This window comes from Rhinolophus hipposideros, assembly GCF_964194185.1.
Source record: "Rhinolophus hipposideros genome assembly, chromosome: 21".
Lineage (NCBI taxonomy): Eukaryota > Metazoa > Chordata > Mammalia > Chiroptera > Rhinolophidae > Rhinolophus > Rhinolophus hipposideros.
The window spans coordinates 45,467,482-45,539,570 of NC_138067.1; the positions used below are offsets into that span (position 1 = coordinate 45,467,482).

Consider the following 72,089-nt stretch of genomic DNA (forward strand, 5'->3'; position numbering starts at 1 on the left):
AATTTTAAGGGCACAGTATTTGTAAATGTTCCATGAAGCAATTTTGAATTGGAACGAAGGAGCAGGCAAAGTAAGCTTAATGGGGATAGAGGACATAAGTATATGGTTGGATTTGAGAATAAATTGGACTTTTTTTGAGTCAGCATTGTTAAGCTGTGTTGGGGAGTTATGGATAAGCTTTTCAGCACAATTCTGATATATCATAGTGAACATTTTTGGCAGTGATTTAAATACAGGTTCAGCAAGAATTTTATGATCTAAATAAAGTGAAAAGTTAAAAACGTTCCAAATCTATACCTGGGAACCCAGAGTGTGAGATCCTCAGAATAAACGAAAACCAATGTTTGGGTAAAATTGCTACACAAGAATGAAAAATGAAACAGAAAACCAAATAACCCAATTAAAACACAAGTAAAGGAATTGAATAGCCATTTCTCCAAAGATGATACACAGTCAACAAGCATATGAAAAGATGCCCAATATCACTAATTATTAGGGTAATGCAAATCAAAACCATAGTGTGGTATCACTTCACAACCATTAGAACAGCTACTATTAAAAAACAGAAAATAATACGTGTTGGTGAGGACGTGGAGAAATTGGAACCTTTGTTCACTGTTGGTGGGAATGTAAAATGGTGCAGCCACTGTGGAAAATGTTATGGCAATTCCTCAAAAAATTAAACATAGATTTACCATATGATCCAGCAGTTCTGTTTCTGGGTATATATCCAAGAGAACTCAAAGCAGAGAGATTTGTTTGCATACCCATGTTCATAAAAGCACTATTCACAATAGCCAAGAAGTGGAAGCAACCCAGTTGTCCATTGGTGGATGAACAGAAAAACAAAATGTGGTCTATATATAGTGTAATATTATTGAGCCTTAACAAGGAAAGAAATCCTGACACCTGCTACAAGATGTGTGAACCTTGAGGACATTATAAGTGAACTAAGCCAGTCACAAAAGGATAAATACTGTGTGATTCCATTTATATTATCTAGAGTAGTCATATTCAGAGAGACAGAAAGTAGAATGGTGGTTGCAAGAGACTCTGGGGAGAGGAAAAAGGGGAATTGTGTTTAATGGGTGTGGAGTTTCAGTTTTGCAAGCCGAAAAGGTTCTGGAGATTGCTTACAGAACAGTGTCAATGTACTGAACACTACTGAACTGTAGACTTGGAAGCGGTTAATTTTATATTGTGTTTTTACAGTGAAAAGTGTTAATGATAAAATTAAAGAGCATTCTCATTTTTAAAAAAGCAAAATATGAATGAGGTGTTTTTTTAACATGACCAGGGTCTGGAATACAGTTTATCCAAGTGACTGAAAGACAAAAGAAACAACATATGGTCATATCATGCTCAGTATTTAAATCTCTGGTAGGATAAAGTAATAGTAAAATTCAGCCACTTAAAAAAAAAAAATATGCTGTGCCTTGTGTTCTACACTAATAAATTGGATGATCTGTGACTCCCATTCTTGGCAAAAATAAAAAAAACAAAAAATAAAACGGGGGTATATTAGGTAGCATAAAGCTGAAAGTTATAACAAAGAGAGCATGGTCCAATATAATAATTTCTCTCCTATAAGACAGTTCTAAAAGGCAGATCAGCAGGAAGCCTTACTTTCTGTATTCACTCGGGTTTTTCCCTTGTCATTGCTGCACTATCCTTTATGATATTGTTGAGGTGCATGATTGAATGTGCCCTGCATCCAAAGCCAGGTTCTCCTAGGTAGAAGAGGGTGAAGGGTGTTGAGAAGCTGTGGTCTACCACCCTGGCCCAGAAGTGGTACATGATGTTGTATGCATGTTCCATCAGCAGAAATAGTCTCACTGTCACATCTGATTCCAAAAGAAATTGTGAACTGTTATGTAGCTTGGCAGCCATGTACCTGGCCACAATTAACTTCTATGGAAGAAGGGTGAAACATTCTAGGGGACAGTTTGCTTGTCTAGTCTTCCAGTGTACCTTTCTTGGGGCAGGGATATATTCCTAGGCTCGAGAAAACAAATTTCAGCTTCATGGAGAGTTGAGTTTGGGCATAGGTATTCTTTCACTGCTTGTTTATGTCAGGATTGACACTTGCACAGTTTTCCAGAGGAGCTACAGAGCTGATGGATTTGGTATTTCTTCTAACAAGTGGAAGAAAGCTGGGGAGATTAGTGATAATTTAGATCTGAAAGCTAATGAAGATGACATTTAAAATAAAACAGCCAGTTATTTATACTAGCAAAAATTGGTTTATTTGGGACTAGCAGAGAATTGCAATTTGGGACAAGCCTGCTCTTGCAAAAACTATAGGCAAGTCCAGCAAACAAAGGAGAGGAATCTTACTTAATAGAGAAAAAGGAGGAAGTTGAGAGGGATGCTTTGATCAAAAGTCCATTGGAGGAAAGTAAGAGTTCAGGGTGGTGATGGCTTCTTGTTGGCAGAGTTGTAAGGGTTCCCACTGGCTGGGCTTGTTGCTGGGCAAGGAGAAAATCTTCCTCCTGCTGGGGTAGTAGAGACACTTCTTGTTGGGAACGCAAAGTACATCTCTTCTTGTTGGGGTCTCTTCCTGTTGGCGTCTATAATTCACACTTTTTCCTATTGGGATGTGTAATAGATGTTGAGTGGTAATGTGTGAAAGTGCCTCCTGGCCTGCCTACTCCATTTTAAATGAGATTTCCTTCATTCAGTTTCACAAAGACCTACACTCTGAGCCTCCTCCTTCAAGCCTTAACTATTCACAGATGTTGTCCTATAATACTTGTCTGTTTTATCTTTGATCCTTTAGTCATCCCACTAGGTCTAGGTATCTAGACTTGCCTACATAAGTGGGGCCAACATGCCTTTGTTCAAATCTAATTTTCCCCATGGGTGAGCAAAGTTTTGGCCAATCATTCAACCATTCTGTGCCTCCTTTTCTTTATAAAACAGGGATAATGAGTGTAGTTACCTCATAGGTTGTTGTGAGGATTAAATGAGTTTATGTGTATCACATAGAACATTGCCTGGCAAATGATAAGTGCTATACAGATAACTGATTGGCATTTACTAAGAGCTGTGTGACTGTTCACTCTCATCACCATCACCACCAGCCTTGTCATATGACTCAGTTATTTCCCTGTGCTCAATCTCAGTCAGCATCATATGATTTCTCCTCTATCCTTTTCTAACTATTCATTGTGTCTATTTCATCTTTTTCTCCTTTTAGAAGAGGAGTCTTGGCTTGAAACCCAACAACAAGAAATTTCTGAAAAAGCTTCATTTCATAATGATATGGTGGGCAAAGTCACAAGAAATGGTTCTTGGTGTTCCATTTTAGAAGAACTGTGGAAAGATGCTGACCATACAGAGAGAGATCAGCAAAATCAAAATAAACCTTTGCATCCTAGGGCCTTCCTCAATAAGAAAAATTTAAATACAGAGAAAGACCATGAATATAAGGACCCTGGGGAAATCATTCATGTAAGGCCCCACCTTGTTTCTTCACAAAAAAGACCTCACAAACATTGTTTGTTTGCAAAAAGTTTGAAGCCTAACCTAGAAGTAAATCATCAAAATCAAAGCAATACCACAAAACACCTTGATGAGATTGTTGGATCTGGTCAGCTATTCACCCATATCTCTTCCAGTGCTAGCTGCAAGAATATTCACAGTGCTAGCTGTGAAGGTAATCAATGTACAAAAGTCCTCAGCCATAAACAGTCACTCACACAACATCAAATTCATACTCGGGAAAAACCAGATAAATGTACTGAATGTGGGAGGGACTTCACCCAGAAGTTACACCTCCTTAGGCAACAGAGATTCCACAGTGTAGAAAACCTCCAGGAATGCAGCAAATGTGGAAAAGCCTTCACTCCACAATCAAAACTCAGTGTACATATGACAGTCCCGACAGTTAACATACCTTATATATGTAGGGAATGTGGAAAAGTCTTTATTCAGAGGTCAGAATTGATTACACACCAGAAAACTCACACTAGAAAGAAGCTCCATAAATGCCCTGAATGTGGAAAAGCCTTTTTCCAGATGCTATCTCTATTCAGACATCAGAGAACTCATACTAGAGAAAAGCTCTACAAATGCAGTGAATGTGGGAAAGGCTTCTCCCAGAATTCAACCCTCATTACACATCAGAAAATTCATACTGGTGAGCGGCAGTATGCATGCAGCGAATGTGGGAAGGCCTTCACCCAGAAATCAACACTCAGCTTACACCAGAGAATTCATTCAGGGGAGAAATCCTATGTGTGTATTGAATGTGGGCAGGCCTTCATCCAGAAGGCACACCTGATTGTGCATCAAAGAAGTCACACAGGAGAAAAACCTTATCAGTGCCACAGCTGTGGGAAATCTTTCATTTCCAAGTCACAACTCGATATACATCATCGAATTCATACTGGGGAGAAACCTTATGAATGTAGTTACTGTGGGAAAACTTTCACCCAAAAGTCACACCTCAATATACACCAGAAAATTCATACTGGAGAAAGACACCACGTGTGCAGTGAATGTGGGAAAGCCTTCAACCAGAAGTCAATACTCAGCATGCATCAGAGAATTCACACTGGAGAGAAGCCTTACAAATGCAGTGACTGTGGGAAAGCCTTCACTTCCAAGTCACAATTCAAAGAACATCAGCGAATTCACACTGGAGAGAAACCCTACGTATGCACTGAATGTGGGAAGGCTTTCAACGGTAGGTCAAATTTCCATAAACATCAGATGACTCATACTAGAGAAAGAACTTTTGCCTGTTACACGTGTGGGAAAGCCTTCATCCAGAAATCAGAGTTGATTACACATCAGAGAACTCATATTGGAGAGAAACCTTATGAATGCTGTGTCTGTGGGAAATCCTTCAGTAAGAAACCACAACTCAAAGTGCATCAACGAATTCACACAGGAGAGAGACCCTATGTATGTTCTAAATGTGGGAAGGCCTTCAACAACAGGTCAAATTTTAACAAACACCAAACAACTCATACCAGAGACAAATCTTACAAAAGCAGTTATTCTGTGAACGACTTTACCTAGAAATCAATACCTAGTATGCATTCATGTATACATAAATGAAACAAACTCTGAATTTCTTGAAGAAAAAAATCTCTTAAAAGTCAGATTTAATTGTATATCATAGAATTCATGCTTTATAAAAGCTCTAGGAATGTATTGCATATCACAAAGTTACACATTGTTTTATGTGAGTAAAATCACTCAGAAAAAAACTATTAAGGATGAGTGAAATTGTCCACATTTGTACTACCCTTGTTAAGGATTATAAAATTCATCTGGGGAAGAAACCCTGGCAAATATATTGAGAAAACTGTTTGTATAGAAAGTGATACAAAACAGATTGTTACCAGATTATTTGTAAGAAAGATTGCAGGAAATCATATTATATTAAATTATATTAAATTACCCCATTTGATGGGGGAGATCAATATTTTTTAAGTGCCAGCAAACTGAATTATGACTGCACAATATTATGTATATATATATATATATATATATATATATATATTTATATGGTCAGGTCAATATATAAAGTCCATGTTTGTACTATAATATATATGTAACGTATATATGCACACACATACACACCCTCAGTTCTGTAGTGTTTGCTACAGAATCTACTGCAGAACAGGAGGTGTGGATTATATATTTTTAAAAGAATGTAATTGTATTTATCAAATTTATTCCCTGCCACTTGATATTTATATCCTAAGATTGCACAGTCAATAATTATTAATTTCTTTATGTATACAGACACATGAATGTACATTTTTGGTAAATGCATAAATGTTACTCTAGTGTATACTGGTTTTCATGCTGTAGTTTTTGTTGTTTTTTCCTTTGTTCATGATTAGCTTAGCCCTCCCCTCCCCTTTTCTTTTCACCTCCACCATCTATGGTGAGCCTCTCTGTAAATAACCAGTGTCAACCTTTTAATATGGATTCTTATTTTTAAGTAGGTTCCTGTCATATACACCAAGAGTCAACAAACTGTGGCCTTCAGCCAAATCTGATTGGCCATCTTTTTTTTAAATAAAGTTTTATCAGAACATATTCATTTGTTTATGTGTTGTCTGTTGCTGGTTTTGTGCTCCAGTGGCAGAGTTGAGTAATTGTGGCAAAGACCATGTGGCCTGCAAGCCAAAAATACTTATTTTCTTGCACTTTACAGAAGTTTACCAACATTGTTATCCACACACACTCATTACTATGCTCATAATCATACACCTATGAAGGACCTCTTTCCTCTTTGTTTTGTAAATGTTGAGTCCTCATACACCTGTGTGCATCTTGTTCTTTTCACACTGCAATACAGATGTTCAGCAGCTGCATGGTATTATGTGGACATGCTGTAATTTATTCAACCATCCTCACATTTTTTATTCATTCTTTCCTCCCACTGTTTGTTTTTTCCCACAAGAAGCAGAATACCATAGTCTTTAAGTGGATAGGCCCAAGTGCCAGGTTCCTATATTTGATTCTGCATCAATTGGGCAAGTTAGTTAACTCATCTGTCCTGGTTTTCAAAAGGAAGATTATAATAGTACCTACACCCCACAAGTCATGAAAAGTAAGTGTGTGTAAAGTACTTAGAACAGCTTGGAGAGAACCAGTGCTTGATGGACTTGAGTGGGACCCTGAATGAATGGAAATGACAGGATGGGGATTAGGGTTGGTGGAGAGAAGAAGCGAGTAAAATAAACTAATAAGAAACCAGGTGGGAGGGGCTGTCTTGCAGCCCTATTCCCAGGGATTCCATTCTAGCCTCCAGACACCCCTCAACTTGGCAGTGGGGCTCCTAGGGCTGAGAAGTTGATGTCTACCGTGAGGTTGGTGTAGAGGGGCTGCAGCTCCTTGAAAAGCAGCCTGTAGCCCACTGAGTTCATGCCATCGTGACACCACCTTCGTTGGTTGGGGGCTAGGGGGGGAGGGGTAGGAGGGGCAGCCATGTGAGCCCAGGTCTCCAGGACTTTCCAGGACCGGACATCCCTCCTCCAACCTGGACTCACCTCTGGGCGTTCTGCTTGTATCTGGAGTCCTGCCACTCCTCCAGCATCTGGTGGCAGCCAAAGAGCAGGTGGGGCTGTGAGAGGAGCATACCGTTTAGTTTAAACCTTAAAGGGGAGAGGGTAAGGAGGCCAGAGGCCTGTCTCCTCTGATACGGTGCCCATCCCACAGCCCAGCCTCTCAGGCCAGGGCAGCCTGTGTCCCCCTCAGTCTAGAGCAGCCTCTCTCCCATTCCATGGAGGGACCTCCAGCTCCCTGTGCCAGGCTCCCTAGAGCAGGGCCCCCCACCTGGCAGCAACGTTGTCCTCATGATGCCAGCCCCAGGATGTGTTGGGGAAGCTATTTATCCTCGGGTAGCAAACGGCGCAGGGCAAACACCCCTCCAAGGTGGCCTCAGTAGGGCAGCCTGGAGAGGCACAGAGAGTTGGAAACACAAGGAATTTCAAGCAACTGGCCCTGGCCCTCTGGCTAGGATCTTCAAGGTTAATTTCTGGGTTGGCCCTTCTCCACTCACCCCTGTGATAACCTCTCACCTGACTCCTAGGGTGTCCCCTTGTCTAATCCTGGGGTAGCCCTTTCCCTGACCCTTAAGATGACCCGCCACTTGACCCTGGGATATCCACTCCGAGTCATCTGACAGGCCTATCTTGTGACCCCATTGATGGCCCATTCCTGACCCCTAGTTAGTCCCTCCTGTCATTCGTTCCCCTTTGCTGACCTCCACTAACCTCTCTGCCCACCACTTTATTAAGTGCATCCTGACTCCCTCATTATTAACCAAACCACCCCCACTTGACACCTACATCCAAGAGGATGATTCTTCACTGTCTATGAGAACTTCACCCAGGCCCCTTCGTCCCCTTCCTGCCTCGGCCCCAGGGACCAGGGTCTGGACCATACAAATGGATGGGTACAGGGAAGGGCAGGGCCTGGCCAACAGTCCGTCTCCCTCCACTTACTTATAGTTGAACATCTACAGCCACAGACACATTGGCAGAAAAGATATCACAGATGTAGAGCCTACAGTTGTCCTCTGGGAGTAGGTTCACATCATGGAAGAAGACAGTCCCAGCCCTTCTCCTGCATCGCCTCCCAGAACCCCATGTTGCATAGCTTGCCCCGGTGAAGTGTTGTTCACCTGGGTGGATAGAGATATTCGGGGCTGTCCTCACCAGCAGGCAGTAGTGTTTTCCCACCTGCCAGTCCAGTCTGCTCTCACCTTTTCAAGTGCCATTCTCTCACCAGGAACCCCTTTTTATACCCACTGTGGAGCTGGAAAACCACACTTGTCCAGAAAGGTGCAGTTCAAAGGTTACCTCCTCCTGGGAAACTTTTCTTGGATCCCCACCCCCATCCTAGGCTGAGTCAGTAGCTTCAGCTTCTCAGCTCTCCCTCTTCAGCCACCTTCTAGGTTCTCAAAGATCATCACCTTCAAGAGGCCAACTGAGGGAGGCAGAGGTTAGGAGTGATCAGGGACCACCTGTGTCGCTGTTTCTGCTCCTACTAGATAATGACTAGGTCTGATGCCCAGGAACGATGAGGCTTGCCTGTCTTCCTCCTTTTCTTCTTCCTCTACCATCATCATCTTCACCACCACCTTAATCATTACCATCATCACTTATTATCATCACATTCATCATCATATTTATATTACCATCATATTTATCATCTTCAACACCATCAACATAATCACCCACCTCATCACTGCCACCAACGTCACCATCATCACCATCACAACCACCAACATCACCATCACCACCATCACCAGCATCACCATCACCACCATCACCATCACCATCACCACCATCACCACCATCACCACCATCACCATCATCACCATCACAACCACCATCACCACCGTCACCATCACCACCGTCACCACCACCACCATCACCATCACCACCATCACCATCATCACCATCACAACCACCATCACCAACATCACCATCACCATCATCACCATCACCACCATCACCACCATCACCATCACCACCACCACCATCACCACCATCAACATCACCATCATCACCATCACCACCATCACCATCATCACCATCACAAACATCACAACCACGATCACCACCATCACCATCACCACCATCACCATCACCACCATCACCACCACCATCACCACCATCACCACCACCAACATCACCATCACCATCATCACCATCACCATCACCACCATCACCATCACCACCATCACCATCACCACCACCATCATCACCACCACCACCATCACCACCACCACCACCACCACCACCATCACCATCACTATCACCATCACCACCATCACCATCACCACCATCACCACCACCACCATCACCACCATCACCATCACCACCATCACCACCACCACCACCACCACCACCATCACCACCACCACCATCACCACCACCACCATCACCACCATCACCACCATCATCATCACCATCACCACCATCACCACCATCACCACCACCACCATCACCATCACCACCACCACCATCACCACCACCACCATCACCACCATCACCATGACCACTATCACCATCACATCACCATTAGCAGCAGCAGCATCTTATTTATCACTGTCATTGCCGGAATCATCACTATCAAAACCATCACCACCATCACCATCATTATCACCATCATTATCTCACTTATTGAGCACTTACTATGGGCCAGGCATTAGTCTCACTGCTTTATATTCGTTAACTCAATTAATTTTCCCCACAATCCAATGATAGAGGTGTTATCATCATTCCTATCTCATAAATGAGAAAACCATGGCATGGAGGATAAGTTGTTCCCCAAAATTATACAGTTATTCTGAGTAACTGTGTTGGATGGATGGATGGATGGATGGATGATTGATCCAAAACTCTGACCACACAGATAGTAATGGGCAAGGCCAGGATTCAACAAGCATCTAACTGACCCCAAACTCCTTTAATTTACCCCTTAGCTTTATTGTCCAATCGGGTAATCCCGGGTCTCAGAGAGGCCCAGACTCAGTGAGACTAAGCCTTTCCTTCAGACAGACATTCAAGCTGATCCTAGACTCAGCCAGTCTAGACCAAACCTATAGCCCTTCGCTCTGATTTCCCCTAATTCAAATCGACTCATAAATCCAGACCCTCAGATACTCTCTGGCCCAGACACTGTCAGCTTAGAGAGTGACAACTTCAGAGGGCTCAGAGCTCTCTGACCTTTTGTGCTTGCCACACCTGGTTCACCACATAGATGGCACAGTGCAGTTGCTGGTGCTGAAGGGAGGGGTGTAGGTGGAAGAGCAGGTGCTGGAGGTGCTGGGCTTGCCCATAGTAGGGCACCACTACTGCCATGTGGTGCTGTGTCCAGCAGTAGAGTGGCTGATATTGGCCTCCCATCTCCACCAGTGGGTTCTTTTCCACCAGCTGCTCCATCATCAGATTCTCAGGGATCATCACCTTCAAGGGGCCATCTGAGAGAGGCAGAGGCCAGAAATGATCAGGGACCTACCCCAGAAACCCCATAACTCAGTTGTATTGGGTTGACTCATGCTCCCCACCCCCAAATTCATGTCCACCCAAAACTTGAGAATGTGACCTTATTTGGAAATAGGGTCTTCACTGATATAATTGGTTAAAATGTGGTCATACTGGATTAGGGTGGGCCTAATAAGAAAGCCATGTGAAGCCCCAGGGAGAAGGCAGCCATGGAGGCCTAAATCCTTGGCCAACAAGCCAAGGATTGCCAAGGATTGCCAGCAGCCACCAGAAGCTAGGAGAGTGGCATAGGATGGTTTCTTTCTCAGTCTCTAGGAGGAACCAACCCTTGCCAACACCTTGCTTTTGGACTTCTGGCCCCCACAACTGTGAGAGAATAAATTTGTTTTAAGCCACCCAGTTTGTGGCACTTTGTTATGGCAGACCTAGGAAACTAATATACCAGCACAAAGTGTTTTGAGCTGCCCCAGTTGGCTGAAAAACACACTGCCTTCCTGGTTTTCCCTCCCCCTCTCAGTACTTCTGCCTCTGGTCCTTCCCTCATCTCTCCCCTAGCTCCCATGTTTCTTTCTTCCCCCCTCAGCAAGTTCCTCACCTCCTGTGGCTTCTCTTCCAATGGACCCTAATAGTCCTACATCTGCCTCCTGAGCTCCAATCCCAACCTGCCTCCACATGTCTCCTCCTGGATGGTTCTCATGCCACCCACTCTCCCTACATCTCAGAATATCCTCCTTTGCAGTTCCCTCTCTCCCTGAGAGCTCCACTGTCCACCCACTCACCCTCTTCTCTTTCTGTGCCTCCTCTCTTTCTATGGTGGACAGTGTTTTTTTCCAAAGATGGCCACAATAATATCTCTTAACCAACATGCCCTTCTTACAATGTGACTTTGAATTAGTACTATTGAGAGGTGTGTCTATATCCCCACCCCTTCACATCAGGTAGGCTTTTGTGACTGTTTCAATAAAGCAAGTGCCACTATATGGCTTTTGAGGCTAGATCATAAAAGGCCATATGGCTTCTACTTTGTTTACACAAATACTTGCTCTTGAAGCTATCAGCCCCCATGGAAGCTCTAGGCCACCACACTGTGCGGAAGCCCAAACTAGCCCACTGCAGAGACATCACAGAGAGCCCTTGAGATCACATGAAGAGATTGAGGTGCCTAGCCAGCTCCTGCCACATCTGCCCCCTGCTATTCGAGCTCCAGCCATATCTCACTGCAACTGCATGAAAAACTTGGACCGTAACTGCCAAACTGAGCCCTTCCCAAAATTCCTGACCCATATTAACTTTGAGAGTTAATGATTGTTTAAAGACACTTAAGTTTGGGGGTGATTCATTATGAGGCAGCAATAGATTATCAGCATTCGATCCATCACCCCCAGCTACCAGGCCCACTTCCTTCTGCTTCCAGGTTTTGGCCCCTCCTCAGGGATTCCTGCCATCTCTACAAAGCCCATGGTGGGGCTGGAGGTATAGGAGGCCCCTACAAGCTTACTGGTGTAGGATGAGGAGATGGGACAGTAGGGCAGATATACCTCTCTAAAGTCCAGGGAGTGGATGTGCCTGAGGTTGGAGTATATGTCCTACTGAGGGATCTGTGGAGAGGAGACCTGGACCACAAAGGGCAGCTGTTCTCCCACCTCTGGCTTGTCTTGTATGAGGAAGTGCAAGAAGGTGGTGACACCATGGTGGTGGTGGTGTTTGTAGAGGAATAACCCAACAATCAGCAGTTGTACCCTAGAAATAATAACAGTTGCCCCCTGTGATCTTCCATTCTGGGAAAGGAAACAGAAGGTCATTCCTCCCATTTTTTCAAACCCCTCAATTTTGTGCCATGGGGCTCAGTCCCAGTCTCTTGCACCCATCCTTCCCCAAGTGGCTTTGCACACTCCACAGAGAGAAGACAAGAGTGAGAGATTTGCCAAGGCTACTCAAGGACACATGACCTGTGCAAAGAGCCTGCCTTGTGCACACCTCTAGCCTCATCTCTTTCAGCCTGGTCCAACCCTCTGGTCACAGTGGAGACCAGCTGGGCTGCTCCCTTGGCCAAGCAACTCAATCTTCCTAAGGCGTGATGTCCTTGTGTGTAAAATGGGGCTTGTAGCTGGATCAGCCTCATTGGGTTGTTGTGCTATGACATGCAATGTGCATAGGTCAAGGTGGGACATAAACTCAGCATTATTCCAGAACGAGGCTAGGTTCTTTCATATCTCCAGCATCGTGTATGGAAAGGACCTATCCCACTTCTGATCATTCTGGGTGCCCTTCCCTTCCTTGCCCCTAGTGGCTTCCAGACTGTATCTCCCTCCACCACAGTCTGAACGTCCTGGATTGTGACTGTCTGTGCCAGCCTCCCCTATCAGACTAGGGGCTTGCAGAGAGCAAGGTTCAGGGTTAACTCATCTCTGGGTCCCCAGCATATCTCAGCATGGATGATGAATGAATGAATGAATGAATGCAGATAGACGCTATTCTCCACCTGATCAACTCCTACTCATCTTTCAAGATCATCACAAGCACTCCTTGTCTTCTCCAAGTCCTTCACTCTTGTCTATACTCTGGGCTCTCCTGGTCCCTGGTATTTCTGCTGTCACAGCTCTGGTCACCAGAACGGAAATGATCTGTGTCCAGGGGCTCTCTCACCTACAGCCTTGGGCATGACTCATCTCTGGGTCCCCAACATCACCCACAACAAAGTCTTATTTATTCATCTATAGTTACTAAGTACTACACCTTGTGCCAGGCGTTATGGTGTGAACCAAGGAAATAGACAAAAACAAAATCAACAAAAACCTCTGGCCCCATGAAACCTACATTCTGGAGAAGACAGGCAAGAAAATAGATCACTTCAGACAGTGGTAAAAAACTATAAACGAAAAGGATAGAGGAGGAAAGGGAGTAGAGAGTAAAGAGCCAGAGGGAGGCTATTTCTGTGAGGGTGGTTGGAGAGGGAACATTTATACCAAGCCCTGGAGTACAAGAAGCCAGCTGAGGGAAATGTTTCTGGCAGAGGGAACACAGCAAGTATAAAGGCACTGACGTAGGAAAGGGGCGAATACTGGAAAGAGTGGTAAGAGAAGAGGCCACAGTGGCAAGGACGCTAGATCAGAAAGGGTCTTCTGGGTCACCATGAGTGAGTAGGAGAGGGATGCGATCAGATCAAATATTTCAAAGATTACTCTAGACTGGTGGCTCTCAACTAGGGCAGATTGCGTCCTCCTACCCTCAGAACATCGGCCAATGTCTAGACATTTTTGTCATAACTGGTGGTGGCGAGAAGTGTTGCTGGCATCTGGTGGGTTGAACATCCTACAGTGTACATGCCAGCCCACCCACACCCCACCAAACCAAAGGATGTGCTGAGGTTGAGCAAAGCTCTACAGGCGATGTGGATGGAGAGTGCCTCTGTCTCTGTCTCTCCCTTCCCCCCTTCTTCCTCCTTTTCCCCTCTCCCCTTCCTCATCCCCTTCTCTCTCTCTGCAAAGAAACTTCTTGGCCTTGAGGCTTGAAGTGATGTCAGCATTGCTCCTAAAGAAGGACCGGGGAGGGTTCTGAATTCCTGCTTTTCCAAGGATCCATTGAAGGCAGAGACTGATTCATGGACCCTAGAGGTTTCCCTCTGGCTGTAGCACAAAGAACAGAATCCTCTGATCTTTTCCAGTGCTTCAAGGGCTCCTAGCTGATGCATGATGAGTCCTGTTTTGAATTTATGCTAGAGAGAAGGTGTTATATTTACACTGGAAACTGGTAATCTTGGGAAAAGATGGTAGAGAGTGGAGTGGGTTCAAAAGAACCTCTCTACTTTCTAGGCTCATCCCAGGAGATGTCTTTAAGCTGGAAGCACATGAGTCCTATGAACAGAAATGAGTAGGATTTGCGCTGGTCCACACTGGTCCCAATGATCATGCTGAAGCCAAAAGTGAAGAATATCAATAGATGAATAAATGAGCTTTGTAAATGGCACTGAAAAGCTCATACAGGCTGGCGTCCTTGTCACTAACTCAGAGGACATATTTTTAGATGAACTAGAAATGATCTCATCACAGAAGCAGGCTGACAATCAGATCTCAAATGTGGGGCAGGACAGAATGTGATCCAGGACAGAAAATCCTTCAAGTTTGGAGCGTTAAGGAAACAAGAATCCAATTTCAGTAGCAGATTCTCTGTTGTGGGACAGGCGTAAAGAAGAACTATCTGCTGGTAGAATCTCTCCCAGCTTTTCAGCTAGAAAGGCAGCTCACATACCGTGTTTCCCCCCAAATAAGACCTAGCCAGACCATCAGCTTTAAAGCATCTTTTAGAGCAAATATTAATATAAGACCCGGTCTTATTTTTATAATCTTTTTTTTTTTTTTTTTTAAGATTTCATTGGGGAAGGGGAAGAGGACTCTACTGGGGAACAGTATGTATTTCCAGGACTTTTTTCCAAGTCAAGTTGTTGTCCTTTCAGTCTTAGTTGTGGAGGGCGCAGCTCAGCTCTAGGTCCAATTGCCACTGCTAGTTGCAGGGGGCGCAGTTCACCATCCCTTGCGGGATCGAATCGGCAACCTTGTGGTTGAGAGGACACGCTCCAACCAACTGAGCCATCCGGGAGCTCAGCGGCAGCTCAGCTCAAGGTGCCATGTTCAATCTTAGTCGCAGGGGGAAGAGCCCACCATCCCTTGCGGGACTCGAGGAGTTGAACTGGCAGCCTTGTGGTTGAGAGCCCACTGGCCCATGTGGGAATCGAACAGGCAGCCTTTGGAGTTAGGAACATAGAACTCTAACCGCCTGAGCCACCGGGCCAGCCCCAGTCTTATTTTAATATAATATAAAACCAGGTCTTATATAAGACAGGGTCTTATCTTGATTTTGCTACAACAGACACATTAGAGCTGGTGGTCCGGCTAGGCCTTATTTTCGGGGAAACATGGTAGGAGACCTGTTTCAGAAAACATCATCCAGGCATTTGAGTGGCACTCCTAGATTCAGATAACCGTCCTTCAAGCAAAATGAGAAGGAACTAGACCCTACAGATAGGGTGGAGATGAACACCATTCACACCCAGAAGACAAGTGGCAAGAACATCTCAGGAACTTTAGCTGGATTTGGTGCACCAGCCTTTGAAATACCCTGGTAGAGTTGACCCAGCAGCAATTTATGGATGTGTTTGCTGGGCTGAAAATAGCACGGCTCATAATAATTCGTTTCCCAGCTGTGAATGCTACGGGTGTGGACCGTGCCTGCGTCACAGCACACTGGCCAGTCACAGGAGTTGGATGCCTCTGGTCATTTCCATGGAGCCACTCACAGTGTGCTGGTCACACACCATCCAGCGTGAGAATGCCCAGGCTCACATTTTCCCAATTCTCTTCGCACTGGGACCGGAAAGTCTACTGCTATAGAAAGCGTGGTTTGTCTCCTGGAGAGCCCGGATAAAAATGACCCCTCCAACTCCACCGGAAACATGACAGGCACTTGAGAGCCTGAGCAGGTTGTAGATTTTAACCAATGATTGTTTTCTTATTCGTTTTGTAATTCCTATCACAATGATAAGGATTATGATTTAAGACACAGTGCTACTGCATTTTGGGCTCTTAACAGTGAAAATTTAGTTACAAACAATGATCTTGAAAAAAGAATTTGGTAGCGTAATTGTGAGTAGGTGTGGAAGCATAAAGATATATTCTTATTACCTCCTCAAAAAAAATAACAAAGACTCCATGTCACTACTGTAGAAAAGTGAACCAAGTATAATAAAATCAATTATATATGTACATTTTTTGTTTTCAAAGTTACATAAGATTTCAAGAAAAAATTTCTGATATCTTAAACTAGCAGCAACTTTCATGCATGTTACAGGATTCAAATTAGTAGAGCATATGCCCACATTTTGCAAGTGATATGGTTCCGTTTTGTTTAGTAAGTCGTACCTTCATTTGTACAAGAAAGCTGTCTGGCTGCCATGAGCGTGCTTCTATATCCCTTAGGAGACAACCACGGTCTGGGAGACCCAGGAGGGTCTCCCCCAAGGAATCTGGACTCCCTGGTTTCCCTTCCTCCTCGGCAGGTTCCTAACCATACTCCCATCCCAGCTGTTTTCTGAGCCAGACTAAAGGAGTCAGTAGTTAGTGGGTGACACTGCCTAGCACTCCTGGTCCCAACCCAGGCTTATCAGGCCTCTTTTTTCAATGAAAAGGGAGAGTTCAAGGCAGAGGTAGCCTTTGACTGACCTAAGTCACACACTGTAGACTCTCCAAGGCACACACTATCCTGAAAACACTTCACAGACAAGAGGAAAAGTGTGAAAATCAAACCATCCAGAAGCCCCTCTTTCCCAATAAAATCTCACGTTAGAAAACTAAGTTCTTCTTTAAGAATGAAACCCATTTTTTTCCATCAGGAAACTATCTTTCTGTCTGGATCTGTTAGGCTTAGAAATATATGCCCCAGATCAGATTGTACTTTTGCTCTAAGGCAATCCCTAAATTTCCTGACCTCCAGAAGGTCATAAATATCTTGAGATACAGAGCCTGTTTTACCTAACAAAGCAAGTGTGTATTTATTTCTCTTCCACTCATCTAAGATGCAGCTTGCCTGATGTTGGGACGTTCTGTGTTCAGAACAACCAAAGCATTACAGGTTAGCGAAGATTTTTTATTTTTATTTTTTTGAAGATTTTTTTTTTTTAATTAACTGGAATGTTTTCAGGGACAAATTGTTTGAGTTACACTGAACAAAATATCCAGGTAAAAATTAATGATCTCTATTAGAATTGGTGTGTATTACTCTCTAAGATAACTAAAACCTATTTGAGTCATGTCATGAAATATTTATTCCACTAACAGTCAATCCTCATGTCACCTTATAAGATGTATGTTTTCTACCTCTGAGTAACAACAAAAACCTAACGAAAAATTTCAATGAGGTGGTGATACAAAATTTTTCAAAATGGTTTTGGGGTGTCCGAAGCAAAAGTGTTTTAAGATGACTATAGTCTATATGTAAACACACACATACACACACACCTTATGTCTTAGCTAGCTTCAAGATTTATGAAAAATTCTTTCAAGAATTTTCTAAATCATAAACAGAGACTAATGGAACATTCATTTATTGGATCAGAAGTACTTTTAAGTACTTCTCATTAAGACTCTCAGTTAAGGTCCCTTGTCCTGCCCAGGGAGTGGGGCAGGGTGACTTGGCTATTTGCTGAGACTTGTATTCTAGAGCAGGGTTGTCCAATATAATGCAAGTTATAGATGTAATTTTAATTTTCTTTTAGCCACATTTATAAAGTAAAAAAAGGTACAATTAATTTTAATGTTGCACTTAAGCCAATATATCAAAAATATTACCATTTTGACAAATAATCAAGATAAAATTTATCAGTGAGATAGTTTACATTTTATTCACATAAAGTCTTCTAACCTGGTATGATTTTGCATTCACAGCTCAGTTCAGACTAGCCAGTTCAAATGTTCACCGCCCACGTGTGACCAGGGGGAACCACATTGAACAGCTACGCCTAGGACCTCTGTGCAGATTTCATGTGTGTCTGGCAAAAACCTGTATTCTCACACCACTGGGTACAGGGTTCCATTCCTGTCCATTAATTCAAGCTTGTTGGTGGTCTTGTTCAAATTTCCCAGAGCTTTATAGTTTTTTGTCTACTTGGTTAATTACTGAGAGGTACATTAAAATGCCACAGTGCTTCTGGAACGTGTCAATTTCTTGTCATCCTGTTCACTTCCGTTTTATTTCTTTTGAGACTATGCTGTCAGGTGCAACCAGGTTTGGAATTGTTTTGTCATCCTGGTTATTCCTTTCTCATTTGTTTCAATTAGCAATAATCGTGCCTCGAATAAACCTCATTGGCTACCATACTGCCACTGTGCTAAGCTTCCTTTCTCATTTGTGATGACACTCTTTATTAGATAGTGCTTTTTGACTCAAAATCTACTTTGGTGGCTAATGTAGCTAAACTTAGGTTTCTCTGGGTTATTTTCCTGGTATACTTTTTCCCACCCTTTTACTTTCCCACTTTCTGAGTCTTCAGTTAGTACATGTGGGTCTCATGTAAATAACACATAACAGACTTTTTCTTCTTAACTCTCCTGGTGATAAATTTTGTTAGTTCCTATTCTTTCCACAGCAAATCTTATTAAAAATTTCTTCTTAACAACTTCCCCAATCATAACCAATAAGCTTTTAAGGACTCCAAAAGGGAGTCCTGAAACTAAACACTTACCTGGTGCTGGCCCATTTCGTCTTCAAAGCTACCCTTTAATAAGGACACTGAGGCAGAGAGAAATCATTTGTCCAAAGTCACTCCGGTGTAAGAGCCTGAATTTGCATGTGACTTCTTTCCACTACCAGGTGGAGAGTGTCTTGGGGGACAGGGTGGTAGAGGTCAGACAAGGCTTCCCCAAAGAGGTGCGTTTCTGGGTAGGTCCTAAAGAAGGCATTCAATCCCCATGCCAAGTGGGGGAAGGGTATTCTGGGCAGAGAGATGGAGACACCAGAAAGCTTGGTGAGCTCAAGTAACGAAGATAATGGTAACTAATATCTACAGAGCACTCACTACGACCCAAGAGCGGTTCTAAGCACTCAACGAGTATCACCTATTCTCAACCTCAGCACTACTAACATTTTGAGCAGGTTAGTTCTTAGCTGTGGGGGGCTGTCCTATGTGTTAGAGATTAGTAACATTCCTGGCCTTTACCTACTGGATGCCAGACCCTCCAACCCAGTTGTGACAACCAAAAATGTCTCTTTCAAAAGTCCCCTGGGAATCAAAATCATCCCATGTTGAGAACCACTGCTCTAACCCTACAATGGTTATACTATTATCACCTCCATCTTACAGGCGAGGAAATGTAACATGTCCACAGTTATACCACTAGAAAGGTGGTCCCAGGATCTGAAGCAGGCCGCCTGGTTCACCACATCCCACAGCAAGCTTTCCGCCTGAGCTTTGTGCTCACTGGGGTGCAGATGACAGTGGGCGACAAGGAGAGGTTAAGCTAGGAGCAGCTCAGAATGGGCCTTGAATACCTTGCCTGCTCTATACCTTACGCCCAGCGGCGCTAGGGACCCAGATTCGAATCTGACCAAGCCCCTCACTCAGGATGCTCCCAACCCAAAGAGACAGTGGGACAGACACAGCCAGCCAAAGCCCAAGGTGACAGCGCCTCTGACAAAATAAGGGACCAGGGGTATGGGAGCCTTCAAGTGGCTTGTTAATCCAGTGCAGGGGAGAAGGGGCCCTGTAGGCTTCCTGAAGTACACGCAAGTGGCTACCTGGGTGAGAAATAGAAATGAGTGTAGTAATGGAGGAAGGGTGAAGGAGAGAGAGATTCAGGAAGAGGAGACAACATGTGCAAACACCTGGCAGAAAAAGTTATTTCAGTGGCAAACTTGGGATTTTAGATTCAGTGGTGAGAGATGAGGCTTGTCAGGGGCCAGGTCCCAAACACCAGACTGAGGGATTCCACCATTACTCTGTAATTGATGAGAATGTACAGTCAGTCAACCGCCCTCACCAGAAGTCAGATGCCAACTCAGTATTTCCCCCTACAATATTAAGTTAATGTGTTGCAACAAATGTAACATAAAATGTTTGCAAAGCATCCATCAGAAACCTCTGCCCGGTTACTTATGACAAGAGGAAGTGGTCTAGTTCTCAGTACTTCCAATGATTCTAACCCAAATAACTGATGTAAGGAACCAGAACATTGCCCCTTGCATACACACACTTCTGACAGAGCACTTACGAAGTGCCAAGTACTTTACATACATTAACTCATTTAGTTCTCCCAATAGTTGCTATTACCACTGAACAGATGACACGGAAGCACAGAAAGGTTAAGCCACTTATTCAAGGTCACACAACTACCCTAGTGGCACTTAGTCACGTGGGCAGGCCAGCTCTCATATCGTCTCTTTTTCACTGAGACCCAGTTTCAGGTTAACTTTCTTTTTACCAACCTCTCATGCAAAAGTATGAGTGGTGTTGAGACGTGCTTAAACCTCTAAAGACACTTTCAAAGCAGGAGACTAAAACCAAGAGGAACACCTGAATTTGTATACTAGTTTTGGGGGCGAAAACCAAGGTACAGCACAATACCACCGAGGCCGGGACCCCAGCCATGGCACTACTATTTGGGGTTGGGTAACTCTTTGTTATGGGAGGTCACCCTGTGCAGTGTCGGGGCATCTCTGGCCTCTGCCTATCACATACCAGTCACACCCTTCCACTTGCCCTCTAAATTGTTGCAACCAAAAATATCCCTTTCCACTGCCAAATGTCCTCTGGAGGGACAAAATCACCAACTGAGAACTGACCTAGACTACGTTTAGACTGCCTGAGGTTTTGAAATCCTGACATCACTACCTGCTTTAAAAGAAAATTTGGGCCTGGCTCAGAAGAGGAAGCCATCACAGATTATGAGAATTAAATGGGATGAAAATTCATTGTTTGGTCAATAAACACTTTCCACGTTAACTCATTTATGTTCACAAACACTCTGCCAGGCAAGTACTATTATCATTCTCCACTTTACACGAAAGGAACTTGAGATGCTTCTTGGGAAGTGCTGCGCAGTGTCTGGCACACGCTGCCGGCTCATTAAGTGCTGTTGCACCTCCCCTCCAATGAGCTGATTAGCAGCACTTGTGACCCCTGGGCTCCTGCACCCCTGACATGAGGTACCTCTACATCACGCTTTATCACCCTATCTCCCTGACCAGGCCTGATACACCTGTCTCACGGAACGTGCCCGGCAGAAAAGGAAGTCTCAGTAAATGATTAACGAATGAACCTGATGAGCGTGGTTCAACCCTTGCCAGATTCAGGCACTGCAATGCCGCCCGCCGCCCGTTACCTTCACTCCGAATCCTATCGAGGACCTCACAGGGGTACAGACAAGAGGAACTCAGAACATAGGAAGGAGGCCGAGGGCTTGGACTTGGAGAGGTGCTGTTTTTCGGTTTTGGGGGCTCGTGCCCGGGGGAACCCTCCGCCTCACGGGTCTCACCTCCCGTCCATCCCAAGCTCTGCCTTCAATTCCACCAGGCAGGAAGCGTGGGTATTTGTCACCGACCCACGCCTGAGCATAACTGCTCACCGAATCCACGCCCGGAGCCCACAGGACGCGTAGAGATCCGCAAACCGCCACTATCCGCTCCGCGCACGCACAACGCCCCCAGCCAACACCGCCACCGCCTTGGGCCTGAGCGCGCACCCGTCCCCACGCCTGCGGGGGCGCGCGCAAAGGCCCACGCTGTCTCCTTCGGAATCTGTCCCCCACTCCTTTCTCCCCACCCCCAAAACTGTCTAATAGCACCACAAAATCTGGAAAACATCCAGTCCATCTTTGGAACACAATGCAACGCACAGCGAAGCAGCACACAGAAATCAGGGCCCGCGCTGGTCACGGCGCAGGCGCAGACGGGAAACAGGGCGGACTGGCCTGGAGCATTCTGGGAGCTGTGGGCGGAGCGCGTGACGCCTCCACGAGGATCGCAGGGAGTTGGAGGCCTATCTTGTCCGAAAGCAGTAAGCCCTTCGGGGGAACCGCTACACCTGCGAATCGGCGGCGAATAGACTTCTGGGAGTCGTAGTCTTTTCACCCGCTTCCGCGTTCCTCGCCGCTTGGAGCTTGCAGCGCGGGCTCTGCTTTGGTGAGTGCCTTCTCCCCCCGCGGGCTGGCGTCCGCGGCCTTTGTCGCGGTGCCGTCGAGTACTTGATGGCGTCCATATTTTTCTCCCACGCATCCCAGTAGGCATCCCAGGAGCGATGGCACTCCTCTCCGTGATCCCACCACGCGTGCCTCCCGGCGGCGCGCGCCAGCCAGGCCTGCCCTAAGCAGCCAGGGTCCCTGCTGAGCGGCTTTGGCCTCTGCGGTCTGACTCCTCGTTCTCACGCGCAGAGCTGGGTGCAGGGCGAGCGCAGCCTCCTCTGTCCCAGTTACAAGCCGGAGCGGTCAGGGCTGGCCTGGGGGGGGGTACGGAAGGCGGCCTCGGGCGCTCAGACGCGGCGCGGGCGCAGGACCCAGGGAACATTTCCAGAACAAAGGACCTCAGCTCTACCATGCCCAAATGAAATCCCAGATTCTCTGCCCTTTATAAACCTGCCCCTCTCGCAGTATTTCCCCGTTCTTCCCCATCCCCACGTCCTCCCCACTAAATGGTTCCACGTTCTTCCAACGGTTCAAGCCCAAATCTTGGAGTTGTCCCATGTCCCCTGTTCCTCTCATGCACTGCCCTCCCCCAGCTAAGGCTTGTGTGGGGAGTCCCTTCGGCTCTGTTTCCAGAAGAGATCCAGAATCCGACCACTTCTCTCCACTTACACGGCCTCCCCTCTGCTCGGAGCCCCCGGTATTGCTTGCCTGGAGCATTGCAGGAGCCGCCTCACAGGTCTGCCCTCGCCACTTTCCATCCTCCACGCACACGCGGCGGCCTGAGGGATCCCGTTAAGATATAAATTGGATCCTATCACTCCACAGCTTGAACTCATCCAGTGGTTCCTATCTCATCCAGAATAAAGTCCAGGCTCCTCACCCTGCCAACCTGCAAATCCCAACCCTCTCCCATCCTCAGCCAAAACGCACATTCCAATCAACTGAACACAGACAGGCCCCGCCCGTCAGGTCCTTGGCTTTTGCTGTTAACTCTATCTGGAACATTCTTCCTACCCTGAGCTACTGCTTCACTCCTTCCACTGCTGGCCTCCTCTCAGAGGATGATTCCCTCATATTGCTCCTCATGTTTGTAAAGTATCTTGGTTACTTCTTACTTTCCCACGGGTTGGTTCCTCCACTAGGACTTAGTGCCTGCAGCCTTTTCTGTTTTGTTCACTGCTGTGTCCCCAGTGCCTAGGACCCCCTGGGTTGGTATTTGTTAAGTGAATGAATGAATGAGTGAATGAATGAAGCTTAACTTGAGACTTGAAGGTGCCAGGCCTGCACAGTGCTGCGGAAAGAGTGTCCCGGGCAATGGGTTTACTCTGGGCGCTATGCAGGCAGCCTCCCCGGAGGCCACGACCCGACAGTCGGAATCCACCGTAACCCGCCTTTCCTGCCGACCCGTCTAGGAGAAGCTGACCCTGCCCACCCCTCCTGGACCCCGCGATGCCCGCGCCGCAGTGCGCCTCCTGCCACGAGGCGCGCGCCGCCCTCCGCCGGCCCCGCTCCGGCCAAGCGCTGTGCGGCACCTGCTTCTGCGCTGCCTTTGAGGCCGAGGTGCTGCACACGGTGGTCGCCGGCCGCCTGCTGCCCCCCGGCGCCGTGGTGGCCGTGGGAGCCTCGGGAGGCAAGGACTCGACAGTCCTGGCGCACGTGCTGCGCGAGCTGGCACCGCGCCTGGGCATCTCGCTGCAGCTGGTGGCCGTGGACGAGGGCATCAGCGGGTACCGGGATGCGGCGCTGGCTGCCGTGCGGCGCCAGGCGGCCCGCTGGGAGCTGCCGCTCACCGTCGTGGCCTACGAGGACCTCTTCGGGGGCTGGACCATGGACGCCGTGGCCCGCAGCACGGCGGGCTCCGGCCGGAGCCGCTCCTGCTGCACGTTCTGCGGGGTGCTGCGGCGTCGGGCGCTGGAGGAAGGGGCGCGCCTCGTGGGAGCCACGCACGTCGTGACCGGTGAGCACAGGCGCAGCACCCTGGGGCGCTGTGGGAGAGAGGACCGGGCTCATACACGGCTGAGGGCGCGCATTGAAAGGGGAATGAGGTGCCTGCCCAAAAAGTGAAAAGGAGGCCGTGGGTGTGACCTGGTGGAGGACCTCAATGAGGACAAAGGGACCCGCATGCCCACTGAAGGTGCACGGCATGGTGTGTGCCGTCCCTGGGATGGGCGGCGGGCCTTCCAGCCACTGCCGTCATCTAGATACACACACGTTGGAAAATAGAGGTGGCGGGTTCTCTAGGGGCTAGGCCTGTGGTTCTCCGCATTAACAAAAAAAGACATTCTTTGTATCTCCTTTCACAAAAGGACAGGATGGCAGGACTATGTCCCGTCGGAAGCCATCTGCAGTCTGAAACGCGACTGCCTTTAATTCCTTTTCTCTGTTGGCTTCTCTGATAACTTGCTTATTGTCTCCCAGTCATTACTTCAGTACATAATTATTGACCATTTACTATGTACCAGATAGAGCTCCGCAACCTACAACAAATCTCCTAAGGGCGGTTTCCTCTTCTGTAAAATGGGGAGGGATATCCACAGTATCTGGGTCCTCGCTTGTCCAGCATTGGATGAGCTGTGTGTGAAGCACTTAGACTGGAGACTGCAAAGCAGGGAGCGTTATGTAAACACCTGCTGCTGTGACACACACGACAGCGAGCGCCTGCCGGATTCTCACACACGTCCTATCACCTGACAAGTAATAGCACTCAGGAAAAGTACACAGACTCTGCGCGTTTGCAACTGGAGGACCTGGTGGTCGGGGACAGGTGGGGATTAGGAAGTTTCCTGGGTGAGCCCGCCCTGAAGGCCGCTGGTGACCAGGTGAGGACCGCTGGGGGTGGGGCGAGCTGTTCTGAGCAGAGGCCACAGCGTGTGCGAGGCCTGAGGAGAGCAGGGGGGGCCAATTTGAGAAGCCCCAAACAGACCAGTGTTTTACTGTATAGACTCAGATGGAAGGTGATAAAACGCAGGGTAAGATCTCGCTTAAATGTGACAGTGACTGTCGTGTAAATAGTCGCCTTCTGCCTGGTCTTTCCATGATGTGCATTTCCAGAGGCACTTGTGCCCACAGCTCTCCCGAGGATCTGCGGGAAATGCATTTGGCTTCTGGGCGGTCAGTCCCCTTTGACCGAGGCTGAAGTGGTATTGGAGCACAGGACGGTCACTCCCTCCGAGAAAGGGCATCTAGCACGGCCTGTTTTGCAGGAAGCCGGTGGCAAATGAGGGCACCCCGAGTTGCTCCACTGGAGCCTGTGTCCCCCCCCCCATTTCTCGTTGTGTCCACCTCGCACCCCCACTTGGCTGCCCCGCGCTCCCTGCGGGTCGCCCTGGCCCGCACCTCTTGCCGCCACCTGCTCCGTCTCCCTGGGTCCAGGCTGCCCCACGGTGCCCCCTCCTGACTGCCCCCATCTCTGCCCCAGGCCACAACGCCGACGACATGGCGGAGACCGTGCTCATGAACTTCCTGCGGGGCGACGCGGGCCGGCTGGCCCGGGGCGGGGGCCTGGGCTCCCCGGGCGAGGGGGGCGCCCTGCCGCGCTGCCGCCCGCTGCAGCTGGCCTCGCAGAAGGAGGTGGTGCTGTACGCGCACTTCCGCCGCCTCGACTACTTCTCGGAGGAGTGCGTCTACGCGCCCGAGGCCTTCCGCGGCCACGCGCGCGACCTGCTCAAGCGGCTGGAGGCGGCGCGGCCGGCGGCGGTGCTGGACCTCGTGCATTCGGCCGAGCGCCTGGCGCTGGCCCCGGCCGCGCGGCCCCCGCCCCCCGGCGCCTGCTCCCGCTGCGGGGCGCTGGCCAGCCGCGCGCTCTGCCAGGCCTGCGCCCTCCTGGACGGCCTGGACCGCGGCCGGCCCCGCCTGGCCATCGGCAAAGGACGCAGGGGGCGGGACGGGGTGGGGACGCCGCGGGAGCCGGCGCGGGTCCCCACTTTCTAGGCCCCCACTGCTCTAGGGATCCCCCCGGGAGCAGGGGGCCCCTGTAATGACTGAATAAACCTGAGTTACCTTTGCTGCCCTGTGAGGTTGGGAGGGGGACGGAACCGGTTACCTGTGACCCTGCGGAGGCTGCGGCCTGGGCTCTGGTCTCAGGGGAGGGACCTCAGCTTTCCCCTCCTGAGCCAGTGGCCATTAGGGGCTGCTTTCCCGGACCTCTGCCACGTTCTGGGCGTGCTCAGCCCTGACCCTTCCTGAGCACCTACTACCGCATGGTCTGGGTGCCCTGGGTGCCTGCAGTGGGCTAAGCAAAACCACGGCTCGATGGGCGCCCGTCACTCACGGTACTCGCGGTGCTCCCTGAGCACTGCGCGTGCTGCGGGCGCCGCAGCAGCTCGGTTCATCCGCACCGGGACCTCGCGGACCGCAGCCCGAGGCCCAGGTGATGGCCGGAGCCCTGGCTGGAGAGGGACGGAGTACGCCTTCACACCAGGTCTGCCCGGGGCTCGTAAACACAGTGAATTTGCTGCCCCCCCACACACACAACTGACTCTCCCCTTGGTGACTCTGTGTGATGGGTGAGAGCTGCTGGGTGGGCTCCCAGACCTCCGACTGTGGAGGCACAGCTGGCTGAGCCTGGGTCGGTGACTTAACCCCTCTGGCCTTCAGTTTCCTCCTCTGAAAATGGACTCAAAGCCCCCCCCCCCCCAAGACACTAGTGTGAGGATTTGATCGAGTGCTCAGTAAATGGTGCTGACCTGGTTGTTCATATTAAGCTTTGGCTCCCGGGGCCTCGGGATGTCAGGGGCACTGCCCTGCCCACCCAGGCAGGTGTGAGGCCCAGAAGCTTCCTGCGTGACTCCTGGGGTGACATGGTGTTTTCAGTCCCACCTCCACGCTTTGCTGGGCTGGTCCCTTGTCAGCAATGCCCTCCCTTTCCCATGTTCCTGCCCTCCAGGGTCCTCCTAGAAGCCTCCCTGATTCTCAACTCCCAACCCACCCAGCCTAGGACATAGGACTCTCCCAGCCCCTGGGTCCTGCCCTCATGTGTGGCCATCCACACTCCTTGGGTTTTGTTTTACCTAATTGGACTGAGCTTTGAGGGCAGAGACCAGGTAATCCCCACCAGATAATACAGCATCATTCTTCATCTAACATTTATTGAGCCCCTAATGTATGCAGGGGCGTTTCAAGACATTGGTGGGGAGAAAAGACAAAACCTTTCACTCATGGAGCTTACAGTCTTGTGGGAGAGGGACAACAAAGAAAGAAATATGTACTAAGTGGTCTGATGATGAGTGCTATGAATAGAAAATAAAGCAACATGAGGGGAAGGCGGTGAGGGTTGCTATTTTAGTTTGGGAGATGAGGGCTTCTTTGACAAGGTGTTTTGGGCAAAGACCAAAAGCAAGGGAGGTGACTAGCCATGATGGAATATCATGTCAGAACAACACGTCCACTGAGACCAAATGGAAAAAAAAAATACAACACACATACAGATATAAAATAGAATCTATTCCTATGCTAAGCGAAATAATTCAGACAGAAAAGGTCGAGAACCATATGACTTCACTGATATGTGGGATATAAAACAAAGGAACAAAAACTCATAGACACAGACAATAGTTTAGTGGTTACCAAAGGGAAAGGGGGAGGGGGATTGTAGAAGAGTGTAAAGGGGGTCAAATATATGGTGATGGAAGGAGAACTGACTGGGTGGTGAGCACACAATGTGATATACAGATACTGTATTACAGAATTGTACAATTCAAACCTATATAATTTTACTAACTATTGTCACCCGAATAAATTGTAATTAAAAATAATAGAATCTATTTGAAGACATCAAAGAGCTACCAAGGCACCCAAAGGTCCAGAGGAAAGAGAAGCTCATTCTGCTGGAGGGGCCAGAAGACTAAGGAAGCAACCAGAAAGCATAGGCTAAGAGGCTGGGAACCTGAGCTGAGTGTTCAGCAGTGTCATGGGGCTGGAGGCGGGAGTGGAGTTGGGGGCCACTGAGGCAGGCAGGACTTGACAAGCCAAAATACTGGAAAGAAGGAATGAGCTTTAGGGTGAGCCCAATACTGTGCTCATATTTTCCCCTGGTGTTTGATGTTCAGGAGAGGCCCCGGAAACACTTTAGGACCCAAGCAAGATTACAAATTAGAAGTAAGTCACCTGCAAGTAGACCCACCCACAAGAAGACCGGAACCCAGCTTCAAACCCAGTCAATCCCACACTGAATTAAGAAGATCCCTACTCTGTCTGCTTGCCGGAAAGCAAAAGTAGGGTAGCCCTAGCCACACCAGCCTATTTACATTTAAATTGGTTACATTTAAAACCCAGTTCTTCAGTCACACTAAACACACTTCAAATGTTTGTTACCCACACTTGGCTAGTGGCTACCATATTGAACAGCACAGATAGAGAATATTTCCATCATCACAGAAAATTCCATTGTTCAGTGTAGTTCTAGACTGTTCTAGAATCCAGAGGGAAAATTTTTCAACTGGAACGTGAGACATCTCTACAGTTTTTCATAAAAAATACCTGATATTCAATAAATTTTTTACAAGCATGCCAGGCGATAGGACAAAATGACTGAACACCAAGTGGAAAACAGCAGACGTGGTCACTGGTGATCCACATGTAGGAGTTTCAGGCATAGATTTTAACTATCACCGACAGGTTTAAGAAGATAGATGCTAAAATGGAGAATTTCACTGTTGAACTGAAATACGTAACAAAGAACCAAGCAGGGTGGAATGACTAGGACGAGACTTACCCTCGTGCTGTAAACAAGTGCTATAAATCACACCCGACATGACGTGACACACTGTGCTCTGTGTCGCTCCACATGCAGCTCGCCCTCCCAACTGCCAACCCTGATGACCACCACCAACCTCATGTTCACCACCAACCCTCGGGCCTTGTGCCCACGGAGGCAGTGGCTACACACAGGCAACAGCTTCCCCTGGAACTTTCTGTGAGCTTCCCCTTTGGGCTCCCATGTGGGCAGCTGTATATCTTGGCTGTTTATGTTCTCTGCCAGCTGTGCCATGTCCACCCACACATGTGCTTCAGGTGAGCTGCTTCCTGATGCTATTACCCTCCCGCCCCTTCCAGAACTTCTCTTCCTGGCTCCTCTGACACTGTGTACAGTGTAGGTTTTCTACCCCCTTCTCATAGTTCCCTCGGTGGCTGTTTCCATGACCACAGCCTCTCATACAGCTATGACAAATTACAGAGACAATTTCAGACTCTGGGTAGTATATCCTTCCTCCAGACGTATTTACTGTTGTCTCTAGCAGATGGATCACTTCAATCTGACCAAGGATTGAGGGAATTTGAAACCTGGCTTCAAGCCTTCTAGGATCTCATCTATTTCCAATCTCCCCTCGTTCCTTAGGCTCACAGCAACAACACTGCCGAGTTTACCAGGGCCCCTATTGCTTGGCAAGCCCTCAACTCTTTCACCGTCTGGCCCCATGAGACTGGTGAATGTTCTGCCTAGCTTCTCAGCGTCTTCTCAGAATCAGCAATCTATTTGAGGAAAAAAATGGCTTCAAATACTTGGCTCATCTCTTTTGACTTCCTCCTTCCATGTTCACTGTGCAAATTTTCTCTCCATTGACTCCAAACATTTAAAAAATTTTATCAGCTTTTCTGGTTCCTTTTCCTTTTCCTTGAGTAATGTTTGAAATAACATGGCAAGGCACTGTCAGAATCATGTCACCTGAACTAGAGAATTTTCTGAACCTCCCTCCGTGCTCTGAATGCCTTTTCCCTTAAGCTTGTAGGATGCCACCCACTGCGGGTCTCCCGCAGAAGCCTTGTTTCCCCCAGGACCAGCTAGCCTGCCTCCAAATCGTGAGCCACACCACAGGATAAGTTTTTCTATGACTGCACCAGCTCTGGGTCAAGTCATCCAACTGGTGAGTAGGAGTCTCCATGCCTCCCTGCTCTGGGCCTTACACACCCCACGTCCCCACACGCCCCATCCCCCACGTCCTCTTCTAGAGCCAGTCCCAGCGAGTACCTGTGGTATTCACAGAGAGTTGGGATGTCCCTGTGTCCCACATCTGGACACCTCTCATGCTTGGTGAGCCGTTGCTGGTCTGGGCATCTCAGAGGAGGTGGATTTGCCCTGATCCTCTTCTTACACATTTTAGATTCTGTTACGTGTGGTCACTGGGGCACCAGGCGAGGATGGCTCCTTCCCAGGACCAGCAGCCATGAACTAGATCTGAGTTCACCTGGGGGTCTTGGGGTGGAGAAGGAGCCGGGACGCAGACAGACCCTTCTGCTTCATTACAACCATAAGATGTGTGTTGGGTGGAGGGCGACTCAGGTTGGCCCCTTGCCAGTGAAAGTTGTTGGGTGTCCTATTCCCCCACCCCACCCTGGCATGGGAGGTCAAGATCCCCTTGTGTCCAGACCTCAGGGTCCCCAGAATGTGGATGTCATATATCTGGATTAGCAATGGAGAGGAGAGGAAGAGACTCAGAGCTCAGAAAAGTGTGACACCAGAAGGGGGCATCATGCCAGCCCAACCCCTAAGCTGAGCCTTCTCCTCTGCCTGTCACATTCAGAGACTGTGTTTTCTATTTGTGATGGTGTCTCCCCAGAAGTCTTCTTCTGAAGGAACAATGTTCACCTCTCCCCATCCTGGCATCTGTGTTTCTCAGGGAGCAGTTGGAGATGGAGTTTCCCAAGGAGGTGGAACTGGGCAAAGACCCTTGGTCTTCTGCAGCTGTTTTCTTGGTCTGTTCAGGCAGAAACAGACCCTGGTATAAGTTGGCCTCTCCCTTAAAGCAAAAGATGTAGGCTATTCTACAGTAAACCCACAAATTTCAGAATGAGAGAAGGCCCGAGCATGAAGATACATAGGCACTTTGTCCTACATCGTGTCCCCAGTTCGCATGTCTGCAGCTTCTACCCTGCATGCTTCTCCAAGTTTTGCCCCAGTGGAGACGAAGGACCATGTCCTGAAGCCCTCTTACCCCTACACACACACCAGGGACAGCAGCAGCTTGGGCTTGGAAGGGGCATGTCTGGGGCCCCTGACATTACTACAGTAGTCCCTTCTATCTGAACATCAGGAGTAGCTGCAGGAACAACAGACATCTAGGACTCTCTGGATTGGGCTGCCCCCACCTCCCTCTCTCAGGAGCTCCCTTCTCCCCAGTGATGACCAGGGAGGTGAAGGCTGAGCTCTTCTCACCCCAGGTCTTCTGATAACCGGTCGAGGTGGCCTCTTCAATCTGACACCCCACTCATGTTACCTGTCCCAACTGTCCACCCCCATGCCCCTCAGAAATGGATGGTGTTGTCTCTCTGTTCACTGAATCCTCTCTCTGCTTTGGCCCTCGGCCCAGGCCTGGTCACACAAGAACTCTCAAGAAGGGATGGCTGGGAGCAGCCTGAAGGCTCAGTTGGTTAGAGCACGAGCTCTCAACAAGGTTGCCGGTTCAATTCCTGCATGGGATGGTGGGCTGCGCCCCCTGCAACTAAAGATTGAAAATGGCAACTGGACTTGCAGCTGAGCTGCAACCTCCATAACTAGATTGAAGGACAATTTAGAGCTGATGGGCCCTGGAGAAACACACTGTTCCCCAATACTCCCCAATAAAAAGTTAAAACAAAACAAAAAAGAAAGGGCTGAACTCATAGTCATCTGCAAGAGGTCCTTTATAGTCAGGGCTAGAACTGAGAAAGGTGACCGTGGTTCCAGCCCCACATGTGAGTGTGATGTTTGTAGGTTTCTGGTGTCCATTTCAGTTCAGAAACCCACCAGACGTGTGTGTGGCTCTCAGCCCTTTCTCAGGGTTCCCACGAGCCTCGCACTCATGTCCTTAGAATGACTTCTAACTTCTAAGCAGTTCCTCCAGCCCCCAAAGGCATCTCCTTCCTATGGCATCTATGGAATCTCCCTCTCTTCACCCCACCGTCATTTTCCTCTGACCTTGCCTGGTCTGCTCTGTCCTCATGACAACTCCCAATGCTGTGGCCCACTGAGGACACAGGATCCTTTCCCAAATCTGAGTATCTACCCTTCATGTAGAACAAACGAACCCTTAGGATTTATTTCTGTGACTTATCAGCTCCAAATACAACATCTCAACAGACTTCTGATACTTCCTTCCTTCATTTGAGCTGACTCAGGACTTGACATAGCACCAGGCACAGAAGAGGATCACAGATCATGTGTTCTGTTGTCCAGAGCTCTGCGACAGTAGAAGGAAAAGATCAAAAGCAAAAGTAAAATATCAACCCGTTGGAAAGTGAGGGGAGGAAGGGCAGGAGCCTGACACAGAAGGTTTTCTGGAGGAAATGAGGACAGAGTCAGCCCTGAGGGGGCAAGAAACCCAGTGACCTCTGAGAAATGTCCTGTGTGTCTGAAGCTAAGTCTCTTCTTCTCTAGCACGAGGGGAGACTGAGGAGGAGTTTGGCTGCACCTCTGTCCTATAGGACAGAATGTCACCAGACTCATTCCCCAGTGCTGTTACCTCCGGTGAGACAGGTGAGAGCTCTGCCTCCAGTGGCTTCTCCATCCACCATGCCAGACCTGGGGAGCTCTTCGCCAAAGGGTTGGCGCTGTCCGTGGTTCTGGAGAATACCTGGGCTCAACCCTGCCGAACACCCCAATTTACCTGCACAAGGTCTGAGCCTTAGGCCAGCAAGGCAGCTAAGTCGGAGGAGTTTGGAAAGGCTGGGTTCCTCTTGGGAAGGAGGAGTCAGAAGAAGGGGTGGGAGTGGCTGGGCTCATCTCTGTGCTTTTCCTCTCATCCCTCTAGTTGCCTTGTTCTTTTAACCTTGTGGTGCCAGAAACATGCTCACTATTACTGAAGGGGTGGATTCCACTTAGCATTTGCCACTGAAATGTCCCTAAAAGAGGAAGTTCCCCTATGAATTGCTCCATGTCTTACGGGATTGACCAAGCTAGTCAGGCCAGCACTAAGAATTAAGATCTCAGGGTGACCTACAGAAAGGGTAGTTTGGGCACAGTGTTAGGCCAGCAGGGGACTGGGGAGAAAGGTGGGTATAAAGGGGAAGAATGTGCACAAGTGCTGATAATGACAACAAGAACTACTGGTCAAATGTATTTACTGCCCACAGGCTACATTCTGTGTTAGCTGTTTGCATGTTGCATACTTTCTCAATGGCACTTGCAATATAGGAGTTCACCTTATGAAATAAATATTTGGAGGGAAGCCAAGCTACTTAAAACATTCATAAATAAATGTTACACATTTGCACTGTGCTAGCTGCTAGTGACTCAAAAGTGGACAAAGCAGATTTCACACAGACTTCAGAGTGAACCAGGACATTCTGTGGAGCCTCAGTTTTCTTATCTGTATAATGGGGCAGGACACCATTCCCCTGAGGAGCCCTTGGGGCTGTTGTGAGGAAGGGGAGGGGCTTTGGGGACCCACTTCTGCCAGGAGTAACTTCTCTTCAGCATTTACCAAGCCTAGCCACAGCTCCCCTCGCAATGTCAGGACTAGGCAGGCAGTGCCAGGTCTCCTGGCCCTCACTCAGACAGGTCCTTCCTACTGGCAAGCCCTTCCCTGCTTCCCCACCGCCCAATTCTCTCTCCTCAGTGTGATGCCTTGCCGATGTCTCCTTCCAGCCTGTCACTATTAACTGCGTCTAAAGTGTCTTTTATCACAATGTTGTCAATTTTGGTGTTGTCACATCCATCAAGATGTCTGGCAGGAAAGCTGAGTTTTTTCAATTAACTTTTACTCATCATTTGTGTAATAATTTATTCCTTCACATTTTTCTTCAAAAGATGACCATCAGAAAATAAGACGCTTCCTAGCTTGAAATATTTTTACACAGATTTGGTATGAAAAATATATTTGTAGTTTATATTGTGTAAACTATATATATTTATAGTTTACATTATATTTATGTAATATATATTTATATAATATAATTATATAAATATATATTTATATATAAATTATATAATAATTTATAATTATATATAAAAATATATAAATTATATAATTTATATAACATAATGTAAACTATAAATATATTTACAAATACTTATAATATAGTTATACTATATAAATATATATACTTATACATACTTATATACTTATAATATATAAGTATTTATAAATACTTCTAAATATATTTATAAATATAAATATGTGTAAAATATTATACATATAATTAATATATAGTTCCAACAATACATTATATTTATATAACATCAATGTTATAACTATAATGCACGATAATGTATTATAAACTACATAACATGCAGTGTATATTACATGTAGCATATGTATTTATTGTTCACACTGGGTGCTCATCTCTCAAGTCCAGAACCAGAACCTGCAGGCTCCCCAGGAACCTCAGAACTTCTCTTTGCTTCCCTTCCGATCCCAGCCTCTCAGGAGTCACCACCATATCGCCATTTGGGGCCATTGTTTTCCTGCCTTTGCCTCGAAGCATAACAGCTGAGTATTCTTTTATTAAAATAAATTTTATTGGGGAATATTGGGGAACAGTGTGTTTCTCCAGGGCCCATCAGCTCCAAGTCATTGTCCTACAATCTAGTTGTGGAGGGCCCAGCTCAGGTCCAAGTCCAGCGGCTGTTTTCAATCTTAGTTGCAGGGGGCGCAGCCCACCATCCCATGTGGGAATTCAACCAGCAACCTTGTTGAGAGTTCGTGCTCTAACCAGCTGAGCTATCCGGCCGCCCCCTGAGTATTATTCTTGACCAAGATAGTTGCTTTAGAACTCTATTTAAATGGAACGATGTAGTAAATGTGTTTCTGTATGACCTTAATAAGACTACACCAGCTTTCGTATTATTAATGTTGGCATAGTATATAATTTTGTCTCCTTTTATTTTCGAAATTCTCTATCCTTATAATTTAGATGCATATATTATAAGGCACATGTACTTGGAATACTAATCCAAGCTGATTCTGTTTTTAACTGAAGCTTTTATCCATTATATTCAATGTGAGTATCCCATGTTATATTTTATTTCCCATATGTGCCACCAATTCCACATTACTTTGTTTCTCCATTCTTGTCTTCTTTTGATTTACTAAGTTTTTCACAGTATACTTTTAACCACTACTAGTTCGTAAGTTATACACTCTGATTCTATTCATGTGTGAGTACCATAAAAATTACTCCGTGCATAATTAACTTGCCTAAGTCTTTAGTAAATGAAAACCTCTCTCTCCTCCTAGGTAATATGTACATATCAGAAAATGTAAAATACATACACCCTCCCCCCAACTTTGGACTTAGCTGTTATTATTGTCAGTAATTTTAAAAATATATTTTATGTTTATTCTACAAGCAATGATTTCCTCCATTTATTTTTTCCAAAAGACTGTATTGCTTTCTCACTTTTGAATTATGTCTACTGAGTATAGATTATAAAGTGATATTTAAAGATAGGATTTGCTTTCTTCTTCTTTGCATGGTTGCTACTGATAATTCAATTAAATTGCTCTCTTTTTTTCTTTTTGTTTTTCTTTTTTTTTGTGAAGGCAGTTTTTTTCTCCAGTTGCTGTTCAGATTTTCTCCTTGTCTTTGGTTTTCTTTGCCTCACCCTTGCCCTGATACAAACTCAATATGGGGGTGATCTCCTATGAAACTTCTCACCTGGGGCAGGGGTCTTGACTTTCATTTCCAGAGCACACAAAGCCACAGAACCAAAGCTCACATGATCAGTATGGGTAAATGCCGTTGGGAATTTTGGTATGTTGGCTTCGCTATTCTGCCTAATTCTCTGGATTCAGAATTTCCCCCAAATTCTGGTCTAATGTGTTCCCATTTTCTTTTCTTTTCAGGTATTCTATACTTTTAAAATAAGGGATTTTATTTCTTCTCTTTATTTTTGTTTCCCAAAGGATTTTGTTATTGTCAGCCCAAGCCTTGATCAGAATGATCTAACCTGTCATTACCAACACAAGAGTCACAACTCAACTTCTTGTCACACTAAAAGGGGGGTTTGGGTAGTAGATGTGGGGAACTGGTGTTCTCCTACTTCCACACTGTAATTGTCCACTTCTTTCCTAAGGCCCACTTTCTAAAGTTTAGGAAATAACTTATCCAGATTTGGGCGCTTGTTTTGTGTCACTTTGACACTCACCTAGGCCCATACTATATGGTCCACGACATTTCCCCCACTGGAGCCAACGTTGTGGCTGAACCAGCCCTTGAGGTTCTTGTTATAAAACACACTTCAGCAACAGCCATCAGAGAACTTTGAAAAAACAGGTTTATTACAGTAGTCCTCCTGTGCCTGTGATTTCATTTTCCACTTTTTTGGTTAGCCATGGTCAACCACAGCCCCAAAATATTAAATGCAAAATTCCAGAAATAAACAATTCATATGTTTTAGATTTCATGACATTCTGAGTAACGTGGTGAATCTCGTGCTGTTCTGGTCTGTCCTGCCTGGGCTGTGAACCATCCCTCTGTGTCTCCTTGATATATATGCTTCCAACCCATTCGTCACGTTGATTATCAGATCGACTGTCGCAGTATCGTGGTTCTTATGTTCAAGTAAACTTTATGGTAACCTAACGTTATGCCATAATGCCGACACCATTCACCTCACTTCATCTCATCAGGTAGGCACGTGCCATCTCACATCAGCACAAGAAGAAGGATAAGTACAGTACAATAAGATATTGTGAGAGAGAGACACCACATTCACATAATCTTTATCGCAGTATATTGTTATAATTGTTCTATTTTATTATTAGTTATTGGTGTTTATCTCTTACTGTGCCTAATTCATAAATGAAACTTTATCATAGGTACGTATGTATAGGTAAAGTCATAATACATATAAGGTTGGTACCATCCATGGTTTCAAGCAGCCACTGGGGGTCCCACGGATAAGGGGGGATGTCTGCACTCACAAGTCCTGGAGGACACACAACACACCCAACGACCTCTCAGCAAGGGCACAGGGAGTGAGAGAGAGCGAAAGAGAGAGAGAACCGGGGGTTCTGCCTTTACTGCGATGGAGGGTGGGGTGCCTAGGGTTTCATGGGTTCTCTACTGGCAAATTTAAAATATCAGAGTGGGAATTAAAGTTTGGGAAGGGAAAAGTGGGGTCATCCAGAGATCAGTTGTCTAGGTCACCAGGGCTTTCTAAGGGTAGACGTCACGGGTGGGGTAGCCAGGCTCTTCATGTGGCTGTGTAACTGACAACATGTTTACTGCAGATGGATTCCCTAGACATAGATGGATGACGTGGCAATCCACAGCTTAGCATCAGGCACTTGCAATGGAAAAAGTTAGACACTTACGCTGTAGTACTGCTGGTAAAGTTTTGGCTGCTTTGGTTTTAGTGCTCTCTTTTCAAAAACTAAATTAGTTTAACTGTAGAAGAGGGAGAGCATGAGCTCTTTTTTCAGTCCACCTTCTCATCCCAAATCTGTCCCTGAACTCAGGTTTGAAGGACAGGACGGTGTAAGCCAGATGAAAATAAGGTGGTGTGGCCTCTAGCAGAGGGAATCTCAAATTGCAAAAACTTCAATATGAACCAGCATAAAAGGCTGAAGGAACAAAGGCCGAGAGGAGAGGGTGGGTGAGTAGATAAATGTCAGGTGAAGATGCTTGTTACGGATTGTCTAAGGCCAGAGAACTGTGAATTGATTTTTGTAGGAGACAGTCAGGGTCAGCTCTCTGGCTTGTCCAAATTTGCCACAGAGACCTTAACCCAGACAGGAATCAGAAGGGCCTGTGGAAGGAGCTCTCACAGCCCACGTGGTCCCAAGAGCCCTGCAGGAAGAACTCTATGGTTACAACAGAGCTCTATGGTCATAACAGCCTCTCCCCTTCCTCTTCCCCTCTGTAAAAACGATTTCCTGCTTCTTCTTGTGCAGTGTGTGCATACGGCTCGCTATGGCTGTACATATACCTTGCAACACTTTCTTTTTCCCTGAATGACTCCTCTTTATGACAAAATACCTAGTTGACCTTTGTTTTCGGTCAGCAGACTTGCAAAGAATCTTATGGGACCCGTAAACGAGATAGGGAGGGGACTGGAAGTCAGGAGGAACGTGCTGGAAAATTTGACAGGTAAAAATGGGGTGAGGAGATGACGCCAGGGAGACTGTAAGATACGAAATTATGAAACGAATGTGAGGATGAGGGGCTGGTCTTTCCCTGAGGAGGCTTCGAAGAGTTCTGGGAGGGACAGTGACACCAACAAGTTGGCACCCGGCGCTCTGTGCCTGGTCACCCCTGGCCTCAGGAGAACTTACAAGCAAGACTTTTCTGTTAAACAAAAGAGAGACCAGCAAGCCCTGAGCACACTCCATGTGACAGGGCTTCTGTTGGTTGATTTCTGGGTTAATTTCTTTAATGCTCACAACCACCCTCGAGGTAGGCTGCATGATATCTGATGTACAGAATGGGCAACTGAGGAACAGAGAGATAGAGTGAATTGCTTGATAACTATGCCTTAGGAAGTGCTAAAGCCTGCAGTGTAGCCCAAGTCTTTCTAGTCCTGTCACCTGTCTGTTCATGTTGCCAAAAGGCTCCTCCTGCGACAACAATTCGTCCCTGATTTCTTTCCCTGACAGGGGCTGTGATCCCTCCGGCCAAGACTGAGCCCTGGGTGGGTCCTCATTTCCTTGTATTGATCTCCGAGTACTCGCAGGTGCTGGTGGCCTCCTGGTCCTGAGGGTCCCGCCACTTTGTCCCGTGAAAGCTGAGGTTTGCATAGTGCAGCTCCCCCTGTTGCTCCCCTGAGGAAGGGGCATCCCCGGCAGGTAGCGCTTGCTCTGGGGGGCTGTCTGGCTGGGGCTTCTGCTTTGAACCCTGAGTGAAGGGGAGAGAAGAGAGTCAGGGAAGAAGTAAGGCGGGCATGGTCCCCAGGGCAAGTTGGGCTGATGGGAGAGATGTTCATTTATCTTATTCTACACACATTTCTTACAAACTCAACTATTTGCTCATTCATTTGAATTTTTGTAACACTATAATTGATTAGATCATATCAGGGGCTTACTAATACATTTAATCATCACAAAAATACAGTATAAAGGATACTCTTATTATCCCCATTTGCAGATAGGGGAACTGAGGTGGGACAGGTGAAGTAACATGCCCAGAATGGGTAGAAGGTTCAGAGGAAATGGTCTGGCAGCCTTTATCTGGCAACGAGGTGAGGTGGGCTCAGTGGTCAGCAGGGGTAGGGCAGGGGGCTGACCATTGGCTCCGAGAGAGGAAGGGGAAGAACCCAAAGAAAGTCACTCCCAGCTGCCTGCCCAGCTGACCGCAGAGGAGTGGCTTTGGGGAATGCTAAGGAGCCGTCTGGACTCGCTGAATGGACGTGCACACGCAGGAAAAGACACCCACATCACTCACCAAGGCCACTGGACCCACGACAGCGTCTTCATCATCCAGGCCCTTTAGTCTCCTGGACGCCTGTTTCCTGCGGGCTCTCGCTCTAAGGGGAGGAATGAAAACACTGCAGCCAGAATGGCCCAGGCACAGGTGGGCACGCTGCCCTCACTCCCTGGTAACAACTGAGGCATCGAGGCCCTGAAACCAGACTCAGAGCCCCTCCTGACACGCAAGTGAGTTCTCTGTCCCCTGGGTGACCAGGCATTTGGCCAAGATTGAATTTCTAACACTAAAGACCCCGCTTACACACAAAAACTCGTACACGAGTGATCATAGCAGTGTTATTCGTGATAGTCAAAGTGTAGAAACAACCCAAATGTCCAAAACACATGAATGGACAAATACAATGTGCCCCATCCATTAAACGGAATATTATTTAGAAATAAAAATGAATAAAGTACTGACACATGCATGAACCTTGAAAATATCATGCTACATGAAAGAAGTCAGCCATGAAGGATCACATGTTATATAATTATATTTGTATGAGATGTCTACAATGGGAAAATCTAGAGAAATAGAAAATAGATTAGTGGTTGCCTAGAGCTGCGGGGAAGATGGGGACAGGATCACAGTTAAGGGGCGTGGGATTTCTTTTTGCTTGTTTCTTTTTCAGTTTGGCCTAATGAAAAAGTTCTAAAATTGATTGTGGTAATGGGTACATAACCTGTGTCAATGAACTAAACGCCGTTGAATTGTACACTTTAACCATATGGGAATTGTACCTCAATAAAGCTGTTACCCCCACCCACCTCCCAAAGTAGACCCTCTGGATGCACTCAGCTCTGCTTTTCTGTGATTCAGTGACACCTGTCATCACCGCCTACCACACACCTCCCTGTTCCTCCCCAGGACAAAGGCTTACATGCAAAAGATGAGACACGAGCATAGGGACAGCAGGGCCATGACACCAGCGCCTCCAAGAGCCCCAGGAACCACTCCCGCCAGGGACACTGACTTCCCTACAGAGAAAAGGGCATTGGATGACCCAGTCCCAGCACAGAGTCCCCTGTTTTCCCATCTCCTTACAGAACTGGCTGTTCAGACACAGCTGGAGGGCCCTGTCCTAGCAATCACCTGCTGTGCAGGCCCGAGCCCCTCACCCCCAGCTTCATCTCCAATCCACTCTTTTCTCCCTCAGCCTCAGTTCCCAGCAGACCCTCTGACCTGGCATCAGCAGGACAGTGACACTCTGGGTCCCATGGGCATTCGCAGCCTTGCAGCTGAGTCCGAGGCTGGAGCTGAGCCCCTCGCTGAGGCTCAAAGAGCTGTTGGCCCAGGGACCCTCTGAGCTGAAGGTGACCTTGAAAGAGGTGTTGCTGAAGTTCCCCTCCAGCAGCCTCTCTCCCAGCTGCCAGCGCACGGAGGGGGCCGGCTGGGCTCTGGAGGAGCAGCTGCAGTGCAGCTTCTTGTCCCCCCAGGAGCAGGAGACCTGTGGGAGGTCTGGGGGAGAGAGGAGAAAGGTCAGCGCTGCCTCTCCCCTCCCCAGCACCCAGGTGTCCTGCCCCCAGGGGTCCCCACACTCACAGGCCACGGAGAGGCTCAGAGAGACATTTGGGGAGCCCAGCGGGTGCTGGGCTTGGCAGGTGAACTCTCCTTCTTCACTCCCCACTCGAGGCAGCTCCAGGATCCCGGTGCTGGAGATGCGGGTGGTGTTCAGGGCTGAGGATCCCCGGAACCAGCTCAGTTCTGCAGGGGGGTTGCTGTCAGCAGCACAGAGCAGCCGCAGAGCCTGGCCCTCCAGTATGGGAAGGGGAGAAGTGGTTTGCAGAATCTCTAAGGCTTTGGGGAGAGAAGTGCAAAGAGAGAGTGACAGAGAGAGAGAGAGAGAGAGAGAGAGAGAGAGAGAGAGAGACATGTGGAACGAACAAGTTCAGGGAGGTAAGGGAGGGAGGGTGGTAACTTTTATCCTTGCCCTTGCCGTATCTGATCCCATTCAAGCTTTGATGACCCATCTGGTCCATGGTGGCCCCAGAAACACATCCCAGCCCCAGCGAGACGAAGCTTTTTCCTACCTGTGACATTTCTGAAGATGCGTATGGTGAGGTTCTGTGGGGCATCTGGGATAGAAACATATGCCCCACTCAGAGGTGAGGAGCGGGATGGAAGCTGACCCCTACCCGAGGAGGGGTGGTGGGACCCAGGAAGGTGGAATTCCTGTCCAGGCTGACTCCTCACCTAGACTCAGATGCATGAGAGTCTTCTCAGGTCAGCCTAGCCTCCCCATCTCCGTCCCCTACACACACACACACACACACACACACACACACACACACACACACACAGCACTGCTACTACCCACAGGGACCCAGCCACCCCTCCAAACTCACAGGACACATTGAGCAGGATGGTTCTCTGCGTAATCACGTTATATTCTTGCTGTATCACCTGACAGGTGAGGTTCGTGCCGTGGTCCTGGGGCCTCAGGGTGAGGTTTAGCACCGAGGAGTGAAGGGCCTGGGGGTCCAGCGAGTCAAGAGCAGCCCCCACCCAGGAGAAGGTCAGAGGTCTTCCCCTTTCGCAGGACCCTGGCAGGTTGCAGGTCAGGCGTGTGGGGCGGCCGGACTCCAGAGGCTCCGGAACGTGGATGTCGGGTTCCTCTGTGAGGGCTGAGGAGGAGAGAGGTGCTGCTTGGGCCCCAAGGGGTGGGGACCCACAGTGTGACCCTGAGAGGGACCCACGCCTTGGGGCCTGAGCTCACCCCAGGTCCTGTGTCTCTTCCCACAACAACACCCCCTAGGCCTGGACAGGGAGTGTTCCAGTGTCCTGTTCCTGTCCTAAGACAGGGGTTCCATGTCCCAGGTCCTCTTCTGGGCCCCTGCCATACCTGTCACCTGCAAATGCAGCTTCTTATCTGTGTAACTATATTTCACATAATATCCTCTCTCCACTCGGAAGAAGTAGGTTCCTGTGTCGCTCCTCCTGGCATTGCTGATGCTCAGCGAACAGCTGTTGGTCCTGGGGTCCTCAAGGAGGCGGAATCGGTCAGAGGTCTCAGTGTTTGCTGGTTTATCTGGGTTGTTTGAGGCCACAAGATTACTGTGTTGTATGTTGTCCCCATCCCGGTACCAGTAGGTGTGGAGTACATCAGAGGAATACCGCAGATTCCAGGGGTAGGAGAAGGAGCAGGGCACGTGGACGCACAGACCCTCCTGCACTGTCACCGACTCCTTCAGTCTGAGCTCGTACCCTGGCTTCTCCTGCAGGGACCCTGGGGGGACACAGAGCCTCAGCTGCAGCTGCAGCCCCTCCCCAGCCTGTGCTGGCGCCCGGGACCCTGGGCCACTCACCTCCCCACAGCAAGGGCAACAGCAGCAGAGGCACCATGTCTGCATCTGACAGGGCAGAGGCGGGGTGAGGTTCTCTGTAGGGAAGGAAATGCTGAGAGTGTGGGGTGCGGCCTAGGACGCCCCAGCAGGAAGCCCAGGCTCAGAGAGCTGTGGCCACGCCTGGAAGGGAAACAGGCTCCACAGGCCTGCAGGGTGAGCTGGGGGCTGAGAAATCACCCTGTCCTACCCTCTGCCCCCATCCGACCCTGCAGGTGGATATACCGAAGTCCCCAGAGGTTGAGAAACTTGTCCAGATGTGAATCTGGAAGTGACCACCTTGCACATCATGTTTAAGTCAAGAGCGGGGTCACTGAAGGGGGCCAACACGGTTGGAAGAACAGGGCTGGTCCTCGGGACTCAGGGTAGCCACCCTCCAGCTGAAACCACTGCATGCTCTGGAAAAGGATAATTTTAAATTTTCTGAAGATCGTTCAAGTGCTGGCAAGAAAGAAGGGAATTTAGACTCAAATCCAGTGGACGGTGGAGTCCAGGGGAAAGCTGAGCAGTGAAGCCCCTTTGCGCTGAGGGTTCTGGGGACGTGGGTGGGTGCACGAGTGTTGGTCTCCATGAGTTTAAGGTCAGTGGGGCAGATGGAGCACAGGCCTGCTCCTAACGGGATGTGGAAAGGGAGACACTCGCCCCATTCAGCGGGGACTCCAAAGGCTAGACATCGGCACAGAAGCAAATTTGCTGCCTGAAAGCTCAGGAAGCTCCATCTTCAGGGTCCTTCACATGTTTGGTCCTTTTTTCAAAGCCCGACAAGGGCTCTAGTGTTATGAGGAAATGACCTGTAATCCTACTGCTCTTTTGTGAAAGTAACTTGATAAACTTTTTCCCAAATGTGACAATGACCTTAAACATTTTAGACATTCCCAGTAACAAGTTTTGGGATTGAAAGAAAGTTTCTTGAAGCATACAAGAGTAAAAGAAATTTCAATCAATCGTGATGGAGAAAATATTGAATTCTCTTTCTATTCTCTATATTATATAAATATACTACTTATCACAATAAATAATATTTACTAATATATTAATATTTATTACTATATGGCAATTATTGTCATAAAAAGAGGCAATCAAAGAGCATCAGCCATAAATGTGGGGAACATGTGTTATGCAGGAGTACCAGACAGTATGCTGTACTACTACTAAAAATAGTCTGTAATTTTCTTGGATTGTCTTATATTTTTATTTTGAGCATTTTAGTTTTTGTGACTTCATGCAATGTGCTTTACCATTTCAGAAAAATTCACATGGGTGCCACATTTTGTGTTTTCTTTCTGAAGCAGTGATCTCCACATTCGTATAAATGTCAGGCTCCACAAAACCTGGCTCTGCCCCTGCCCACGGGGTCCACGTGAACAGGAGGTAACCAGCCCTATCCCCCACCCACCCCTGACTGCATGTATTGCAGAGAACATTGTCTTGTGCAAGCAAAGGACTAAAGAAAGCAGGACTCCCATGGCTGTGTCCCCACAATGCACATCACTGAGTGGCCTAGCAAAACTCTAGTTGAGATTATCAAAAAGAGAAGAAACCCCAAGTGTTGGCAAGGATGTGGAGAAAGGGCAACCCTCTTGCACTGTTGGTGGGAATGTAAATTGGTGCAGCCACTACGCTCCCATATGATCCAGCAATTCCACTTCTGGGTATTATTCAGAAGAATTTAAGACACTAACTTGAAAAGATACATGCACCCCTCTGTTCATTGCAGAATTATTTACAATAGCCATAATATAGAGGCAAGCTGGAGTCCATTGACCAATGAATGGATGAAGAAAACGTGGCACACATACAATAGAATATTTTTTCTTATTGTTCAGTTATAAAAAAGAAGGAAATCCTGCCACTTGCAACAACATGGGTGGACCGTGAGCGCATTATGCTGAGTGAAATAGTCAGACGGAGAAAGACACATACTGTATGATCACACTCATATGTGGGAACTTTAAAACAATAGAACTCATACGTATGGAGACCAGATTGGTGGTTGCCAGAGACAGAGGGTAGGGGGTGGGCAAAAAGTACAACCATATAGTTATAAAATAATTAAATCCTGGAGATGTAATGCATAGCTTGATGACTATAATTAATGATATTAGACAATGATAATATTAACTATGATAATATAGTTAATAACACTGTGTTGTATATTTGAAAATTGCTAAGAGAGAAAATTCCTAAAAGTTCTGATCACAAGAAAAAAATGTGTAACTACATGCGGTGATGGATGTTTACTTGTCATGTTGTGGTGAGCAGTTCACAATATGTACATATGTTAAATCACGATGTCGGACACCTGAAACTAACATAATGTTACCTGTCAATTATATCTCAATAAAATACTTACATAAGAAAACTAAAAAAACCAAAAAACAAAGAAAACCTCCCTCTGAGCACTGAGACTCGAGTGGTGCAAGACGTCCAGGCAGAGCTTCCTTTGTGCTCCATTAGTGTTTCAACATCTGCATAACAAATTCCTTGTGTGAAATTACCACTGCTGAAATACATGGTGTGGCTTCTGTTTTCAATGTGGGCCCTTGACTGATTCAATTTCAAGAGATAAAAAAAGTGAGCATTGGGTGATTTCAAATGGCCTCCTGATAAAACCCACGGCCAAGTAGGAGTGAAAGAGAATTTCCCTAACAAGATAAAGGGTGTCTTCAGCACACATCATACCTAATGCAGTCGCATCAGGTACTAGTTCAGAAAGGTAATAACACCAAGTAAAAGGTGTTGAAAAGAAAACAAAGAGGTCTTTCTTCATAAATGATTATACATATAAAAAATGCACAAGTGTATACAGATATATTTGCGGGCTTAATAAGAGAGTCAGTGGGATTGCTAGAGACAAAATGAAATTACAAAATCAAACGCATTTCTGTACCACAGTAATAAACAAAAACGGGATGTTATAAACAATGCCATTGACAACAGCATCAAACCCTGTGATCCACCTGGGACATGTGTCGCTCTCTAGAGACGTACATAACAAAAGTACAATGTGCACTTCCTCAATGGAGGAAATTACAAATCTGCACTGAAAGACAGCAAAGATGTAAATAAATAGAAAAAATATGCATGTTAATGGATTTGAAACCAGTATTATACAAATGTCAATTCTATCCTAATTGACCTGCAGAATAAAGCAATATGTCTGTCACCCAATCTCCCAATTGACTTTTCTGGAACTTGATACGCTGTTGTAAAATTTACATTGAAGTAGAAATTTCCAAGGAAAGCCACTGCAATCATGAAGAAGAACATTGTGTGAGGACTGGCTCTGTAAGATATTAAGATGAATTACAGCATTACAGAGAATAAGACAGTATTGTGCTGACACAGGAATAGACCACAGGAACGGAGTAGGGGCACCAAAACACGGTAGACCTCAACCACAGGAAACATCATGCACGATAGAGGAGGTGATACAAAGAAGTGACAAAAAGATAGACATTCCAATAATACGTGGGCTACTAGGGACCCGAATGCAGTCGAATGAAATTGCACCCCTAGCTCTTAAGATGCACTAAGCTCAAGGGCAGGTGGACTGGAGACCTAGTGCTTTCCGTGAGACAAGACAATAGAGCTATTAGAAGACAATGTCACAGGACAGCTCCATGAACTTAAGGGAGGGAAGCTTCCTGAACAAGACATAAATAGCACTCTTTATAAAGAGAAACATTGAAAACACGGACTGTGTTAGATTAAGGACTCTTCATAAAACACACCATGGGCAGTGCTCAATCATCTGTCTTCTAGTACAAGAAGATGTCTACAACACAATAAGCATCAAAGTATCAGCCTCCAGGACTGAAGAAGAATTTCTGTAAATACATAAGAAACAGAAAATACAGAAAATGGGCTCACTCGAGCAGGCGCCTGCCTCATAAAGGACAGCATACGACAACCAGTAAACAAATACAAAGCTGCTCCACACCATTCACAAGCAGGAAAGTGCACATGAAAACCATAGCAAGACACTATTATACTTGCTCCAAGTTGGCAAACATTAAAATGTCTGAAAACACTCAGTGTTAGTGAAAGTGTGGGACAATGGTTGTTGGAAGTTAAATGGGTACAAGCACGTCAGAGAAAAATAGCGGCATCTAATAAACTGAGGCTGGGCTTATATCACGACCAGCAATATTGCACCCCTAGACTTTTGTTCTAGAGCAGTGCTGTCCGATGTGCTGGCCAATCGCCACATGTGGCGGCTGACCACTGGAAAGGTGACTATAAGGATGTGGGCTGTAAGGTGCCATAAGACGTGCTCTGAGGGTAACACATGCCGGATTTAGAAATCTTACTACAAGAAAATGATTGAACTGTTTATGTTGGTATTCTGAGACCAATTTAAATAGGAGTCAAGGGGACGTTTCTCCCACATCACCAGTAAGCAGCAATCCTACTGAATTCTGACGCTATCTGCCTGGAGACAGTGTCAGATTCCAGGGGTTAAGGGTTCAGTTCTTAACCTGCCCCCCAACCCGACATCAGATGTCAGTCACGAGTCCAGGTTGCCTCCTGTGCTTCTGCACAACTGGCTATAAATCAGAGGTTCCCAACACCTCCTGCCTTCGGACTTATTCATTTCTAAGAGCGGCTCCCAGAACTCAGAGCACGTTTTACTTACCAGGTCACTGGTTTCACTTAAAAGGATATAATTCAGGAACAGCCAGACAGAAGACATGCACAGGGCCAGGTATGAAGTAAGGGGCGTGCAGCTCCAATTGCCTCTGTGAGGTCACCACTCTCCCACCACCTCCACGTGCCCAGCAACTGGAAGCTCTCTGAACCCTGTCACTGTGGGTTTTATAGAGGCTTCATTGCACAATCCTGATTAACTAAATCATTGGACGTTGGTGATCGATACAACCTCCAGCCCCTCTCTCCACTCCTGCTCCCCTCTGGCCTTCCCCCCACTGATACTAGTGGCTTCTGTGAGGCTGGAGATTCCACGTGTTGCCCCAAGGCAGCCTCGTTCCCCCAGCGCCATACTCTGCCCTGTCTGTTAGGAGTGAGGAACAGATGCAGTGGGTGAGAGGAGAGGAAGTTGCAACCGGAAGCCACAAGGTATAGACTGAAGGGCAGCAGAGGAAATTGCCCATAACCTGTACCAGGCAGGACGGGCCCCAAGGGCAGAGCCAGGCCAGGCCAGCCCACCTCAGGAGCGCAGGCCCATCCTAAAAGAAAGAAATTAACCCAGACCAGTGAACTGGGGAAAAGAAGCAACTATTTTCACAGGCCAGAAGGGCTAGTAAGGAGTACAGAAGGGCTAGTAAGGCTCATAGTAAGGAGTGTGTGTGTGTGTGTGTGTGTGTGTGTGTGTGTTTAAAAACTAATGATACACCTTTTTGTTGAGGTGACATTCACATGACATAAAATTACTACTAATAATTTTGGATGTGCAATCTTTTGGCGCTATTCATCACTACACTTTCCCCATCATTTTCTTTACACCATGCCTTTACCATACCTGCCTTGCCCTTGTAGGAATGTAATCTGTGGGTTCCTAGAGAGATTAATGCACTGACGCACCAAACGAAAACCCCACAGGCCAAGTGTGTCTCTAATTCAGCCTCTCAGCAAAGGTCTGGCTCACCCAAAGGCTGGATGGAAGCCCAAGGTCATGTCCCCCTGCTGGACAAGGTGCATCAGCACACATATGGTCCAGAACACTTCTGACAGGAGACCCTTCCTCTCTGTGGAAGCAAGTACCTCCTGGTTCCCCTACTCTAACAATCTGAGCGAGTCTAGTCGTCAGGGGCATTTGCTGGTCCTTAAGGAACTAAAACTGACTTGGATTGTGTTTTGTGCATTTCTATCTAGAGTCCGTGATAGCCCCTACAGGAGAAGACTGAACTCATTGCTCACACTCATTACAGGTTTGGCCCAGAGCCATTAGCTAATCACAGTCAGTCTCAGAATCCCACGGGTAGGAGAAGGTATAGAGCTCGAGGTCGTGCAGGCCCCCCTGGACCCCTTTCCTGGAGGGCAGAGGCAGCAGGCAACTCCACCTCAGCCCCGTGTGAAGGCCGCACCCTCACCCCTTTGCCCAAGTCCACTCTATAGCAGGAATTTTTGTCAAAAGACAATATGAAAACTTTTAAAGCAGCCAAATATTGTGAATAATACAAATAGTTGCCTTCTAGGGAGAGACAATAATAAAAAAGAGACTTTGCAAGAAACTCTTTGCAAGTTTCTTTTACAAGAAACTGTAAAACAGAACATGATGGGGTGATGTCTTTAAAGGGATTTTAAAAACACGTCACCCAGAATTTCACACCCCACACAAAATACACTCAAAATTTAAATTGAAATAATATTTAAGGATAAAATAAGCAAACATCCTTGAAGTCCAATAGACTTTTGTTGTACAAATACTAAAGGAACTTCTTCAGGCTAAAGGGAAATGTGGGGAGTTTTGACCTATTTAATAATGGCAACATATATATACCATAAAATGTACCATCTTTCAGTATTTTGCCATGTTCAATTACTATTTAAGTAATTGATCATTGTTAAGTACACAGTTCAGTAGGTTTAAGAATATTCACACTGTTGTGTGACAGATCTCCAGGACTTCTCCTTCTGAAACTGAAACTTTTTACCCATTAAACAATGACTCCTAATTTTCCCCACCCCCACCCCTGGTACCCACCATTCTACTTTCTGTTTCTATGAACTTGACTACTTACTCTTGGAAGTGGAATTATACAGTATTTGTGTTTTATGACCATCTTATTTCGCTGAGCACAGGGTTCTCAAGGTTGTAGCATGAAACAGGACCTCTTTTCGTTTAAGACTGAATAATTTTCCATTGTATGTGCTATAGGTTGAACTTTGGAGGGTCAGGGGTGGAGTGCTATAGACTGAATGTTCATGCCCCCCAAATAAAGACATTGATATCTTAAACCCCCAAGGGGCTCGTATAAGCAGGTGGGGCCTCTGGAAGGCCTGAGATAGCCCCTCCCTTCCCACCATGTACAAACACAGCGAGAAGGAAGCCATCTGCAACGTGGAAGAGGGTCCTCACCAGAACCCAGCCGCGCTGGCACCCGGATCTTGGACTTCCAGCCTCCAGTCTTGTGAGCGATACACGTCTGCTATTTATAAGCCACCCAGTCTATGGTATTTTGTTAAAACATCCTGATCAGACTAAGACATCTCACATTTTGTTTATCCCTTTATCCATCAATTGACATTGAGGTTGCTTACACCTCTTGACTCGTGTGAATAATGCTGCTGTAAATGTGGGTGTGCAAATACCTCTTTGAGATTCTGTTTTCATTTCTTTTGAATATGTACTCAGAGGTGGGACTGTTAGACCTAATTTTGACTTTTTGAGGACCTGCCATATTGTTCTCCATAGCAACTGTACCATTTTACAATCCCACCAAATGAACACAGTGGTTCCAAGTTTTCCACATCCTCACCAGCACTTGTTATTTTCTGGGTTTTGTTTGTTTGTTTATAGTAACCACCCTAGAGGGTGTTAGGTGATACCTCATTATAGTTTTGATTTGCATTTCTCTAAAGATTACTGATGTTGAATATCCTTTCATAAATTCGATGGCCATTTGTATGTCATCTTTGGAGAAATGTCTACTCAAGGCCACGCCCATCTTAAACCGTGTTGTTTGGCGTTTTCATGTTGATTTGGGGGGTTCTTTATGTATTCTGGATACTAACACCTTATTGGGTCCATTTGGTCTCCAATTCCTTAGGTCATCTTTGGAATCTGTTGATTTTGTCCTTTTGTGCACAGAAAATTTTGTTTGCTATAGCCCAATATATCTATTTTTGTTTTTGTTCTCTATGCTTTTGGTATAAATATCCAGAAAGTAAGTGCCAAAATCAATGTCATGAGGTTTTTCCCCCATGTTTTCTCCTAAGAGGGTTAGTTTTTGGTCTTTAATAGATTTTGAATTAATTTTGTGTAGAGGAAAATGATTTTGTGATGAAAACCTAGAGTTGTGTGAAAGAAACATAACTGTGGAGGTAATATTTCAAAATATTCATTGTTTAAATGTTGTATGCTCTCTCTTATGTGTGGAATCAAAAATAGCTGAACTCATAGAAATAGAGAGTAGAATGGTAGGTGTCAGGGACTAAATAAAGGTGAGGAAACAGGGAGATGTTGGTCAAGGGTACAAACTTCCAGCTCTGAGATGAATCAATTCTGGGGATCTAATGTACAGCATGATGACTATAGTTAATTGTCTCGTTTTAGAGTATATCTTTAATGTTCTAACCATTTACAAATGGAAATTACGTGAGAGGATGGTAGTGTTAACTAACCTTATTGTGGTAATCATTTCACAATCTATGTGTGTAACAAATAATCACATTGTCCAACTTAAATTTACATGAAATATGTCAATAATGTCTCAATAAATCTTGGAAAACACTCATTTTTAAAATCAAAAGTATTATAATGTTCTGTGAAGTTTATCACATTTACAGGTGTAAGATATGTGACAATAATAATCCAAGTAGTGAGAGAATGGTTATACGTGTCTGAAGTATTGACATTTTTTTCATTATTCAAGAATAGATAAAATTAGCAATACAAACACAATTGCAATATAACAAGGATGTATATTTTAATAAGTAGGCAACTGTAAACAAAGACTAATAGAGAAGATTAATAAAAGTCTGTGAGTAATCCAATATAGCAAAGAAAGATTTTTTTTAAAAAAAGAAAGAAACAGGACAAATGGACTACAACTATAAATAGGATTGACTTACGTCCAGCTATACCAGTAATTACATTGTCTAATAAAACCAAACAATCTAAATAGAAGGTAGATTTTGCCAGACTTGATTTTCAAAAACAACATAAGATATTTGAGAGACATACTTCAATCGTAAGAGTGTAAGATGAGAAACAAAGACTGCAAAGGATATGACATATAAAGGTACCCAAAAATGCTTACAATGATATCTGCAAGAAGTATTTCTAAAGAGAAAGTTCAGTTCAACAACAATATATGATAATTCTACATGTATATGCACCTAATAACATAGTTTCAAAACATGCAAATGCAAGTTGATGGATCTCCCTCTGTCAGTAACTAGTAGAACAAGCAAAACAATAAAATAAAATAAAATCAGTTGCAGACAGAAAAGATCTGAACACAATAATGCAACTTGACCTAAATTATAGATAGAAAACACTACACCCAAGACTGCAAAATATACTTTATTCTCAATCAAGCAGAAGGAAGGAATAACAAGGATAAAGCAGAAATCGATAAAATTAAAAGGAGAAAAGTAGTTTCAAAACAATGAATGCAAATACTGGGATTTTAAAAATACCAATCAATGCGGGTGGCCGGTGATCTTAACAACAAGGTTGCCGGTTCGATCCCCACATGGGCCACAGTGAGCTGTGCCCTCCACAACCAGATTGAAACAACTACTTGACTTCAATGGGTCCTGGTAAAAACACACTTAAAAATAAATAAAAGTTAAAAAAAATACCAGTGAGGTTGACAAATGTCTAACAAGGTTTATAAGATTAAGAAAAAGCAAGAAGATACAAACTATCAATATCCTGCATGGAAAAGTTGATATCACTGCCCACCCAACACATATTGGAAGGACAATAAAGGGTTCCTCTGAGCACCTCCGTGCACAAAAATTGAACGACTTAAACAAATGAAGCAATTCCAGGAAAAGCACCCACTATAGTTTGACCATTTCTTATAAAGTTAAATATAAACTTACCACTTGGCCCAGTAATCCCACTCGGAGGAATCTATCCAAGGGAAATGACAACATATGTCCTCTCAAAGACTTGTCCGTGGATGTTTATAGCAGCGTTTTTCACAATCGTCCAAAACTGAAAACAACCCAAACGAACTTCATGGCTGAATGGATAAAGACGTGGTGCTTCTATGCAATGGAAGGCTACTGGGCAATGAAAAGAAATGAACTATGCTCAACTCAAAGCCATTGTGCCGAGTTAAGCAAGCCGGTCTCAAAACACTACACAGCACATGACCCATTTATATGACCTTCTTGAAAAGACGTAATTATTATTACACAGGACAGATCAGTGGTTGCCAGGGGTTAAGGTTGCTTGGAAGGTGGAACCGAAAAGGACTAGCACGAAGGGAACATTTGGGGTGATGGAATTATTCTGTGTTCTAATTTTGGTGGTGTTGATTAAGCAAACCTATATATTTTTAAAATTTACTCAACTCTACAGCAAATATAAATAAGTGGTACTATATGATCAGTTAAAAACAAAATTAATCAATTCCTATATTTGATAAGCTCTTTAAGATAGTGGAACATGCAAAGATTTCATAATTGGGACAGCAAGAACGCCACACATAGATGATCTGACCTTGCCTTTCCCCACCATCAGCATGTCTGGTGCTCCCTATGTCCGTGCAGAGTTTGGTGTGTTTCCCCTCACCTGCCCGACTGCCTCAGTTATTGACACATCACCTGAGCAGCCCGCCCACTTGTCAGACATCCAACCTCAGCTCGGCCTCCTTCTTTCTTTCTGGTAGCTTAACCGACCAGCAGGGCTAGGTGGATAGAGCCTGTTTGTTGAGCTTGGTGGAGGAAGCAGTGTGTGTATGCACAGAAGTATTCACCTAGTCGAACGCTTTAGCCTAGTATATTTTACTTAATTTAAGATAGGCTTCAAAAAACAATGAGTAAACAAAAAACTTACTTGAAACAGGTTTAACAAAGAGGAATAGAGGATTCAGATATCATTTGGTGCTAGAAACTCCCACAGACAGCAAATAGTAAACTCAATTTGTACTCGTATGTTGTATTATTTAATAAAACTTTTATTTATAATTAAATGTTGGGATATTTTATAACAATCATTATGAGGTAGGCATCTTTAATCCAGGAGAGAAGACCCGAGCTCCTGACCCTCCTGTGTATCTATGTCTACATTGACGCGGGAGTTTGGGAGACCAGAAACTCAGGTACCAGATAACTTCTGGGCAATGGGAGCATAAGGCCCCAAGTTCATTACCTTCCTGAGCCTGAGGATGGAGAGAGAAGAACTGGAGTGGTGGGGATGAGTGGAGCAGGACCAAAACGGAGACAGAAGGTAATTCAAATGGGAGAGGCACAGGCAGAAACAAGGGGACAGTCATTGGGGGTGTATTGCTTGTTTTTTATTTTCTGTATCTTATGACGTTTTGGGAGGGAATGAAGGAAGGAAGGAAGAAAGGAAGGAAGGAAGAAAGGAAGGAAGGAAGGAAGGAAGGAAGGAAGGAAGGAAGGAAGGAAGGAAGGAAGGGAATGGAAGGAAGGACGGAAGGGAATGGAAGGAAGGAAGGAAGGCAATAGAAGGAAGGAAGGAAGGGAATGGAAGGAAAAACGGAAGGGAATGGAAGGAAGGAAAGAAGGGAATGGAAGGAAGGAAGGAAGGAAGGAAGGAAGGAAGGAAGGAAGGAAGGAAGGAAGGAAGGAGAATGTAAGGAAGAAAAATCCTCTTTCAATAGCACTGACGTTCTGTGTCAACACTTGGTCACCTCCACAAATCAAAATCCCATGGGTATGACTGAGACAATGTGTGAGTCAAGTGTTTCCAGGGAGAAGCTGACATTGATGTCCCACGTCTGTCCCTCTGGGCTCCGTCGTGAGGAGGAGGGAGGCTCAGTCAGGACCTTGGCCTTGTTCTCTGGGGGCTTCCATACCTGCAGAGTGAACCCAGTCTCAGCTCAGAGAGCCGGCCACTTGAACTCTAACTCCAGGCAGGGAGGGACCGCTCAGGCCCATGTGGATTTCGGGCCAATCACCAGACATCCCTGTACAGGGAGAGGTCTGCTCACCTGGTATAGTAGATCCAGGTGAGGCCATAGGTAAGGAGGTAGCCAGCTCCCATGAGGGCCCCCCTGATTAGGGTGAGGACCAGGGGCCAGGAGCCCTGTTGCTCCTCAGCCACACATTTGCAGGAACGGGGGCTTCCTGGGGAAGACAAAAGGGGGTGAAGCTGTGTCCCAGCCACACGTTCCCCCCCCCACAGCCCCAATACCAGCAGGCTGCCAGCCCCCTGCATCTGTCTTGCAACTCACTCTGCACAGAGAGGCTGAAGGAAACGTTCTGGGAGCCCAGTGGGTGCTGAGCCTGGCAGGCGAACACCCCTCCATCTGCAGCCCCTACGTGGGGCAGCTCCAGAACTCCAGGTGCTGAGCGCTGGGAGGGGCTCAGGGCTTTTCCCTCCCGGGACCAGCTCAGCATGGAAGGGGGGTTGCTGTCAGCCTCGCAGACCAGGAGCAGGAACTGGCCCTCGAGGACAGACAGTGACATGCAGTTGCTCAGGGTCTTCAGGGCTGGTGGAGAGGCACAGCAAAGTGTGTTAAGGGCCGATGACCCTGGTGGTCAGGTCAGATTACCAGAAAGAAGGGGGTTGAGCTGAGGTAGGTCGGATAAGAGGTGGCCGGCAGCCTCGTGGAGATGTGTTGAGAACTGAGGGAGGCCGCAGGCAGGTGGGGGGCAGTGCACTCACGCCTGTAACTTGGCAGGAGCACCAAAGACACCATAATGGTGGGAGGGAAGCAGGGTGAAAAACTTTGGGGTCTCGGAGCCAGGCAGAGGGCATTGGGGTTTGCTCAGGGGGTTACTGGAGAGCAGTAGGGGCTGTGAGTAGGGGAGACTCAGATTCAGCGCTGAGTCTAGAAAAGCCCTGCTGGGGCCAATATCTGGATGAGAGGCATTAGTCAGGAGGCAGGGAGGGTGGGGAGGACGACCGCGTCCAGGGTGGAGGCAAGACTGGAGCTGGCTCTGGAGCCAAGGGCAAGGAGGAGAGGGAAGTGACTGGAGAAGTGACATTTTCGAGACTCGCTACCCCAGGGGGTGCAACTGGTGACAAAAAGAGTCACCTAGAGTGATGTCCCGACCCCGCCTGGGTCACATGGGGGACGTGGGGCAGCTGAGAGGTACCGGCAAGAGGCGGCTACATGTGCAGGTCTGTGGCTGGATGTAAAGTGGGGGGAGGCACCAGACTGGGTCGGGAGAGGGACGGGATCGCAGGTGGGGATGTGGGACGGGTGCGTGTGCCCGGGACAGTGGAGACACTAAAGCGGGGCTCCGGGAGGAGCTATGGGAATGGGAACATGGACGGGCGTGGAGATGATCAGTGCGGAGATGAAGGCAGGCGCGTATCAGAGGATGTGAGGGCAGATGGGAACTCAAGAGAAGGAAACAGAACTTGGCGTTGTCAACATTACAGACGCAGAAAGTGGGCAGTGGTTGCCAGGGGCTGGGGGCGTGGCGAGGGGATGGGGAGCTAGTGTCTGATGGGGACAGAATTTCAGGTGTGCAAGATGGAAAGCTCTCTGCATGTGGTTTCACAGCCCGTAAATGTGTCAACCCTGCAGAGCTGTCCCCTTGAAAACTGGTGAAGATGGTAAATTGTATGCTATGTGTGATTTACCATAATGAAAAATAAACTTAAATCCTAGAGAAAAGAACAGGGAGCAGCCAAAGGCATTACTGGGTCCATCAATGTGAGACGTTGGTGAGCAGGAGATGGGGAGACCCAGATCCAGGGGGCTGAGGAGGGAAGAAGGAGGGTCTCCCCGACCCCTGATCTGGCAGAGGCCCCGCTCCCCTGACAGCCCCAGAAAAGAGAGGATCTTTCCTACCTGTGGAGTTTCCTTTGGAAAAGCTGATGGTCAATCGTGGAGCATCTGGGAAGGGAAGATGTGATGAGTGCCAGGGGAGCACGTTCCTCGAGCGGAGTGGAAGGGGCTGCACTTCCCCAATTTGCTCTGGGGAAGGCACCCCAGGACTGGACCTCCTCTGGCCCCTACTACCCCCTACAGGGACCCAGCCACCCCTCCAAACTCACAGGACACATTGAGCAGGATGGTTCTCTCCGTAATCACGCTATATCCTTGCTGTTTCACCTGACAGGTGAGGTTGGTGCCGTGGTCCTGGGGCCTCAGGGTGAGGTTTAGCACTGAGGAGTGAAGGGCCTGGGGGTCCAGGGAGTCAACAGCAGCCCCCACCCAGGAGAAGGTCAGAGGTCTTCCCCCTTCGCAGGACCCTGGCAGGTTGCAGGTCAGGCGTGTGGGGCGGCCAGACTCCAGAGGCTCCAGAACGTGGATGTCGGGTTCCTCTGTGAGGGCTGAGGAGGAGAGAGGTGGTGCCTGGGCCCCAAGGGGTGGGGACCCAGAGTGTGACCCTGAGAGGGACCCACGCCTTGGGGCCTGAACTCACCCCTGGTCCTGTGTCTCTTCCCACAACAACACCCCCTAGGCCTGGACAGGGAGTGTTCCAGTGTCCTGTTCCTGTTCTAAGACAGGGGTCCCATGTCCCAGGTCCTCTTCTGGGCCCTGCCATACCTGTCACCTGCAAATGCAGCTTCTTATCTGTGTAACTATATTTCACATAATATCCTCTCTCCACTCGGAAGAAGTAGGTTCCTGTGTCGCTCCTCCTGGCATTGCTGATGCTCAGCGAACAGCTGTTGGTCCTGGAGTCCTCAAGGAGGCGGAATCGGTCAGAGGTCTCAGTGTTTGCTGGTTTATATGGGTTGTTTGAGGCCACAGGATAATTGCGTTGTACGTAGTCCCCACTCCGGTACCAGTAGATGTGGTGTACATCAGAGGAATACCGTGGATCCCAGGGGTAGGAGAAGGAGCAGGGCACGTGGACGCACAGACCCTCCTGCACTGTCACCGACTCCTTCAGTCTGAGCTCGTACCCTGGCTTCTCCTGCAGGGACCCTGGGGGACACAGAGCCTCAGCTGCAGCTGCAGCCCCTCCCCAGCCTGTGCTGGCGCCCAGGACCCTGGGCCACTCACCTCCCCACAGCAAGGGCAGCAGCAGCAGAGGCACCATGTTCTGCATCTGACAGGGCAGAGGCGGGGCCAGGTCCTCTGTAGGGAAGGAAATGCTGAGAGTGTGGGGTGCGGCCTAGGACGCCCCAGCAGGAAGCCCAGGCTCAGAGAGCTGTGGCCACGCCTGGAAGGGAAACAGGCTCCACAGGCCTGCGGGGTGAGCTGGGGGCTGAGAAACATGTCCCCTGTTTCCCCATTTCCCTATCTGAGCTACTGAGATAGAGACAGGCTGTCCAGGATCATAAGGCCCCACTGCCGCAGCCCTGCCCTCTTGTATCCCCTGGCCAACTCCCTGGGGACCAGAGCCACTGAGCCCTCAGGGAGACCGAAGACTGAACCCACTACCACATCATGGGAGCAGTGCCCAGGCTGTGGATCCAATTGGCAGAGGCCGGCCCCTCTGTCTGGAGAGAAGCTAAGTTTTCAGGGACGAATACATCAGGTGGACATGACCGTGGTCCCCCCCGTGACTCTGGGGCCTCCCCACCCCTTGGAGCTGGGTCCCCCTTCTCATCCATGTCCTCATCCCAGGCAGCCTCAGACTCTGGCCCTGGCGTTGATGCCCGGAGCAGGCCTGGGTGTTTGAGGGAAGTTGAGGGCATGGAGTGCCCGGGTTGGAATCCAGACACCTACCTACCACCTCACCTATCACCTGTTACACTTTACCGAAGTTATTTAGCCTCTCTGTGCCTCAGTTTGCTCATTTAAAAAAAAATAGGGACACTACTAGAAATGCTGCATGAGGATTAAAGGAGTTCACACGCATGAAAAGCATAGGAAATAGTAGCTGGCACCAAGTACCCACTCACCCAACTAATGTTTCCCGGACAAGTGCTGTATGCCAGGTCCTGGGGCTGGAGATACAGCAAAGGGGAAGCCCTTAGGGTGGAAAAAGTGAGGCAAACACTCTAGTCAGAGAACACACATTTAATAGGAAAATTTAAAAACACAGTCTCTTGGAGAATGATATATTTTAAGCAAAAAACTAAGAATAGGAAACAGAAGAGGACTTGAAGAGGACTGCTGGATTTTTAAAAACATGGCCAGGGAAAGCCTCCCAGAGAAGGTGACATTTGAGCAAAGACATGAAGGAAATCAGAGAGTGAGTCCTGCGGTCGTGCAGACAAACATGTGCATTCAGCAGTCCCAAGGTAGGGACACATATGGTGTGTTTGGCTGACAGCTAGATGACAGCATAGCAGAGTGAGAAATGGAGAGTGTGGAAAGAGAGGTCTGGGAGGGATCCTGAATCAGACTGTGAATACACTGGGAGACTATTGTAAGAACTCGACTTTCACTCACAGTGTGTTATTCAGGGTTCTCCAGAGAAACAGAACCAATAGGATGTGCGGACGTACATAAAGACCTATTATTAGGAATCAGCCCACGCAGGGATGGAGGTTGACAAGTCCCAAGATATGTAGTCGGCAAGGTCGAGCCTCAGGAGAGCCAATGGTGTCATTCCCGTCTGAAAGCCTTCAGGCTTGAGACCTCAGGAGAGCTGATGTTTCAGTTCAAGTCCAGAGGCAAGAAAGAAGCTGATGTCCCACCTGGAAGGCAGTCAAGCAGGAGTTCCTCTTACCCATGGGAAGGTCAGCCTTTTCCTTCTATTCAGGCCTTCAACTGATTGGATGAGGCCCACAGACATTAGGGAGCGCAATCTGCTTTACTTGGTCTACTGATTCAAATAGATATCTCATTCAACAGCCCCCTCACGGAAACACCCAGCATAACGCTTTCACAAATGTTTGGGCACTCCTTGGCCCAGTCAAATTGACACATAGAATGAACCATCACATACAGTTGTGATGATTCCAACAGCAATTTTGATGTGTGTATTTTGGTTCCCATATCACCAAGCAATTAACTCAATTCTGACACTATCTACCTGAGATAACATCAGTTCCCACAGGTTAAGGGCTCAATCCCACAAGACTCTCCCCTGAGACACACACACACACACTTCAGATGCCAGTCGCAAGTCCTGGTTGTCACCTGTGCTTCTGACCGACTGGCTCTAGATCTCTCCCATGACCCCCTCCTGGGGCTCAATTAACTTGCTAGAGTGGCTCACAGAGCTCAGGAAGCTCATTTACCCGCAAGATCACTGGTTTATAGTAAAAGGATATTAAAGAATACAAATCACCAGCCACATGGAAGAGATGTGTAGGACGAGATATGGGGAAGGGCTGAGAGCTTCTGTGCTCCCCCATGTGTCCCCTTCATGAATCTCCACGAGTTCACCAACCCAGAAGCTCTCCAAACCTTGTTCTTTTGGGTTTTATGGAGGCTTCATACATATTGTGTTTCCCCGAAAATAAGACCTAGCCGGACCATCAGCTCTAATGCGTCTTTTGGAGCAAAAATCAATATAAGACCCGATCTTATTTTACTATAATGAGATCGGGTATAATATAATATAATATAGTATAATATAATATAATATTAGTATAATATAATATACTACCGGGTCTTATATTAATTTTTGCTCCAAAAGACACATTAGAGCTGATGGTCCAGCTAGATCTTCTTTTCAGGGAAAAACAGTAAGCATGACTGATGAAATTATGGGCCATTGGTGACTGATTCAACCTCTGGCCAGAGAGGTAGGACTAAAAGTCCCAACCCTCTAATCACGTAATTGGCTTTCCTGGCAACCAGCCCCTTTCCGTAGGTGCTTTTCAAAAGTCACCTCAATAGGGCCGGCCCGGTGGCTCAGGCGGTTAGAGCTCCGTGCTTCTAACTCCAAAGGCTGCCGGTTCGATTCCCACATGGGCCAGTGGGCTCTCAACCATAAGGTTGCCAGTTCAATTCCTCAAGTCCCACAGGGATGGTGGGCTCCACCCCCTGCTGCAACTAAGATTGAACATGGCACCTTGAGCTGAGATGCTGCTGAGCTCCCGAATGGCTCAATTGGTTGGAGCCCATCCTCTCAACCATAAGGTTGCCGGTTCAACTCCCCGCCCCCTGCAACTAGCAATGGCAACTGGCCCTGGAGCTGAGCTGCGCCCTCCACAACTAAGACTGAAAGGACAACAACTTGACTTGGAAAAAAGGCCTGACTTTTTGGAAAAAAGGCCTGGAAGTACACACTGTTCCCCAATAAAGTCCTGTTCCGCTTCCCCAATAAAATCTTTAAAAAAAAAAAAGTCACCTCAATAACATAATAAGACACCTTTATCACTCTTATCACGTAGGAAATTCCAAGGCTTTTAGGAGCTCTGTGCCAGAAATAGGACAAAGAGCAAACATATCTCTTATTATAAATCACTGTATCACAGGTAGGACGACAGTTCAGGGCACAAGCAGAGAACAGACAGGATCTGATTTGCTTTCGCCCAATCACTCTGCTTGCTGTACTGAGCCCAGACTCCTCCCGGGCTGTTGCAATGTCCTGGATGTGAGATGAAGGGTCTGGGTGGACCCAGTGCAGCTGGTGAGAAGCAGGTGCGCTAGCAGCACAGTGGGAGAGAAAGAAAGGTCAGGAACAAAGCCAACGTTTTTGGCCTGAAGCTACCATTGCCAGAGAAGGGAAAGACTTTGAGAGATTTTTAAAGAAGAGAATTGGGAGCTTAATTAGGATGCGTTGTTAGACACACAAGTGGAGAATCCACAGACGGTGTTCAATCTACAAGCCTGGAGTTTAGGGACAAGTCCTAGCTTGTCCCTAATATGACATATGAACTTGGACAACCACCGTACAGAAAGTATTTAAAGTCATGAGCCTAAGAGCTATCATAGCGGGCATGAGTTTAGATGCAAAAGAGATGAGGACCATCTCTAGGGGTTCTGTGAGTGGGCCATCAGACACACCTTCCCAGTGAAAATAACTTAAAGTACAAGTGGGAAAAATCATTGTAAATCTTCTTAAAACCACTGAAGGGCTGATGAGAGAGAATTTTCCATCCAAAATCTAGGAGAAGCTGGAAACCCAGAGAGGGAAGCGAAGCACCAAAGTCACACACGCCCCAGGGGAGTTTTGGACGTGGAAAACTTGAACTGGAGGCTTCATGGACCTGAGGACCAAAGTCAGACTAGATGTCAGTGTAAGGGAAGGCTCGGGGCTTGTGGCCACATGTCTCTTCCTGCACACTCCCAGACTCTTGCCCGGTCCCTACCAGGGAGGGCAGGTGCATCTCTAGCACCTGGAAAGTCAAAGACCCTGCGCTGGGATTACTTCATTTTCTTACCACATGCTCTGATTTATCTGTTAGGAGCAGGAAGGAAGTTGCATCCAGAAGCCACAACATGTAGACATAAGCACCCTGATTGACAGGAAAAGAATTTCCCCATAACATCTCCAAGGAAGGAAGCGTTCACCACAGGCAAGAGGCTGGACTGGACAACCTCAGAGCCCAATACATGGCAAGTGCCTGCTGAGACGAAAGCCAACAGAGGAAAGCAGAGCTATAGGGTTAGCAAATAGCAAAAAAAGGATTTCTGACATTGACCAAGCTCTGGCACCCTCTGTGCGTGAAGACAGTGTATTTCAGAACTTTCCAAGCTAAATGAGTCAACACTTTGCTTTTGTTCTGTTCCATTTTCTCCAATTGAAGCTGGAAAGATCTTGCATGGGTTTAAAACAACCTCTCCCCTAACCATCATGCCCACAGCCCTTTTCTGCCTCAGCCCCTGAAGCTGCGAAAAACCTCCCTGGGAAACATGACCTCAGTTTCAACTTCACAACTTTTCCGTGGAGTTCTGTTGTCTTTACTCTCGGGAATGTGAGGCACAGCCGGAGGAATGAGTTGTGGGAGACCAGAATTGTTATCTTAGAATTTATTTGGCGTGTTTGAGCTGCAGGAGGTCAGGCTAGAAAAGACCAAAGAGGGGGATGGAGTTTTATAGGAGGGGGCAAACAAAGCTGTTCCCCCTTCAATGCTTCAGGGGGTTTTCGTTGACAAAGCTTTTCGTGGCATGACCAAGCCCTCCAGCTCCACACCCTGGCCCCATGCAAGGTCACCGCTGTCTGGACAGCCCAGGCCCACCCAGGCCCACCTATCACAGGCCCCCAGGAGATAAAGCAAGACAGGATCAAGACAAAATGGATTTTAAGATAAGGTTTCTGCTCCTGGCCTAAATATGGCTTACCAGGGAAGGCTTTCACCACCTTTGCTGCATTCCCCACCGTGCACTATTGCCTCCCTCCACTAAAGCCAAATCCAGGCGCCATTTGTCATAACACTTGCCTAGTTGTTCTTACACTCCTCTATTTCACTCATTTACTGTAACTGCCATGTCCATATAGGGATTTGATTGGGGGGAGGGGACAGCCTGAAGGTAAACAAAATTTGGACACGTGAACGGAACGAAAATCCCACCAGCTGTAGGGCTTCTCTCTCTAACTGGTCTTAGAGGCCAAGCTCACCTTGATAAAGGGAAAGAATCCAAAGAGCAAGGGCTCCCCCTGCTGGACTTCGTGAACTTAGCGTTTTTGACATTTCAGATGTTAAGCTACACATGTTCCCAAAGTGTAGATGTCCACGGCCTCCAACAAAATGCACAAAAGAAAGAAAAATAAAAACGACATGGCAGGAGACCTCTGGTTTCAGCTCTGACGTGCAAATTGCTTGGAGTATCATTCTCATTCTTACAAGAAGAAACTGAATAAACTGGGACTCAACTATTTTTCTTACACCCATCAAAGAACTAAGATCACAGAGCAAGCCACCACCCCAAAATCATGAGAGACTGGAAAATGCAGAAAGTTACAACAGAGATCTTTTTCCCTAGAGCAGGAGCTGCTGGAGTCATAAATTGGTAGGGACACTGACGTGGTAATTTTGACAATTAGGGGAAAGCTGAGCGTGAATTACCACGAGACCGAGAAACTCCTGCAGGTCTCAGTCTTTGGGGTCCCCCCACTTCCGTGGGTTTTCCCTCCAGGAACCCCACCAGGTTTGCACAGGGAAGAGCCCCGCATGGTTCTGGCAGGGAGAGCAAAGAGTAATCATTGAGAAATAAGCCCACAACATTTTCCATAACTAAAGCCTACTCTCCAGGGAAAGACTGTACCAGAGCCTGTTCCCATCTGGAGGGAGCTATGGATCTAAATCCAGCACACTCTCTAGCCTTCCTGTCTCACCTAAAAGGAGAGGAGGGAAGCTGAGGGTCACGTGTGAAGGCCACAACCCAGAGACACAGGCCCACTGCTGTGTGGGCCCAGCCTCAGTAGGGATACTATCACCTAGGGATACCTAGGTAGCCACCTGGCCTGTATTACTTGCAGCCGGCCCACACACACATTTCCCCAACCAGAGCCAGTGTTGTGGTTCTTATGACGCTTGCAGGATGCACTTTAGCAAAACCCACCAAGAAATTTTGAGGAACAAGATTTATTATTCATAGGTCCTGGAAGGACACACAGCAAGGTCATGGTTGCAGTGAGTGAGAGAGAGAGAAGGAGGGAGAGAGAGAGAGAGAGAGACAGAGAGAGAGAGAGAGACAGAGAGAGAGAGAGAGACAGAGAGAGAGAGAAAGAGACAGAGAGATCAGACCTGGGGCTCTGCCCTTACTAGAGTCTGAACATGGGGTGCTCAGGGTTTCACAGGTTCACTCTTTATTGGCTAATTTAAAGCATAAGAGTGCTAATCAGGGCATGAGTGGGCTCACTTAGGTGGTGCGTTGTCTAGGTTCCTTGGGGAACCTAGGGAATTTCCGGGGTGGGGATGGCCTAATTTCTTCTGGTTATTTTGCTAGTACAGTAGCTGTGTTTTACAGCTGGCAATGTTTATTCAAATAGATGTCTTTTGAAATTGGACGCCTCGGCAATCAAATCTTAATGTCAGGCACTTACAGTTCACCTATTAGGAGACTGAGATTTAATCATAAAATGTGGTGGGCTGAATAGTGACCCCCACAGATATAGTTCCTAATCCCTGGAACCTGTGAATGTGACTTTACATGGCGAGAGATTTTGCAGATGAGATTAAGTTAAGGACCTTGAGATGAGGAGATTATCCTGAATTATGTGGGTGAGCTCTAAATGTCATCACAAGGGAATTTATAAGACAGAGACGGGGAGATTTGACTACAGAAGAGGAGAAAGCAATGTGATGATGGAAGCAGAGATTCCAGTGATACACTTTGAAGATGGAGGAAGAGGCCACAAGCCAGGGAATAGATAAGAGCACTAGAAGCTGGAAAAGACTCAGAACAGATTCTCCCCTCAGAGGCTCCAGAAGGAACCAGCCCTGCTGACATCTTGACTGTAGCCTCATGGAACTGATTTTGGATTTCTGACCTCCAGAAATGAATACATTTATATTCTCGCTGGTGGCTGGGTTGGAGACACAGGAAGCAGGAGCCATACGATCTGCAACCTGCCATCCACGTCTCTCTGCCAACCAACCTTACTTGCTAACTGCAATCCACTTGTGGGGACAGAGCCAGAAGTGCAATTTCCAGGCTCTCAGCCTCACGTGGAAAGATGCTGGCTCAGGTAGTAAATGGCCATCAACTGTGATTGGATGGCCATCAGCTGTGGCTAGTTGGCCATCAGCTGTAACCAGTGAGCCATTGGCCACTAATATAACTGCCGTGGCTACGGTAGCAGGAAAATGGGGGCTAGCAAGAAGATGGTGACTGAGCTAGCAAGAGCAGCGGATTGCAGTTAGCAAGTGAGGTTGGTTGGCAGAGACAAATGAAAAATGGGTTGTGGATCATGTGGCTCCTGCTTCCTGTGTCTCCAACCCAGCCGCCAGCAAGACTATAGTGGTATGACTCCCCTATCTATGGCTCCGTGGGTGTTCCTTTTTGGCCTCACCATGTCCTGCGTTCCTATGTGGGGAGCGGGACCAGAGACCCCACATGCCACCCTGCATGACACTGCTCTTGCCCAACGGCTCACTGGTTACAGCTGACGGCCAACTAGCCACAGCTGATGGCCATCCAATCACAGTTGATGGCCATTTACTACCCGAGTAAGCACCTTTCCATGTGAGGCCGAGAGCCTAGAAACTGCACTCCTGGCTCTGTCCCCACACAGCCCAACTCCCATTCACATTAACATGAAACCTCATACTACGGCAGTATGTATCTCAGTTCCTATCCCTCCATCATGTCTGGCTTTCAATTAAAAAAAAAGTCAAGGCATGCTAAAAGGCAAAACTAGACAAAACAATAACAAACCACAGGGAGGTTACATGAGAATTCTCTGTGCTTTCTGCTCAATTTTGCTGTGAACCTAAAACTTCTCTAAAAAATAAAGTATATTCTTTTTAAAAAACAACAACACTACAATCTGAAGAGACAAACCAGGCATTGGGACCAGACTTAGACATGACACAGATGTTGGAATTACCACATAGGGAATTTAAAATTGCCATGATTACTGTGTTAAAAGTTCTAAAGGAAAAAGTAGACAACATTCAAGAACAGATGGTAATGTAAAAGAGAAATGGATTCTCTAAGATAGAATCAAAAAGAAATGTTAGAAATAAAAAAACCATTGCAACAGAAAGGAAGAACACCTGGTGTGATGCCAGGTGTAACGCAGGAGCTCAGCTCCCGGCAGGTGAACGTTGGATACGGTGAGGCTGAAGAAAAAGAACGAAGTCACAGAGAGCAGGTTCATACTGATACACTCTTGAGGAGGCCTGCTGAGATGCAGGGAGCAACACGTGCACTTGCTGGAGCAGCCTAACAGCTTTATAGCATACAGAATAATAGTAGCTGATAGCCAACTGGTTACAGCTGATAGCCAGCTAGTTACAGCTGATAGCCAGCTAGTTACAGCCGATAGCCAGCTGGTTACAGCATGTGGAGCCGAGAGCCTGGCTCTACTGCTCTCTTAGACCCCATCCCAACACTTGGTCTTTCTAGCTGACAGCAAAATTCTCCCCTCTCTCCTGCAACATTAAGATGGATCTAGGAGGGGAAAGCCCTCAGCACCTGGGGTCCTGGCTTGGACTTCTTTAAAATACCAAATATTTTAATTCATGAACATGACATATGTCTCTTATTTAGGGCTTCTTTAATGTCTCTCAACAATATTTTCCTGTTTTCAGTTGTAGAGGTCTTGAAACTATTTTGTTAGCTTTCCTTTTAGGAATATTGTGATTTGGGGTACTTTAAAAAAAATATATTGTATTTTTAATTTAATTTGCTGATGTTGCTAATATAGATATAGAAATTTTTTTTGTATGTTGATTTTGGATGCAGCTATTCTGTTAAATTGACAGATTGATACCAATAGTTTGTTCTTAGGATATTTTGAATTTTCTATGTACACTACCATGTCATTGGGAACAATAATGTTTTACTTCTCCTTTTCCAATCACTATGCCTTTTATTCTTTTTCCTGCCTTATTGCACCCTCTAGCAATTTCATTACAATGCTGAAAAGAAATGGTAAGAATAGACATCATCATTTTCTTGGCCTTCAGGGAAATGTGTTCAATATTTCACTATTCAGTATAACTGGAAGGCTATGCTACATAAGGACAGTGAATCCAGTGCCTTTTGGGGAAAAAAAAATTGTAGATCTTAGTTTGTATTTGGTTTACACACAGGTTTTTAAAACATTTTAAATTTATTGTTCACAGTTTAACACTTGGAGGTCTCACAATAATATGAATGCCCAAATTTTGTGAAAAATGTAATATCTGGCATTTCCATGTGACAAAAATCAGCTGGGGCTGAGCAGAAGTTGTCGGCTTTATTTTGCTGCATATAATTCTGCCACCAAGTGCTATGATCTCCCCTGCTGTAAGGCAAAACCCCGAGTACCATTTGTCAGTATACTTGCCCCATTTTTTTTCTTCCAGATCTGCCACACTCATTTTCTATACCTGCCTTTCTATTGAAGGGACTTGATTTTGTATCTCCTGGGAATATAGACCCACTGATCCATCAAACAAAAAGTCCTCTAGCCAGAGGTTTACCCTCTAATTTAATTTCTGAACAGTGGATCTTTCTCAACCTGAGGCAGGGAGGTAATCAAAGTCCAAGTGCGCCACCTGCTGGACAAAGTGTACTCAGCATACTAGACAGGTAAATCGTGGAGAGACCAGGATCCACAATTTAGATGCCGAATGCTCCAGCCTTCTTCCAACACGATTTTGACAAAAAATAAAGTAGAAAAAAAACACAGCATGGGAAAAATTATAAAGAGTATTTTTAAATTATTAGCTGTATGAAACAAAAAAAACTGGTCGATTGAAGCAGCTTCCCACTTACCAGGAAATTAAACTTTCTTTTTAGATATATGAATAAACAATGATAAGACAACAGAATAAAAACAGAACTAAAAAATCTAGGGGAAATAATTAAAAAGCAAATAACGACAATGAAAAATTAAAATGGACTTAGAATCATAAAATACAACACTTGGTACCCAGAAAATAAAATCCAGTGGCATAGAGTCCAGAGTTGGGCAAGTCATATAGGAAGCATGAAAAAGAATGAAAGCGTGCAAATGATGAGGGAAGGGGCTAGCTCTGGAGGGATCAACTTATTTAGAGAATTATTTGTTCTGTTCCTTGCTAATAACAAGAAAATTTGGGATGAATGGATGATTTTTCAGGAACATATAAATTATAAAACCATTCTCAAGAATAGATGACCATGTTAAAAAATGGGCAAGTAACTGACAGAATCATTAAATTATTTCAAACTACCAACAAACAGATAATTCTGATACAATGTCAATTAAAGATAAAAATCTTTCCAATTATTTGTATAGAGCCAGTACCACACAATAAAAACCTAACATGGTAACACAGAAAGAGAAAACTATAGACAAAGCTCCCTAATGAATATTGATGAGAAATTCCAAATAGATTACTAGCAATAGAAACATACATTAAAATATATATATATGTTTAAAAGTATACACATTTTAAGAAAGGAAAATTGTATTAAAATTGTAATACTCAAGGAGCAGCCAGATGGCTCAGTTGATGGCAAACCAGGGTTGCTGGTTTGATTCCTACATGGGCCAGTGAACTGCGCCCTCCACAACTAGATTGAAGACAATGAGCTGCTGCTGAGCCCCAGGAGCACCCCCCCTCCCCAGATGGAGAGCGCAGAGCTCTCAACAACAAGGTTGCCGGGATTGAAAATGGCGACTGGATTCGGAGCAGAGCTGCGCCCTCCACGACTAGATTGAAGGATGACTTGGAGCTGATGGGCCCTGGAGAAACACACTGTTCCCCAATACCCCAATAAATTTTTTTAAAAAAAGCATTCTATTAAAAAAATTGTAAATACTCAACAAATACTGATAACAAAAGATGAATACAAGTCATGTTTGACTTTTGCAATTACAAGAGGTGCTCAGAGTGGTTACCATCAGTGTCCACACACTATTTTTTTTATTAGTTTCAGGTGCACAAGACAAAGTAATACTTAGACGTTTATCATTTATATCCCTCACACTGGCGTCCACACACTTTTGATTACAGCAAATTACTGCTTGAGCAACATTGACCAAAGTGTCCACCTGTATACATTTTTTTGGCGCCCCCAGTATATATATCATAACCAAATGGATATTGCCTAGGAATGCAGACATGATTGAATGTTAGAATATCTTTTTAAATTATGGTTGTTCTATAATTTAGTTGTAACTCTGATGTGGTCATAGGAGGAGGGGAGCACAACATCTACCTACTCCGCCATCTTGACTACAAATCCTCATAAATATTTAATTAGTTCAAAGGAGATTATGTATATCACTTTGTTACAGGCTTAATAAGATGCTTTTAAAATTCAGGTACCTTTTGCAACAAAAATCTCCTCATTTCCTTAATCTAGAATTCTATTAACCTACCATGTTTTCCCGAAAAGAAGACCTAGCTGGACCATCAGCTCTAATGCGTCTTTTGGAGCAAAAATTAATATAAGACCCAGTCTTATATTATATTATGTAAGACTCAGTGTTACATTGTATTATATTAATGTAAAACTCGGTCTTATATTGTATAAGACCTTATATTATATTGTATTATATTATATTATATTGTATTGTACTGTATTATATTATATTATTATACCTGGTCTTATATTAAAATAAGACCGGGTCTTATATTAATTTTTGCTCCAAAAGACGCATTAGAGCTGATGGTCCGTCTAGGTCTTATTTTCGGGGAAACACAGTATCTTTCTATCAGATCATGTAAAACCAAAAACAAGTTTAAATGCTTCATTGTAAAACACTACACTTGCCTACCCCAGGCTCAGTCCTTGGATCTCTTCTCTTTGTCATCTGTACTTCATTCCCAAAGCAATCTCATCTAGTCCAAATGCTTTAAATACTACTGAGTATTGATAACTCCCAAATGTATAACTTCATCCTTACTCACTCCCCAGAGCTCCACACTCATAAATTTAATTGCCTGCCTGAATGTCTAATAGGAGTCTTAAACTCGTCATGTCCAATCCTTCTTCTAGATTTCCACTCCAAGCCTACTCTTCCTACAGTCTTCCCCATCTCAGTAGATGTTAATTCCATTTTCCAGTTGGTCAGGCCAAAGATCTCAGAGTCACCCTTATCTCCCCTTCTTCTCTTACACCCTACATCCAGTCAGAAATCCTATCAACTCTACATTCAAAATGTATCCGAACTCATCTTCTTTTCTTCCTTTCCTTTCCTTTCTTTTCCCTTCCCTTCCCTTCCTTTATTTTTCCTTTCTTTCTCTCCTTTTTCTGCTCAATAGAGCTCTAAAGCCATCAGGTGTGGCAAAGCAAAATGGATATCTGTGCAGAGCAGCGGCCTAAAATGAGGTGTCTCAAAGAGAGTGAGGAGGGTGTCTACCCAATGTCAGAGGGGAATGTCAGAACCTGAGCAAGGTGAGAGAGCATTTGCACATGCTTCCGCTCAGGAATGACCCAGCAGAGTGATGAGGGAGTCCTTGATGGGGTGGGTGAGGTGGACTAGAGACAACCCTGCAGGCAGAGCTGAGCCAAGCAGAATGAGGAGGGCAACCACACTGGGGAGGAATGGTGGCTGAGATAGGGAACTAGTTACACTCAGGGGGGACCGCTCAACTAAGTAAATATATTATGGATAATGGGCAACAGGTTTCTCCTTCTCAGAGAAGAGATATACATATGTGAATGGCAGAAAAGTAGAATGACCCATGTAGTATTGGATTGGAACTGGAAGTAAACGAGTGAACTCATGGACTCCAACATTTGTTTTATGAATGAATTAATGAACGAGTATAGATGAGAGACTATCATTTCCAACAAGGTCAGGAACAAGGTGATGACACCTGCTATCTCAATTATTACTTAAAATTCTAACCATGGGGTTCCTGGTTGTGAAGGGAACCGATTTGGATTATCTTAAGCAAAAAAAGAATTCATTTGTAGGAGATTGGGCAGCTGACAGATTCGATGAGAAAGCTAAAGTACCAAGTTTAGAAAATGGGTCAGAACCCAAGGAAATAATGAAAGGAGACTTACTGCCAAGTTTGCCTCGGGACAGCCTGGTTCAATGCCAATGCCATTAAAGGGAGCACTGGACCCTTCTTTATGTCTTTATAAAGTCACAGTGTGACTTCAGTCAGACACCTGCACACTGGCCACTAAATTTCAGTGACAGCAAGTATCCAGCTTCCTTAGTAGTGGGAAGTAGGACGTTGGGACCTCACACTATGATGGAAATCCCAAGTAGAGAGATACAGTTCAGCTGCTCAGTGCCAACATTGTTCTGAGAGTACTAGCCCTATGCAATTACAAAACAGAACCAAAAAAGAGGTAGACATACTAGAAAAGATATATCCTTATCATTTGCAATGAGTGTGATTGTATACCTGGAAAAATTAACTGGAAAGACTATTAGAAGCAATATGATAACTCATTAAGGTGTCAAGTTACACCATAGCTTTTCCATTGCAGCCCTATGGACATTTGGAAACTAGCAAAATTACAAGGAATTTAGATACCCTTAGCCTGCATGAATGTGAAAGAAAAGGTGCCCTTCTGTGTGGAAGCAATCTGGCATCAGCCATCAGCATTATATCTACTCACCCACTTAATCTCAACTATCCCACTCCTGGGAATCTATCCCATTAAAACCAAAGCATCAGGATGTAAACTTTGTGGTGGCAAATACAAAACAAAACAAAAAACACGAAACTGGAAACAAAATGAATACCCATCAATCAGATAATGGCTGAATACACTTTGGTACATGGACATCACTAAATACAACGCAAATTTTAAAAAATCAGAACAAATTGAATGAAGAAGCAAATTCACTTATCTTTTAGATATTTTTAAAGCTTGCCAAATGTAAAACAATGTCACTTTTTATACTGATTTTTGTGTTTGAAACATAGATATGTTTTATTAAATGTATAAACTGTTTAAATATGTATGGGTTTAACATTGTTATTTTAAATGAATTAATATACAAATATTTTGACAACAGTTCTCACTGGATGAGGATTATAAAGAAACAACAAATTTAATTAGAGAAACATTAGACAACCC

The 72,089-nt window shown here is 46.3% G+C and overlaps 2 protein-coding genes and 1 long non-coding RNA gene across 4 annotated transcripts in view; 2 read left to right on the forward strand and 1 right to left on the reverse strand.

Moving 5' to 3' along the window:
- The window catches only part of LOC308490424, an 11,856-nt gene extending 5,796 nt beyond the window's left edge, over positions 1 to 6,060 (forward strand). The window contains exon 5 of the long non-coding RNA XR_013992205.1: positions 3,200 to 6,060. This is a non-coding gene — a long non-coding RNA (uncharacterized lncRNA). The remainder of the gene's footprint in view (positions 1 to 3,199) is intronic.
- An 8,792-nt stretch (positions 6,061 to 14,852) lies between these two features.
- On the forward strand, positions 14,853 to 26,153 carry LOC308490423 (cytoplasmic tRNA 2-thiolation protein 1-like). 2 transcript variants are annotated; one of them, XM_081032583.1, is made up of 3 exons: positions 21,913 to 22,151; positions 23,563 to 24,107; positions 25,569 to 26,153. In XM_081032583.1, the coding sequence occupies exons 2-3, from the start codon at positions 23,600 to 23,602 to the stop codon at positions 26,078 to 26,080; spliced, it is 1,020 nt and encodes a 339-aa protein (XP_080888709.1). In that variant the 5' UTR covers positions 21,913 to 22,151; positions 23,563 to 23,599; the 3' UTR covers positions 26,081 to 26,153. The 2 variants fall into 2 exon arrangements, with proteins under 2 accessions (XP_080888710.1, XP_080888709.1); XM_081032584.1 differs by having other exon boundaries at positions 14,853 to 24,107.
- Positions 26,154 to 36,323: 10,170 nt separating this feature from the next.
- LOC308489927 (sialic acid-binding Ig-like lectin 5) lies at positions 36,324 to 57,648 on the reverse strand (the record flags this gene model as incomplete). Its single annotated transcript, XM_081031543.1, has 15 exons — positions 36,324 to 38,902; positions 39,449 to 39,530; positions 40,353 to 40,449; positions 40,655 to 40,930; positions 41,015 to 41,269; positions 41,503 to 41,547; positions 41,818 to 42,096; positions 42,315 to 42,698; positions 42,778 to 42,851; positions 54,633 to 54,768; positions 54,876 to 55,133; positions 56,448 to 56,492; positions 56,654 to 56,932; positions 57,150 to 57,533; positions 57,612 to 57,648. 15 exons carry the CDS (start codon positions 57,646 to 57,648, stop codon positions 38,708 to 38,710), a joined length of 2,826 nt encoding a protein of 941 aa, XP_080887669.1. The 3' UTR covers positions 36,324 to 38,707.
- Between the last annotated feature and the right edge of the window lie 14,441 nt (positions 57,649 to 72,089).

What these genes read in the sequence shown, in the direction of transcription:
- LOC308490423 (XM_081032584.1), top strand. Translation starts at nt 23,600, where the DNA reads ATGCCCGCGCCGCAGTGCGCCTCCTGCCACGAGGCGCGCGCCGCCCTC. An exon ending in AGCCACGCACGTCGTGACCG is followed by an intron (nt 24,108 to 25,568) that starts GTGAGCACAGGC and finishes TCTCTGCCCCAG; the next exon opens with GCCACAACGCCGACGACATG.